This window comes from Rhea pennata, chromosome 5, assembly GCF_028389875.1.
Source record: "Rhea pennata isolate bPtePen1 chromosome 5, bPtePen1.pri, whole genome shotgun sequence".
Lineage (NCBI taxonomy): Eukaryota > Metazoa > Chordata > Aves > Rheiformes > Rheidae > Rhea > Rhea pennata.
In genome coordinates this window covers 8413297-8485385 of record NC_084667.1, presented here as the reverse complement: position 1 = coordinate 8485385, position 72089 = coordinate 8413297, and positions in this window count along the sequence as shown.

Here is a 72089-nt window from a genome sequence, read left to right as displayed (position 1 = left end):
TTTCCAGAAACAATAATACAAGATCAAAAGATGATTTAACCTTCACTGTATCAGCTCTAAGCTAAGAATGTACACAAAACTCGTGCAGCTCAGCTAATTCCCGGCCTATCGTTAGCCATTTAGCTTCATTTAACGGATCAAGAAGGTGTCATTTTGCACCTTAACTTTTCTGAATTGAATACGCTCTGGGTAACCTTGCTCTCAGTTCCATCTTGGACCCCATTCTACTCTGCTGTATTAGAGCTGAGTAAAGCTATTTGTACCTGCTTTTCTGGGGGACTCTCCTTCAATATATGAGGCCTCACAACTTTGCGGCATAAATAAAAACTCTGCTTCTATCCAGTTCCTTCCCTGATTTTCTGATACATAAATATGAGTCATGCCCTATGCAGAGGTGGTCATTCTGTAAGTGATTTAAAAGTATATCCAAATTACAGAGTACACCAAGTGGACCCACTAAATCCAGTTTGGAGTTGGGGAAGTGAAATAATGAAATCTGATGGATTTAACCTACTCTTCAATTTAGCTGTAATCTATGTCAGTTCTAATCAGATGCTTGCTTAACTAATTAGAAGTGAAAATGCCTTTGTGTCCTTTTTTGAGGTAGTTTTCACTGAATGTTACGTCGAGGTTATTCACTTCCTGTATATTTATTTTTACAATTATTTGATCAGAATTACTCTTTCTCTAAGCATAGCTTTTTTCTGATGCTGCATGTTACAGAAGATCTTCATAAACTTGTTTTATAGCGTGACAGTTTAGAACTAGAGGAAGGATGGGCTATTCTGACAAGTATGATATACGTAAATAAATAAACCAGTAGTATACTTACTCTTTTGGGACACAAATAGGCACTGTTTAAATCTTACTCATTTTTTTTTCATATCTTGTTGTCATGATAAGAATAGAAAGAAAACATGAAAGCAGAACTGTACAGTATGTTTTGTGGAAGGTGGACAAAAACATGCTGATAGGAAAAGAGCCAAAATGTATCAAACAACTTTATGATGTAGCTTAAAACAAAACAAAACTAATACAAACTTTAAAGACTTTGAATAACTTGCACAGGAAGCCACAACCTTTTGTCTGATTATTTAAGAGTTCCCCTGGAGTGGAAATAGTGCTGCATAATGCTTTATATAAATAAATAATTGTCTAGGTCCCAAATCCAAGTAAAACTCTAAAAATCAGATAACCAGGTTGCACTTCATTTTAGAGATGGCAATTGTACATCTTCAGGTACATGTTGTACCTTGATAACCAATATTTTACTACCAAAATATCTTTCTGTTTTTCTGTGTAGATCTTCTTTTCTAAACTGCAAATTTGAGACTCTTTTCACTGAGGAAGAAATGAGTGTTTGGATTCTCAGTAACCGAATATTGCTGGGTAGGAACTAGTAAAAAAAAATGGTTGGTTTTATGGATTATCTCTGGTGAGCTAAAATGACTGAATGGAAAATTAGAGTCAACTTCAGAAGACTATTGCTAACCTGGCTTTAGAAAGCGGATTGGCAAAACCTTATAGGTCTACTAACACAAAGGGGAGCCCTGCGTAATTCTTCGATAAATGGATTAAAAACCACTCACAAAAAGCTAAAATATAGAGCCTGAAAATGTTTCTCTCAATTTTATGTTCTTCTTGATAAGAAACTTAGGAACAACATTGTCTTGGTTTGAAAACATCTATGTGGGGCAAATGCATCTAGGTCATTCAGAAAACAGTGTGTTGCCACAGATATCATTAGCTTAATACGCTTCACAGCAAGTCCTACTGTGAGCTAAATTCAGGCCCAGTAGGTGCTGCACTATTGACTTCAGTGAAGCTGCACCTGCTTGTGCCCAATCTGAATCAGTCCTCGCGTGTACAAGCATACTATTTCAATCACTGCCACTCACTGAACACTACTTCAACAGACTCTCAGTGAATTCCTACTATAAAATATCTGTTGTGCAGTACCTGGCTATTCCTTCCTGTCCTGCTCACCCTCCCCTTCATCACTCCTCAGAGCAGTCCTCCATCTGCAGATCAGAGCTGCATCTGGCAGCACTGATCCAGTGACTGGGGCACATGAAAGTCACTTCTACTACGAGGGATGATTATCTCATGCCTCAGAAATACTCCTGAAGAAGAATGACAGAATGAATGGGGGACCATGACCATACAAATGCTCATGCATTTAGTTTCAGTGGGACACAACACAGTAAATATTTCACTCCTCTTTCCTGGGAAGTGAGGAAGAGTTCAGCTTCTTTGAGTTGATGTGTCCTGCAGCCTCCACTGCATGACAATCTGTTGCAATGATATGGCATAACAGTCACAATGACACCTCCAAAATGCATGCAATGCTGTCCTCCAGAAGAATGCCAGTGACAGAGGTGAGCAGAAGAACAGGAGGGGCAGTTGAGTTCCAGCCCCACATATATAAACTTCTGAATGAAACTTTGTTCTGAAAGGTGGGAAAATGATCACCTTTGTCTATGGAGAACTCTGAGCTTTGCTCTTCCACTTCCAGAGCAAATGCTTTAGCTATCAAACAGTCATGGAGAAAACAGCAACCTTGTGCCATCTCAGTCTTAAAAAATAAGCATAAGTTAGTTTCCTAAATCTACACGACCACTCTGTAGGAATTTGACTAGCCTGATGTTGAATGCTGTGCTCAAGCACCAGGATGTAAAAACTTGGAAAGTACCCCAAAATTAAGCCTAGTAACATTCAGTGCTACTATGCATAAGTCACTCGTTGATCTGTGTCAATGAACCAAATTTTCCAAGAGCAGATTTCTTTGCAGAATAATCACATGCAGATACATGTGATTACTCTGTGATACATGTGATACATGCAGATGCATGTGATTACTCTGTGAGTTTAGAAACCCCACCTGCTTGCACCTGAAAAGGTAAACATTAATTCTTCAGCATGTGTTTTCTAAAAATTGTTTGCAATAATTTTAGAAAGCATTTTACACTTTTAGGAAATGCTTTGACTACTCTTTTTCCAGAGTTCTTATAGTTCTGAAAGCTGTACATTTTCTGTCACCTGCTGAGCTCTGAAATTCTCTCTTTCAACTGGGTGAAAAAATATATTCCCTCCAGCACTTATGAGACAGCATGTGAAGAAAGAATTTGATGACCTACAGACACTTTTCAGCTCTGAAATCTCCTTGGTGTGACACAACTCACTGATGTTCGTTTGGGGAGCATTTTCTTTCCATACACTTGAAATCTGCAAAATAGAAAAGTGGCTGAAAGATATCCTAAGCCAGTTCTTGAAGGTAGTTTAGTTGCTAGCAGTCAGGTGAATTTATCTGAAAATTATATATTGAAGGATGTCAGTATGTTTTAAGACTGACTGGCAGAGTCTGTCATCATAGCATGACATCACAGTAACTCTTAATCTTACCTTGAATATACTTTTTCTGAACAGTTTCTTTCTTATGACAGCACACTGCTGCATTGCAATTTATGGGAGGAAAAACATAATTCGGTGGATTGCCTTCTTGTGAGGCTATAACCTTAAATGATATGTAACTAAAAGCTGCAGGATCTTTCAAATACGATTACTTGTGTATGTCTGACAGTTCTAATGTTACTCAGTAGACATTCTGAATTTGAAATATTCAGGGATATGATTATTTACATTTTAAGCTGGTTTATCTTTGTATGGTCACCTTGGCAACATCATGGAATGGAAGGAAAATATAAAAAGACTCCACTTCTCAATAAATCTTTACCATACAATTGCTTGCATTTACAACTCCGTACAACACTCTCTTAAATCCAGACTGGGTAAAGCTATTCAACTTAGCTACATCGAAGCACAAAACAACATCATACAGAATATTACATCATATATGAGCAACAAGAGCAATAGCACAACAGAAGCATCAAAAACTTATACTGAACACAAAAAGATGATAATTTGTCAATATATCAATTCAACAGAAGCTTTTAAGCCCCAGTAAAAGTTGTTTACTAGATATTTCAGGTCAAATTTTGACAGCTTACATTGTTTTTCCAGAGCAGTTGTAATCTTTGGATATGGCTTTTATTTTCAGTACTATGACTTTTCTCGCTTAAAAATAAGAAATGACTAAGGATAGTCTGGAAACTATTAACTTAAAAAAGAACAGCTTAAAGTGTTTGATCCTCCTTTGATGAAGTGTGAACACTAGGCCATTTTCCCGGAGGTGTAATTGTGATTCGCCTTCCCTGAAGGAAAAAAGAAGGGAGGGAGTGGGGGATGATATTTTAGTCTCTGTTACTTTGTTTAGGAGAAACTATTTCCGGTGATCAATTTATTAAGCTATTAGTAAATGTTACATTTCCAGTTTCCATTTTACATGAATTTTGTCAATACTACATAATCTTCTTTGTCAAAAATGTCATTCATTCTGCAAATCTCAGAGGAATTCATAGTTATACCTTTGCCCAGTGAAACTACTTTCTCTTTTTAAAAGAAAAAAAAGAGAAAACAAATAAATGCAAAAATCAAAAATATTTTTAAAACGTGAAAGAAAAGTATGGTACCTTTTTTTTTTTAAGCCAGCCATCAGAAAGTATGCTTGTCAAGATACATATTTCTACTGTTAGAACATGAAAGAAAAGAATTTACATGTGACTTACACCAGCATTAATCAAGAACAACTTGAACAGTTAAGTCAAATAGAGTAAGTGGGGCATTTTTTTTTTTTTTTTTTTTTTTTTTGGATCTTACTGTCTAAGAGTTACATTAGTATCTTCGCGTTCCAAGCAGAAACTGAATCCCAGAGATGCTGCATGAGCTCCTACAAATACACTAGTTCCATCATTCAGTTCAGTACCAGACCCGTGCAGTGAATCATTCGGCTGAATACGTCCAGATCGGGCTTAAGCCCAGTTACTGTATTACTGTTGAATTAGCAGAGTATGTATGGGGTCTTACACTGGCTTTATACCGTAAACCCGCTTGAGGAGTAATGTGAGAACAAAGACAATAACAAACAAGGCAAAGAGTTCAGGCAGTGTGGCAGGTCTAGTATAAAGCCTACTAGTACAAGGTTAATCTAAAAAAAAAAGAGAGAGAGAGAGAGAGAGAGAGAAAGACAAATCTGTACCTTCAGAGTGAGTTTATACTGGATTAGACCATTGCATTATGCAATTGTGGTGTTTCTGATCCAGCACTCGGAGGCATAAAGCTGGCGTTAACATATATATCATCAAACTATTGCCTGTCAGTCTGATCCTGAAAAGTTTACATTCCATATGGAAAAGACAAAGGAAAATGAGAAGACAGAGAAATGGAAGTAACTTGCTTAGACTGCACAGCAGATTAATGACAAAGTAATATAACTCAGGTCTCCTGCTTCCTAGGCTAGTGCCTTATTAATCGTTGCATGCAGTGAAATACACTACAGCAAAGTTCATGACAAATACTGTGGATTAGTTCTGGAAGAATTTTACTTCCCCTTACTTACTTGCTTCTGTATTTAAATGTATGGAGATGTGGACAACCAGGCCCAGAGCTCTGGTTTGCTTCAGATTGTAGCTGCTACACAATGCAGCTGGAGTACACGAAATCTGTAGCCATACCATTTCCTTTTAGCAATTCCCCGGACAGAAGGGAGAATGAATGCAAATACCTTGGGCCAACTTCTTGTCACCTTGAGATTCTTCCATATTGTAAAAATCCAGTCCTAAATTTAGAGTACAATCTTTGGCTGCATAATATTACTTAAAATGCAAGGATGTTTATTTTACAGGAATTTAGATTCTCTTACCAGTCCCAGCAGCTTTGAAGATGACTGACAATGATGCTAAAAATTACTACTGTGTAATAACTCTCTCTTTTTGGTATCTCAGAGAAGAATACATTCTCTCTGGCAACATTTTGGATATCAAATTGGAAAGTTAAAATTCACTCTGTGTATGAAAGGTGCATCAGAGGCATACTGCTGAATTTCACTGCCAGTTCTGTAACAATATCCTATGACAAAGCTACTTTTTGTAACTTGAAGCTAAAATATCCGTGGATCACCATTTACAGTCGAGCTGGCTACACAAGTTCCATGACAAGGAAATTTTGTATATACTTTATAGACATATATATATATATATACATATACACTTATATTAAGCACAGTATACATATTACTTTGGAAGCAGTGTACTGAATGCTAGATCTGCATGAAGATAGAGAAGAAAATTCAATGATTTTTTTTCTGTATAAATACCAGACATACTATTTTAACTTTAATCATGTGGATTCTGAAGTGCGCTTCTAGGTTTACCCTAGGCTGTCCCTGGTGACAAATAATATAAGCTCCCAAATGTGTTTTGACCCTCATAGGCTAAAGGCCAAACCTTCAAAGAAGGACTGCTAAAAATCTTCCAATGGAGGCAGTTAAGCACAGTGCCACAACTCATAGTTCAGGTCTGTGTGAACACCTTTGACAGCAGATGATAGCTAAACAAAAACAGAATATGAAAAAAGATCCCTGTAAAAGATCCTTTTACACTACTCTTTTAAGAAAAATAAATGTTCTAAAATAACTTCCCTCACACAATCAGCTCAAGCTAATCAGAATCAGTTTACAAATTCCATCCTTGACTCTGCCTGCTTCCCTCCCCCTCAAAGCACAAGCCCAGAGCACAGAGATCAGTGGTGCTTCTGCCTGTGAAGCTTGACAACAATGGAAATATTCTAAGTAACGTCACACTGTGCATTTTTCACCCATAATCATGGAGTAACAGTACAAAAAACCAGAATGCATGATAGAAGCTAGAAGTGCCAGGTGTTCTTAGCATGTTATTTAAGGTTCTACCTCTGAATTAACTGCAAATTAATGTAATTGTAGCACTGTAGGGTGAATGCAGCTAAAGTAATATTATTCAGTATTTTTACTCTAAAAGCACCTGGGAGAGAAAAACCTAAGTATGGATGAGGTGCTAACAATTCCTATTAAGGAAATCCGCAAGAATTTACAATCTAAAGAGAGGTATGTGCCTAGAAGGGACATTGTAAATCATCAAGTCCAATCAGTTTCTACCAAAGGGTAGGATACCAGAATCCTGTAATCCCTTTCAGAAACATGTTAAGCTAGAAAAAGAAAATTTCCATTATACAGCTGAAGATTGAGGCACAAAAAGATGATACAACTTCTCTAAATTCTGGACTTCTGAGAGTGAATTTAATGTATCAGATACAAAACAATGTTTTCTACTTTTACTATCATTTGACTATGACTAACCTACAACAAACAGAAATCAACATGGTTTTACTGCACTTGGCTAGGATTTTTCATAAGTTTTAGCAAAGAAGAGACTTTCAGGAATAACTGATCATTCTTTTAATAATGTTTTGAAAATTTTACCAAAGGATGGTAAAATGGCATAAAGGATGGCAACAATTCTCATATTCTCCATTTTCACATTCATGCAAAACTGGATCACTAACATCTGGAAGTTCTTTTGGTTCTGTCTGATACAAACCTAATGGTCTTAAGGCCATCCTAGGTCATCCTCTTGTGCTTGTAAAATTGGGTTTGACAGACAGGTATCTTGCAGGACCAGATTTTTATATGGGATTGGATAATTCCTACTGTCAGAACTGCTTTTCTTATACTACTTCAGTGTATTCAGTGCCAGAACAGATGTATAATTAAAACAATTAAGGATTTTTGATAAGTTTTCTTAAGCCTTAAAGACTGGTTCCATAACATTCACATTTTGTGTGTAATCTTCTTTGAGTAAGTTCCCAGCTACTTACCAAAATCTTTCAAAAAGAGTTTTCCTATTCTCTCAGCAGCCAAACTGAAATTTAAGCCAACCTTCTGTAGAAACCACGGAGAAATCAACAAGATCTGTAAGTACATTAAGTTATTCTCTAATTCCAATTTAGTTGGACAATTAGGCATTTTCATTTCTTACCCTGCCCACATGCTGGCAGTAGCAAACCATCTGCAGAACATTCTGTCAATGGTGAAAGGAGAATGAGAGTGGTAGTGTAGAGTATTGTAGCTGAGTTTAATACTGCATAGTTCTCTGCAGAATTGTCTTCCATCTTAATTGTTATTTTCTTCGGTCATGAAGGCCTAGTTCATAACTAGCCACCCTAAGATTAATATCTATGTACACAGTTTAATGGTATAAACTCTAGGCAGGCTTGAATTTCATGCCAGAAAGTCCCACTTTTTGGAAAAGAAAGTTTTAGCATTTACCTGCTGCATCTGCCAGAAACAATCAAAACAGAATTGTGATAACTACTTGGCCATTCTAAAATGGCAAAATTCCCAAATTAGCAGTGGGAATGAGCTTAAATCCTGCTGTGGAACTTCAGCCCAAGACCTGCTGGCCCAGAACAGAGTACTGCCACCCGAGACAATTGCAAAAGCCAGCTCCTAAAGACAAATGTTCTTTTTGCCACATAAACAGACCCTGAATATTCTACATGCTAGCAGGTCATTAAGGGATTATTTGGGAAAGGGGGATTTTCATGCAGCCAAACGAAACAAGTATTCTGTTCCTTGCCTGCCTCTATTAAAATGCACTTTTGTGCCTCCACCTATGTCAATTTTCTCAAAGAAGCAAGGATTTTTTGTGTTTAACAACCACTGCGTTATTTTTAAGATGCAAGCAGGAAATGTAAACAGAATCCAGGGCTTACTGCTAAGCTGCAGACTTTAGTTTATTGACTGAGGATTCAATCCTGAATGATGCTGAACCTCCTGGCGCTGATCCAGCCCAGGACTTCAGCACATGTCAACATTAACACATGGGGCCTAGTCTTATGATTAGAGTTAAGCATGTGTTTATGTGTTCTCTTGGATGGCAGCCAGGGTGCTCAGCACTTTGCAGGATTATGTCTTCAAAAAGATGTGGCAGTGTCTGAATTTCAAAGAGAAGCATGACCTACTGCTCTTAAATCACTTTCCACACATGCTCTATGGTAATACAGAATAACCAGCTTAGGCCATATCCTACTCAAACCTTCTTTGGTCTCATGTGTTCAAGATAAAGAAGAATTATTAAAAATACGTCAGTGCTTTCTGCCCACATTCCGTGTCTTGACTCTCATCAGATACCATTCAGAATAAAAATCAGGCTAAGCCCCACCGGTTTCTCTGCAGTCTTTGCAATGAAATCTCCAGGTGTGAGTATGGAACCAGAATGCTATGACGTATCAATGCTCCTACACTGGACATTACTTCAAATGTTTAAGCTTGCAGAGCATTTTGAATTTTCAGCTAGATCAGAAGAATCTACTATTCTGCTAGAAGAATGTGAGGCTTAACTGGCACTCTCAGGTTTAGTAAGAAGGTTAAGCCCTAACAACTGAAAATAAAATTACAAGATTTAAGAGGTTTTCTTATTCCAATGATTTTGCAGTGTTCTCATGCAGGAATGTATGCATTCCTATCTGCATTAACCTTTAATTTTAGCATGGTTCTTTTCAAGAACAAATTATCAGAGCAGGAGCCCAGGTAAACTTTCATTTAAACTTATTAAAGACATAGTGATAACGCAGTTGTAGTGGGTAGTAGGTAGATCACCTAAAGATAAAACTCTGATTTATTCTCTTAAGTTTGCTTAAAGATTTCTCTTTCCCCAAGTCTTTCTATGTTAAGAAACACAGTTGTCATGATCTTTCTAAATTTTCCAGTTCTACTTTCCATGTGAAGATATTACTAAAACTGAGACTAATATTATATTCACTAATTTTGGGGAAATAAAAATTGGAAGAAATAACATTTCCAGACGTAGATATCTATTTCTTAATACACATTGCCACCTGAGGAAACCCGAAGAGACAGTATCTGCAATGAAATCTAACACACTAATGCTAAAACTCACAGTTGTTTCTTAAGTTTGTTAAAAATGTTATTTCCAGCCATTCTTGATGAATATTACTAACTTTCATAATACTGTGACACATACATTCTCAGAGAAACTATACTTTTATGAGCTTAATGGAGATAGTGCAGATGCTGGACATCAGGTAAAAAAAACAAGCTAATTTGAAGTATACCATTATGCATTTGTTTTATATTCATTTAATAATTTGTTTGCATGTGTAACTGTATTTATAACAAATGGATAAATTCAGCTGTGATAGTCGTATGGGAATATTTAAAGACTTCCTAAATAATTAACTTTATATTAGGAAAATATGTGTACATTGTTGAAAGAGTGTGAGCAAGTTGCTGTGTACATTGCTGTGAGATCCTAATGTCAGAAAAGGCTTCTGAAAATTAAAGAGCTGCTGACACCTCATGGCAAACGTTAAAAAACATTCTCAGTAGACACAGTACTGCTTCTTTTTATTTGTCTTGTTTTCTTTACAATAAAGAGCATTTGCCTGACAACAGTATTTTTGTTTACTAAATCCCTATTTTGCAATAGCAAGTGGAACAAAATAGAAGAGATGACAATGACCATTAAGCTTTATCAATTCAGGTAAGGAAAAAAATAGTACGATCAGATGAACTCTTAAGAAGGAAATGTTTTTCCTCCAAGATTTTCAAGCATACAAACAGTGGAAAGAGATATAGAGACAAAATTGTTTTCATACAAAAAAAAGTCTGCTGGTCCATCAATTGGTCTACACCAGTCATTACTTACAGAGGTCCTGCTATTAAAATATAAGCTTATATTCCTTTCAGTGTTATAATCCACTCATTTGGAAGTTATTATTTCAGCTGTTTCAAATCACAAAAAGCTGACATTCCATGTAAAATGTTGTCAGCAAGTTGCACTTTTAATGGCTCATAGCTGCTGAAAAGTTTTAAAGCTGTGGAACACAAAACAAAAAGGTGTTTTTGCAATGCTTCTGATATTTTCTCTCCTCCTCCACCACACCTTTTTTTTGGGCTGTGAAGTGTCTCGTGTTCTCTGGGATGATGCTTCCTGACAGAGACACCTTTCAACTTGCCAAGGGCCAAAGGTATGCTGGAATGTAAGACAAAATCCAAAACAGAAAAAAAAAAAAGTCCTCAAAGCAGTTACTTAAAAGGCTGCAAAAGTCATTTTTACAGTGTAAATAATGACTGAAGGCTAAAAACAAAAGGTTCAATAGCCAATCTGGGGGCACCAAATAATTGGGGAATCATTTGGGGAATTTACAAGTAACATTCTTTGATAAGGGACACCTGAGAAGTCAGCAGATAGGTCTTTGGATGTTTGTGATTTTTACATGTCCACAGGCATCATGGAGAGTTTGAGCTGCAATCCCTAATTGCATTGAATATACTACCTACCCAATAGCTCTCACTGAGAAACTGTGACAGTTTACCCTTATCATGGATACAGCCACAGGCATAAACTTATCAAAGTAGCTATAGGCCTTTAGTCCCTTCCTCCAATTCCTATTAACATCTGCTGATGCTGTCCATTTGTCTAAGACTTCTGGATATTGAGCAAACTGATTCAGATTTTTTCCCACCTATTACAAAATACACATAAAATATACAGAACATGCGCATTAGATATACCTGTATTTTAAGGGAACAACAAAATATTGTGGAAAAAGCTTAAGCAGGCTGTTGTATAAACTGCTGTGAGATCCTAACATCAAGGAAGGCTTCCGAAAACTAAAGAGCTACTAAGTTCAAATGAGTTCCAGATAAATTGTGCTAATTAATGCCTAAGTCCAAGAACCTGTGGGATATAATTTCTGTATACTACACGAAAAAATCCTGCTGAAGATTTCTTTGGAAGAAATATAGGAACCATTAACATGCTTGTGGATCATGCAATGTGGTGGCAGCTTAGCAACTGTATAGTTCCCCTTTTAAAGACTGATTTTTGGTTACATAACTTATTTGTAATAATACTAATATTGATTATTATTATCATTATCATTATTTCCATGTCATAGTGCCAGGGCGCATTGATCCTAAAGTAGTATCACATTATGATAGGCATCATGATAGGCATCATATTCACAAACCAAAGATTGCTTCTTCTGAGATCACTTCAAGGTTGGAGAATTTTGGCATTCACTCCATTGGTCAACAGAGACAAAACATAAACTGGCTATTAGGCTTTTATAACAATATTGATGGAGTAACCAGCATGAGCTCTGCACACAGGCTTACGTATGCCTGGCAGCATGGCACTGGCATTTTTTTTAACAGAATATAAAGTCTCCCTTTAAGTGAATCAATTTTATATTGTTTTAGCAGATTTCAAGGATCTGACTATCTCTGTATTCTCAAAAAGTAAATACCAACTCCAAATATATGGCTGCATTTCTCCTGGAGCCTACACTTTACAGCCCAGTACTACTGTCACCATTTGTTTCTGTCTTGAAAGTTCCCATCAGGATCACTGTTCAGGAAAGAACTTAAGCTCACGCTACCTTCAGCTCCATTTAGGTGCATGTTGAACTTTCTTTTCTGAACAGGATGCTTTCTCTGGATCAGGACCTAAACTTTCCAGCTCAAATTCACTCCTCTGGGCACATACCAGGGCAGCACACAGGAGCAGAGTGGACAAATTCAACTTATTCCCAACTGAACCTGAGTGCATACCTAGTATGGTTACTTTTCCAGCCTGTAACATATTTCTGGAGTGAATAAGACTGAATCCTATGGCCCTTCTCTGAGCTCACCCGCAAGGGATTCTCACCTCTGCCTATTTGCAGCAGCAGACAAGACGCCCTCTGTTCAGCTTTACCCACCCAATCAGAGGTTTAAGTAATGTCAAGGGTCTTGTGCATGAAGCATGTTGTTCCATAGCTTGGGAAGAACTCCTTTGCATGCGTTACAGTCTCCCAGGGACATGTGTCTTGATTAGAATCAAAGTCCTACTGCTTTTCACATTCACATAAGCTATGGTATGCTCTCTATGGTGTTTTTCACCTATACTATGTTTCCCAACTCCAGTAGTTTTCTAGCCTGTCATCACAGCTACGGGATTTCACTGTCTGGTTATTTCTTACTTTTTCTTTTTGCAAACTAAACTACTGACCTGCATTAAACTTTGCAGGAGTTCTCCCTCTTTGGAAGGAAGATGAAGTAACCATAGATTTTCAGAGTAAGGATAATAATTTTCCACTGTCTGTCTACCATAAAAGGCATTTACAAAAGGTTTAAGCTATGCCTGAAATGCGCTACACGAATGTGCTTGCCATCTCCTGTTGCTTTACCATACTGATGCAATTGCCAGACACTATTAATCCTGGGACTAGGAAGTTAGAGGTAAACCAATGCTTAAATTGTTCCAGTAACTGCTATGAGTTATTGTTTGAGGTATACTTCACCTTACAATCTACATATTAGAGCACTGCTTGTTTGCTGTGTGTGGTGATGGACAGCACACTGTGGATAAAAATAAAACTAAGATACATTACTACTACAGATACATTACAACCAGAAAATTTGCGTGCACCTTGGAGACCATTAAACCCTTCTTTCCAATCCATTCAGTTTTCTTTGTGTGAATTCTGATGACTAAGTGGGTAAAAATAGTGCAAAATTCCTTCACAAACACTCTTAGGAAAGTTTTGGAAAAATACATTCTGATGTTGTTCATATCTCATCTATTTTTTCCTAAGTGTAACTAAAAGTAACATTAAGATTAACACATTTGCCATTAATATTTAAGGTAGCAGTTAAGAATACTGGTGGAAGACGACTTTTAAACTCGCCATTGTGAAATATCCAACTTGATTCTAAAGGTTACATCATTGCCATCATACAAAAAGGAAATAACCAGTGACCAAGATGTCCAACCAAAACTGCCTGTAATAATACTACTGAACTCTCATAGGCAAACTATTTTTGATTGATATTCAGAATAAAAAATGCTTCCAAAAATCCTTTGATGATTAATCTACAGATCACACACTTTTCTGAACATACTTGCATGCAAGGCAAAATATTCAGTATTCATAGATACAGCAGTCATACAGCAGTCAGACAGTTCATGGTTTTGCTGATAATCATTCCTGAGACTACGGAACTTCTAACAGCGATCATTCTACAATGTGTTTCAATTTTAAGTCTCTAGAGACCCTATTACAAAGTCAAAATTAATAAAAAGAAAATAAAGGAAGCTATAATGTTGTTTAAAAAAACATGTGAAATTTAACACAAAAGCTGTTAAAATAACATTACTGTCCGACATACACCTAAAAATACAAGGGAATTCCGAATTAGGGCAGATGCAATAACCTTAACGCAACCCCGTTGTGCCTACCAATTGCATACATATGGTATGTAAACTAACCCGCTGTTCTGAGACCCTCTGCTAAAGGACCATATGTGCTGCAATTCATAGACATAAAAGAGCTATGTGAAGGGTGCTTTGTGACTGCTTATACTAAGTTTCTTCTTGGTCTTCTTGGGTCACATTCACACCTTCATGCTACCATAACCTGTTTGCTTTCATATTTCTTTTTTCTACCTGGATTTCTGTTTATTCTGCTGATTGTTCATTTGGTTTGAATGTCAGGTACTGACGAAAAGATATTTCTAGTGAATACTGCTTCCCAAAATAATCATATCAGGGAAGGCGCCTAACTACCAAATGTATTTTTCCCCTTTTTACCTCTCACCTGTATTACTTTTTCATATCTTCCAAAAAAATTGGTCTATATTTTGTTGTTATTGTTCTTTTTGTTCTGTCACCTCACAGACAGACACTCATCCAAAAATTCAGAGATGATTCCTTGGCTACTTCAGCCTTTTTGGTAAATCTGAAAAAAAAATCTGCTTGTTCTACCAGATTTGGCAATAGGGTCTCCAGTACATGACAGATTTGAGTTGTAATATTTTACCACTTCATACTTTTGTACTTTTCACCATTTTGACTATTTTCTAGGTAACTCAGTAGAGATTAATGCACATTTTCCTATACGCAACAACAAAAACTAAGATTTTTTTACTCCATTAAATATTAATACTCATCGTTTAATATTAAAGAGGCTGTATTCCTTTTTCCCACCCTGATATATACCTCTCATTTTTGAATGTCTTTTAAAAATAATTTAATATGTCTATTGTAATATCTCAGAAAGAAAATGTTAATTCTCCTGGGCCACTACAGATGCCTACTAGATCTGTGACCAGCACAGTACATGCATGCAGGGAAAATACTGTGCAAAATGCACACAAAAAGTTACTACTTAATGAACAATATACACGATATCTGCTTATGACAGAACACACATAAAATATAACACAGAGCCATTGTGGGACAGCAGACGGTAGAACCTCAAGTGTCTAAGATATCTAGATATTTTTGTGCTTTTGCAGTTATCATTTATAACAGTAGTTAAACAAAAAGGACTGATAGATCTGGAAGTCTGTTTATCTCTCTAGTTTCCAAAATCATTCACTGAGTTTTGAAAACTCATTTCAGTACACACTGCAGTGTGGGATGGTACAAAGATAGCTTTGTTTTTCTGTAATCTTAGGACTTTCTCAGTGCCAGACCAGTTAGGGTGGAAATTGTAGCAGCCTCAGGCACTTTGCTCTAGGCTGCTCTAATTTAAGATGGTTACCAACTGCCTCTAGGGGCCAATTTATGAGTAAGGTATCAACTAGAAATAACAGATGTATAGCTTCCCATCATGGACCGGTGTAGAACTCCTGCAGTGTCTCTATGCAAGGGGTGATTGCTCTTTTCCTGATGGGATCCCCATGTGATCTCCATGTGGGTCCCATGGAACTGCCTTCTCAAGCTGTTTTATAAGAGTAAACTCCAAGGAAATACTGAAGTTTATCTACCTGTGTATAGCCTGAGAGTGCAACAGTCACCAAGATATTTTAGTAATATAAAAGAAATATAATCATATGAAATCATAGGATTTTTCAGAAAAAGGGAAGGGGAAAGGAGAGGGAAGGTATGTGTTCCATCTCTTTCAGATTCCATAACTATTCATTTCAAAGGAAAGGTAAGACTTACTGGCCTCAAGCTACTATACCTCTGTTGAAAGAATGAATCTTGCAGTGTTCCAAAAAAAGCCAAACAGGACTTATGTTGATCTTCTGCAGTAAGAAGTTGTAAGCAAAGATGTCTTCTCTGATATTACATCATTCCCTGTAGACTCTCTTTTCATTCTGGTGGCTTCCTCTCTTTTAATGATGTTGTTCTATACAGGCTACAAATAGGAAAAAGGGTTTCTCAGATTTCTAATACAAAACTCGTTAATAGCTTTGTGAAGAAGGTTGAGTCAGAACTCTATCTAGAAATAAATGGGGAGTCTAAACAATGTAACAATTACTAATGTGATGTCTTTCTGAGTGCCAGTTCTTCTTAACAGTAGAGGATCTTGCATTTAGAGTCAACATCTGTAGCTGTTTTTCTGGCCATTATAGGATGTTGAATTTAATCTGAAATATGAACCCTTGCATGGAAAAGGGCATCCAAGAAGCCTAAGCTCAGTTTTTTTGCTAGACGGAAAAAGATGAAAGATTCCTGGCCAGTGCAAGCTGCTAAGACCTCACTGACACAATGCTGAATTGAGGTGGCCCCTAAAAGATGAATGGTTTCAAAGAATACAACATACTTCATGAACTGTCTGGTTCCTAACTGGGTTGCCTCTGATGTATCTTTGAAATTAATTCACATTTTTGAAGAATGCCTTTCCACTTATCTGACTGCTTTTGGAGATCTCAAGTAGACCATAGCACCAAAGAATTCCTTTCAGGATTTGGAAGCTAGCTCGTATAGGATAAGATTTGGGGGATTTTAGTATTCTATACGCGAGTATGTGTGTGAAACAAGCAACTCCTGTCATCTAGTAAATCTGGGTGTATTAACCCCAGGTTCTTAGGAATATGAGATTCTAAGATATGATAATCGTAGATTCATTTCTTCATTTCTTGAAAAATACTCTCATGTGTAGACCACAACCTGACAGGCATTGTGCTAAACTAGATGCACTTTTTTTGTCAACTTCTTTCTTATTTTCAAACGTTTCTCCTTTCACTCTTGTGGCCTATAGCTGTACAGGAGGATAAGTGGCTCTTTCAGATCTGATGCCAACATCAGTCTGCAAATTGGCAGATGGTGCCATGAGAGGAGGCAGTTAGTTGGCAAATCCCCCACCCCCTGCCCTGCAACCAATTTAGCTTCTTATGTTGGCCTAGATCCTGCCATCCTGAGCCAGTGCCCAAACTAGGCCTTCTAGCGTGTGACTCAATATGCTACTGCTTAGCCTTAGGACAGCTAATCATGTATTCTTTCAAAATTGATGTGAATTAATTAGGCACTGTGGAAAGGTATGGAGAGGCGAAAGTGTATGGTCTTACTCAGTAAAACAAAGCAGAAATGCGTTCTTTGGTAAAACAGTATGCCCTCCCAGGCTGCCAGTGGCTAAGTGCTGCCATTTATTTACTCCTACTACACCTTTCTGCTGAGTGAGACCAGGATGATCTTCCGGGTACTGATGAAGCTACAAAGTATTGGTTCTGTTAATTGGCATCAGCTTGCAGGATTTTTTTCTCCTGGCAGATACAGATCTTCTCAGCAATTGTGCACCCCAAGAAAAGGAGGAAGCAGAAAGCAGAATGCTGTACAAGTGCAATTAGCTTTAACTGGAGAAACAGAAGCTGGAGTTAGAACATGCTTGCTGGCTGAGTTATGGGGAAACTTCATCAGGAAGTGTTGCTGTATCAGTGGGAAAATACTGTAACTATGGATACTGGGGATTACTGAAATATAATTCAGCCACATAAAGGCTTAAGCAAAATGAAACAAATCACTTCCCTTCCAAAACTTTAGATATTAAACTCACAGCATTAGGCCAAAAACGGAAACCCTTTCAACTGATAGAATGACAGGCTCATAAATTTCCCCACAAAACCTTGCAGTGGGAAGGGCTCTCTCTTGGTGCCGGGTTTCTCCCCAAGGACTCTGTGTGTACAATGGGATGTTTGCTCAGGCATTTCAAGCTAAGTTTCAGACACTAAAGAAGGTCTGCTTCCCTTCTGGTGTCTCAGGGTTTCATTCCAACTTGCCAGCAGACGCCATGCATGCAATAAAACTTGAAGTAGTGGCGAAACAGAAATATTATTGGAAGACTTTAAATACAGACCAGGGAGAAAAATAGCCTTCCAGTTTCACTTTTTTTTTTTTTTTTTTTTTTTTTTTTTTTTTTTTAAAGTAGTCATGAGTACCTCATTGGAAATACTCCATTATATGAGCAGAAAAAGTTTTGAAAGTTGCAGTTGAAACTTTCTACTGAAAGTTTCTGTTTTGAAGGTTTCAGCAGCTCACCATGGTGTTTACTTGCTTCCAATTAGAAGAAAAGCAAACTGTTCAAGTAATGTCTCTAAAAAATCAGTATAAGTTTTTGAATGAAGCTTATGACAATGCAGTTCTTATGGTAGCCCTTGTATCTAACAATTTCAGGGTAATGCCTAAGTAATTCAACAATCACATGTGAATCTGCTATGTTATTTCTCTACTCACTATGCCATCACTATATACTTACATATAAAATTGCAAAATTGTAAATTTCTTCTGAATATGAGGAAAAATTTCTTTACCGTGAGGGTGATGGAGCACTGAAGCAGGTTGCCCAGAGAGGTTGTGGAGTCTCCTCTGCAGATATTCAAGGTCTGTCTGGGTGCAACCCTGTCTGGGTGCAACATGCTCTAGGTGACCCTGCTGAGCAGGGAGGTTGGACTAGATGGTCTCCAGAGGTCCCTTCCAACCTTACTGATTCTGTGAAATGGAAAACATTTAGATATTTTTACATTCACAGAGTATGCTGGTAAACAAAATGAGTGTCTTGTCTTATGGGGGAGGCTCAGGGAAGGCTTCTTCAAAATTTTCCCCAATTTTCAGACAAAAAAGATTAAGATTTTTTATATATAGCGTTCAAAATATTTCATTAGTGTTTTCCTGGATCCTGAGCATATAAAAAGGACTTACAGAGGTTAAAAACAGGAAATACCATCAAAGTAATGCTAAGCATTTGGAAGTATTAGTATAATTTTCTCTTTTTTTCCACTGGGGAATTGCCTGATTAATAGTATGAATAAGTAAGTTACCCACTTATACTCTCCCTTCCACAAATCTATTCTTTATTGAATGCTAAAGAACACACCAAAAAGCTCTATTCTCCATAGCAGAAACAAAGTAGGATTAAAGACCCTTGGGAATTATTTATTTTTAACATACTGAAAAAAAAAAGGCGGTAAACAGGAGATTTCCAAAGGAAAAGACAGGAAAAGGTGTTAAGCACGGAAAAGAACAAGCAAGAAATTAAAAGCATCTACTTTAGAAAGCTGAGTCAATGCATAGAGGGTTGTGATTCTATACAGCTACCAAACATAAAAAGCAGTGAAATAGTAAATTTCAAACCAATCTTATTGGTATAATTAAGCACAAATCTAAGCAAAAAACACAGAAAACAAGATGGAAACAAATAAATGGAACGGCCAATACATCACCCAATCTGACACTGAAGTTAAGCATAGCATGAGAGCACATCCTAAAGCAAGAGCATTCTGGAAACAATGTCAGTACATGGGAATCCTGAATAGTACTTTACAGTAAATTTCCTAGATGCACAGATTCTAACAGAAGGAGATGTATTAAAAGTACCCTTCTGTTTTACCATTTTAAAATGTAAAAGTACCGATTATAAGGAATAAAAATACCCTCAACATGGAAATGCTTTAAAAGTCTTTCACAAACTTTATTATTAAAATCTTAATTATTAAAATAGAGGCAAAATTATTTATATTGCTATAGATTTGTACGATTGATAGCCAGGTAAAATTTGATAGGCAATAATTTCTGAGAGGGAGAAACAGGGAAACATTTGACATTCAAAAGTTATCACCAGTGAAGGTAATTATTTAACAAAGTATCATTCAGAAGAATTTGACCAGTTTCATTCAGAAAAATCTTTGTCGAACTTTGTTGAAAATTTATCCTTCAGTATAAGCTTGGCCACCCAAATTTAATAGCCAGTATTTGTATGGGTTGGAGTGAAAAAGCTTAGAAATTCTTAGTGATTTTCACTACAGAGTACAACTACCTGCAAACAGGGCATACCAAAATGTACTGCTTCATCAATAAAGCTGATTTCAACTGATGAATTAATTTGTAAGAGTAGAATCAGAACCTGTGTCTTCCAGTGTTCACAAGCATGGAGCAATCCCGCTGACTTGCTCTTGTAAATACAGCTCAGATATCTAGACTCAGAAATATGCCTAGTATTTTTGAAGCACTGAAAGCTTCATGGTAACAAATTCTCCATAGAACAACAAAAGTGAAGGCCAGCGAAATCAGTAAATCTAGCAGTACTATTTTGATATACCAAAATGTTAACTATTAATTAAGGACAAGCTAATCACTAAAGTGCACCCTATGGGCAGGTTTATACTTAGTTTTTACATATTCAGTATGTAGAATCATCTGTTCTACTCACACATTCCTAATCTGTGTTTTTAAATGGTGAGTTGGTAGATTTATTTGTCTAAAGGGTTTTCATCTCTTATTAGTCAGAACTAGAGTAACATAAAATATACGTTCATAAAACTATAAGCCCATACTATTTAAATATGTAACATATGCCAGCAAGATCAATATTTTGTAATATATAGGCTTTATTGCTTGATGGCACTTTTTTTTTACTAGAATTTCAGAAGCAATTAGTAAATCAAGAGAAAAATAATAAACCTTGATCTTCTATAGGTGACTGCATCTGAGAATCCATTAAAAGTCAGAATTATTTTACCAGTACAACTGTGAGTCCAGGGTTCTGGTTCTGGTTTTGCCGGAGAAGACTGAGCATTACACATGGAGAAACCCATATTTTACAAGCCAGTGTGGGTTTAGTTGATAAGGGACCTCTATTTCAGCGTTGGGAAGTGCAGTGCGTGTCCTATGTCACGTGGCATGTTAGCACAGTTGCAAAGGCTGGGATTGTGTTTGCTCTTGCAAAGAGATGATTATGAAATAACCTCATGGTTTCTTACACAAATTCTAACCCTTTCTAGTATTTTTCTCTTAACCTATGATTATTTAGGAGCAGATTCCTGATTCTTCAAGACATTGCAATAAAAGCTTTGGTCCTTTAAAATAAGAAGATACTCTTGTATATAAAGTTAGATTAAACTAAAATCACTAAACTAAACACAAAAACTATTTGATCAATAAACACCAAAAATGAAAATCAGTCTTCATTAACTAGTTGTGATTTACAGTTTATGTTGTGAAGACCTTCCCAATATCAGCCAGAACTTCAGCTAGCCATGTCTTGATTATTTAATTAAGGAATAAGAAACATCAAAACATAGAAGCTCTGCAAATATCATTCATAACCCAGAAGTTATTTTATTGTCTTGGCACCAAACTGGCAACAATATATTTGGGGGTATATTGTTATCTTTAAAATTATTTGAATCACAGACAAATGTAATGAAAAAGTACTATTTTAATGAAAAAATAATTAGCAGAAAATGGCTTCAAAATGTATAGAGAGATTAAATATCCTTTGAATATCTTTTTTACTGCTCAGCTCCAGATAAACAATGGAACTATTAGCAAGAACAGATTACTATGCTTGGTGATATTTCATACAGTATTTGACAATCCACAGGGGCTACTTCTGCTTCTCCATAAATAAGATATACAATTTAATGGGTCTCTTTTATCTTACACATCATAGCAAATCTACAAGAACATCACTTAACCTCCTCTATCCATCTTTCACCTGCCATGTTCTCACAGACATGAATAAACTGAAATGATAATACTTTAGATTTTGTATTATGAATATGTATTTCCACACTGCACATGTTAAATGTTGTCCCATCCACGGCAGGTTTGAGACTGTCAAATATATTAAAAAGGCTGATTTGAAGAATGTATATAACTTCCAAACATCTTGGGGATATGTAAAACATTATGAAATCAAGTGACTGCAAGCTATGACCCACATACCTCAGCTGTAAATTTCGAAAGTCAAATATGTATTGGAAATGTTATGCTAATGCTCACTTGTTCTCTCTCACGCATCTGCCTCAGCAGATCAACCTGACAGGTGTCACACGCGACGTTTTGTGAGGCACAGCACTGCTAAGTTCAGTAAAATGACAGGGGAGCGATTGATCACCTATTTCTTACTGATAAGTATGAAAAACCAACCTCACCACAGTCCTTAATTCTTTTTAGTCTTTCAAAGCAGTTAACCACAAAACTTGATGCAGCCCGTCCCTATTCCTTAAGGATTTTCAAAACATATGGATGGCACCTCAGTGGGTGAGACTTGACAGAGATCTTCCATGCTAAATGACATCCATGTCAAGTTATATTATTTGAGAACTGATCGTCATGCCACTTCAAGAAAAGCGCAACCTATAGCTAATAGTCATTTGCTTAGCTGGTATTATATCCACACTGTTTGGGGATTTTTGTGTTTCTTCTTAAAAGAACTAAGTCTCTATCTCATATTGGGCAAGCAAGTGTGGAATGTTTTAAAAATATGAGCCAAAATATACAAACATGTATACAGATATACAAAATAATCTCTCAAAATAATCTCAGTTGCAGTTGTTCACTGTCATATGCATGCCCACCCTGAGACACTGAGAATTGTGATGACCGCCTTTTCTACTTGATTAAAATGGACACAGTTGCTTCTAAAAGACGTGAAAATTTTAAAATTATTGCTGTGTTCCCAAGCATGTTTTACACTCTTTACACTACTCCACACCTATATTATTCATTTACACTGTGAACTCTTCGGTGCTGTTACAAAACAGTATTGCATGCTTACCCAACATGTTGGTTCTTGGATAGTCTCTTGGTATTATTGTAATAAACAATCAATCAAATTTAATTTCATGGAGTTATACTAGGTTTGCCAAGATACTACAAGTCAATGAGGCCTAAAATGAGTCATAGGAATATAAGGACATCAGAAAAACACTACCACTATCACTACCTCTCCACTCTCCCATAGCAGAATCAGCTAACTCTGTGTTACTCCTGACATGTGTGCCTAGTGTGTATTTAAAACTTCCAGTGCTGTGGATGTTCCTGTCTGTCAAAGTGATACATTCTACTTTAAAAATATTTTTCCTAATATCTAATTTGACTCTCCCTTGCTACAACTTAAGTCAATTATTTTTTGCATGATGGACAACAGAGAACAAATTGTTCTTGTCTCTGTCTTTTACGTACCTCAGTACCACAATCTCACCACAGCTCAGTCATCTTTCAGACTTCGTAACCTCACGGTCTTGTAGGCTATGCTTTCTAGACCTTTGATCATTCTCTTTGCTCTCCTCTGAACTTGCCAACTGATTCAATGCTTTCTTAACTGCATTGTACTCCATCTGACTTCTACTATTGAGTAAAAGAAAAGGATTATATCATGTATCCTGCAAATGCTGTCTACAGCATTTGCCTTTTTTGTAACACTGTTACTCTTAACATTCAGCTTATGATTAACTAGCAACCCTAGATTCATTTCTGCAATAAGCTTCTATAACATAGCCATTTATTCCCTATCCTGTTTTTATGAGTTAGTATTCTAGCATTACTCCTCATGTTCCTGAGGGCTTTCACTCTATCATTTCAAAAAACACCTCTTTATCAAGAGCATCTTGAATTCTAACCCTGTCTTACTGCGTGCTTCTGATTACTTAAAAATCACACACTTTAGTCAATCAGCCAAATCATCAGCAAAAACATCAGTGATATCTCAAAGCTGAGATACTGTCTTTGTTTTTCTCGAAATGATATACAAACTACTTGCATATATTCTCTTATGATATTACTTATTACACAAAATACATGGCACAGATCAGGTAGTCCAGAGTCTTCCGTCCTGAGAAAAATACAAATGGAGTAAAGCAGAATTAGGCATATTCATGGAAAAAAAAGTCCATCAAACATAAAGTTCCAGTCTTTGGCTCAAGAGATTATTAAGACAAATTGTTGGGGTCTGAAAAGGCATATTGTAGTATTTGTAGTGTTTTTACCATATGCCTGCTCTACTCCTATTGCAAGCAAGTAATGGCAAGCATTAGTAACAGAAAGAGGGCCAGACAGATTTTTGATGTGACCAACTAGTGTATTCCTTAGGTAGGATCCTTCATACAAACCAAACCCTACTGATACAGTACTAGTCATGTACTAACTTGTCTGCAAGCTCAGAAAATAAAATTTTAAAAATCTTATGTTTGTATTTATCCCATTCATGTATAAGAATGAGACTCAAATCCTAAAATTTGTTTAATTTCCTAATCATATTTTGCCTAAATATCTCTGATTAATCATGAGTCTTAGTGAAAATGCAGAGCAGCATTTATGAAATAGGTAAAAATATAAAAACATCAATGATAATAACAGAGAGAACGTTAATAATATTCCCAAATCCTAGTGTAAATAGAGCCCTAGCACTAGACAAATAGGGGAAAAAAAATCCCTTCCTAAATAATACCTGATTAAAAAAATTAAGAAAAGGTAACCACGAAAAGCCTTTCTGCTAATATAGAAGCAAAAGCTTCTGGCTATTAACGTTTCTCTTGCTTCTCTCATTCTCACAGAAAAAGTCCAAAGCCTAGCACAAAGTGGGCATTTTTAATCTTGATGTGACTGTGTTCTCTATACCAAACTCAGTTATTTATCTCCAGTAATATCCCAGGGCTAGATTTTAATGTCATTCTGCTGAGTTCTGAGAAAAAAAATGGTGAGATGTTTAATTCAGCTGGTGGTATAGAGGAGCTCAGCAATGATAAAAATTCACAGAAATCCCAAGTAAGATCATGTTTCAGGTTGCAAGCCTAAACAGAGAAACCTGGGCTCAAATTACTTTTCTCGGTGTGCTAATCATATGACAGTTATAAACTAGCCAGTGGCATCAAACAGTGACTTACTCAGATACATACCACTAAATTCATACTGCACATAAACAAAGAAAGAAATCTGTTTCAAGAACACAAAGATGTACATATCAGCCTTTAGTGAATATCATCTTACACAATTTACAGTAATTATGAAAATACTTAAAAGAGTCTATAAAAACTTTTAACATCAAAGCAAGAGAAAACACAAGTGAGACCTACAGTTCTTGTTATGGTCTAGAGAGCAGAAATAACACTAGAAAGCAGCTCTGATCATTGCATACTTACTCTTTTGAAACTTAACACAAGAAATATTGATCAAATTTTAATTTTGTAATGGAAAGACAATACCGAAGCTATTGCTTTTTACTGTAGAAACTTTCAATGAGCAACTACAAGTAAAATCAGTGGCATCCTTTCAGGCCCAGCGTCATTCACAGACCGATGCACAAAAGACTGTGGTACTGCAGACCATTGCCCTAAGCCTGCAAAACAAACTACCTTGTCACCAAATAAACCAAAGCCATAGTGGCAGATTTATCGGCAAGCCAAAGGAGCTCTGTATACTCAGTCCCATGCAGGGAAGTCAATGCCACATTGTCGCCGAGCATTTCTCCCCTTTCTTGGGGAATGTTTCTTCTTGCAATAGGGTTACAGTGCAATGCATTCAGCCTGATTTGCCAGTTTTCTCTTTTCACAGGATTTGATACCAGCTCCTAATTCTCAGGGCCTTCGAATGTATCAAATATCACTGCAGGTGAAATATCTTACGGTCACAAGGGCTCCCTTCCCAACTCTAACTCACTGCTCTCACATCAGGGTGATTTACAGAACAAGCTGGATGCACTGCTTTGTTTTGCCTTGCTGCCTGCAGTGAGCTTTTTGAACAAAATGTTCAAGTATTTCTTATTCACTATTCCCATAAACAAACAACTTTAAATCCCAGGATATTCTGAAGCCTTAGGAAAGCTAGAAGCCAAGACAGAGCAGGCATAGAGGCTCACAAGGTTTTTAGCCACATTAACTTCTAAACAGATTCAAATAGAAAAACAACACACAACTTCCATGCTTTATTCTGACTCAAAAGACAACTGCAATTTTTTCTCTTTAATCTATAACAAATTCCCATTTGACATAGGATTGCATTCATGTTAAAAAATAAACATGAGGGTTTATGATTGTTGCCTCTAAATTCTGAGGCAGGCCTAGAGATGGTTTCAAATTGACTTTTCTATTCCAGATGATTAAGAGTGCCATGAAAAAGGCTGTGTCTATTTGAGAAAGTCATATATATATATATATATATATATATACATATAATTTATTTATATACATAAACACATGCAGACTACATAAAAATATCAAACTGAAAATAAACTATAAATAAATTATTCAATAGAATTTAAAGACCATACATATGTATTGAACAGGAACTCAAATATATTCACCAAGAAACAAAAAAGATATAATAGGAACATTTTGGAAAACATGTAATGGACATAATGAGACACAGGCTATCATTTATCCTCTATGTTTAGCACCCCTGTTTATGTAACTTTGTAGGATGATTCTCAGATGAATAGGCATATTGAAGGAGAGCTGAAAAACCACAGCAGTGCTGTAAATTGGAAGATTATATGCACATAGAGGGAAGAAGCCATGTCTGATACAATACCAGCCAACAGAGCAGAAAGAAAAGACTCAGGTGAACAAAGTAAGTATGCTGTCCAGAAAAGTGCAGAATATGTATTTCCAGTATCTTGTTTCCACAGACATTTTGATTAGTTTTTGCACCTAGTTCAGAAAAGAAGTCATAAACACAGCATTATGAATATCAGCCTCAGTTCCTAAAGCCTTATCATTTCAACAAACTCCACACTTACATACTAAATATAAGTTTATTGCCCTCATGGTCAGAAACAGGACTCTAGTGTAAAAGATACATGAACTCACAGACAGCCTGAAACAACAGCTCTTAATGATTTATGTTGCCCCAGGCATCTCACTGACATTTTGCATCTGATCCGAAAGGCCATAGGAAAAACACTTCCAAAGAACACGTGGTATATGACACAAGAAGAAAACTGTAATGGGCCAGTCCCAAGTTCTGTGCTTCCTTGGTGCTTTCTGTTCTACATGTACAAGGGACTTAATCTTCCTCCTCTGACACTCCCCTGTGGAACAGGGAGCAGGGGCTGGACTTACGTCACCCACCATCCATTCTCATGATGGAAGAGGTCTCCTCGAATTGGCTTCAAATAAGGGTTGGGGCCAAGCATTAGCATGATGTTGACGTAGGAGAATCATACAGAATTAATCACAGAAGAATCACATTAATATTGCTCAGTTTTACAAAATATCGAGATAGGTGTTATGTTGTGAATACTACTACCAGTAATAATAATAATAAATAGTAAAATGCCAAATAACAAAAAACACAATAATAATAATAATAAATGTTATGAATCTCTTTATATTTTTAAATATGAGCTTTTCATTCCCTGTACTTAGCAAATCACGTTTTATCTTTGTTGGTATGAAGTTAGCTCACAAGGCTTGATACGCCATGTGATAAATCATAACCTAGAAGTCAGACTAAACATGCCATAATGAATCCCAAGGAATGCTTCCACAAAATATGCACCTGAAACCTTTTTAGAGAGTAAAATCCACAGATTTGCAAAAGTACAAGAAAATTCACTTATACAGACACACAACTTTAATTTCTCAAATTACATATGCAAATTGATGTTGTGTCTGTAAACGCAGATTTTTGTACATGTAAAATGCTCCTCTCTATGTTGCATGGGTAAAAGCATAGATATTTCTGGCAAATAAGCTCACTTTCCTAATGTAGATACCATTTGCCTATTTAGAAAGTGCATAATTCATTAATAATCACAGGGTGCTTTATTCTGTGTCTTCAAGGAAGTTCTTAATATAATGTCCATATTCCATAATTTCAGTTTGCCTTCAGTGGTAAAGACTTTTGAATCTGTAAAATGCCCCATGATTGTATTTTTCTGAAGGTCTGGAATCTTGACATGTCTGTGACTTGCACACGCTGAATCATGATGCTCTAGCTGAAAGAGCAATACCCATCTTGAACATTGCCACACTGACTTACAGAAGTGTGCCCTTGAGAAAAAAAACAGAGAAAAATGGAGAGCCACGCAGTGACAAAAATGAAATAGAACTGTCATCTGGCAGTTCTTCATAGTCCATCAAGTAAACTATTAAAGATATAAGAAGAGCCACAGAGTGCTTGGGCAAAGGTTGTTAAACCACTACTCCAAGGGCAGGTCACTGCACATTGCTAAGATTGTTAGTAAAAGACAAACCAGTTTTCACTATGAAACCTGACATGGCTGGTTTTCAGACTCACCTTTAATACTGTATACTTGCAGCCAGGGACCCAGCTGGATAAACTAATAATGTAAGAATTTACAGGGACAGCTCTTACTGACATTAAGGGCACTGTGTATTGAGGAATCACAGCTTCCTCATCAAACAATGTGAATCTGATTTTCACATTACTTAATATTTTTCATCAACAACTATATATTGTATTATCTTGCGCCAGGTTAAAAAAAAGTATGTATATGTCACAGTGAAACTATTTCTTCTCGATTGTATGCACTGAAAGGCCAGATTGCAATGAAATTAACCCCAAATCAGCAAAACTCAGGTACCCATCATGAGATTAGCTTTAAAAATTTGTAACTTTTTTTACAGTAGTAGCATATTTGAGTTCTTTTTATTCTAATTTTCAGTGATTTGGGGTGACCTGATCAATTTTTCATCTCTTCCTTGTAAGGATAAGATTGGAAGCTTACTTAAAGTTGAAAGCTGTATTTCTCCGATATTCTCCTGACTCCAGGAGCTGGTAGTTTCACTTAGTAGGAGCTAGTATGAGTCATATAATAAAATCATGAGAGCTCGTAACACATGGGCTGTGAATACCTCTGATCTGAAGGAAGAGAGACAGAGCCTGAGCAGCCTTTTCCCTGAGACGGATGCAGTCTAAGTTCCTCTGTAACAAATATATGACACACACACAACATTCCCTTTCCCTAAGGCAGGCACAAGTCAGAATTGCCAAATGCAGATAGGACACTGATTTTCAGAAATGTGGAGCTCTCTCAGCCTCAAATTAAGTTAGCGTTTTTCACCAACTCTGAGAACTCAATCCCTTAGAATTTCACAGGAGTGTTGATGGATGTTAATGTAAAATACTTGGTATATTTTCATAATACAAAATGGAGTGCTGAAACCATACCATTCTCAAAGCTTTAGTTACTTTAACCACTATGCTGTCTAAATATAAGTGCACTTTTGGTTATCTTCTAGCTTTTCCTGGCTAGTGCTTTGATACTCAGTTTATTAAACCAAAGAATTATCCACTATTCTGTTGCTGCTGCTTTACTACAGAGGACAATAAAGGTCAGATTCTGCTAAGTATTTAATATTAACTTGAACAGGAGGAGGGTTTCCAGTTAAAAGTTCAGAAATAGAACATGCTGCTAGTCTGATTATAGAAGCTGGCACACCTGTATTTGATATAACCACAGAGAGCAAGAGTAAGATAAATAAAAACATTAATAAATGTGCACAGCAAAGGCTGCATATATACGTACAACAAATCTCTGCTTTCCAAGCTTGTTTTTCTTTCCCCAGAGAATCTTAAAAATAGTCATTGTGCAAAAATTCTGTGATAGAGAATCTATAACTTTTAGCAAAAAAAAAAAAAAAAAAAAAAATAGCTAAGGTACGCAAGGAGCAAAGGATGAAATCTTTGATCAGTCACTTGAGTGCTCAGATGTCAGTACATTAACCCAAACTATTATGTGATTATCATTTAACACATATACTTAAAAATAAAAAATATCCCTGGATGGATGACTGTAAAGGAGATTTGCTATCTCTTAGTTTGCTAAACCTTCACCTTTTTGTTCATAGTAACCACATCATACTATCATACAGTGCTTCATCGTTGAATTCACTCGAATGACAGCAGACAAATAGGATGTTTGCAGTTTAGTTAGATTCTAATTGCTGGCTTTGCACAGCACATGAACCTTAGTAAGTCTGATAGCTATGATCATTCTTTCAGGTCACCTGTCAGAAGATAAAGTTTCAGGAGCTGTTTTTTCCCATTTCCTGAGTGCTTAAATTAACAAACACTATCTATAGACATGTTGAGATGATGTTTCTCTCAAAATTACTCTTGTGTAATTGTTGAAATCCACTTAAAGTTACCAACAAAATCACGTCACTCATATTATAGTACGATAGTTACAAAAAGCATGCATTTAAGTTGCCATCAAACTTTGATTTTATTATGAAACATTCAGAAATAGATACTTAATCTGTTAATATTTACAGTGATCTCACAGTAAACAGAGGATAAATAAATTAGAGGATACATAACCATCTCCTGTTTAGATTCCACTGAAAATTCCAGTAATAACGGAGTAAACTAATTATTACCAAAATTAGAATTAGGTAAATTTCATTTAATGAGGGATACAAGTTTAAGTTTCACAGACTTGAACACCCTGAAAGTACTTTAGGTGCCCAGAAACAGGCATGTGGTGCCATCTTAAGACACCTGCAGCAGTGGCTTCCAGCAGCCACTGCAGACCCAGCCACTTCCCCTGGATAAATAATTTAATGGTTAGGCCAAAGTATTAAAAAAAGCCACACCATTTCCTCCTTTTCTGGCTTCTATTACACTATTCAAGAAAAAAAAGTATAAAACTGTGAAAAGGATTCTGGACTGAGCATTATAAGCAATTGGAGGTGCATCTCCGTTAGGTCTGAAAAAAGGTATGCCAGTCGCACAGAGGAACAGAATTTCAGTAATACTGAACTCTTCAATTTTTCCTGTTGGCCTGCTCAGGCTACTGCAGAGGACTTTACATGAAATCTCATTTTATATGCTTTTCAACTCTACTCTAAAGCTCCTAATTCTTCTAGTATGCAGTAGGAGATCTCCCAGAGCCTTTTCTGTGATTAGAAGATGGTCTAGTTAAGAGTGGTAACATTTTCCTTACTTTTAAAATGAATATTACATTTACTCACTCCATTTTTATGTTGTGAATCTTCCTATTGCTGACTTCACTACTTTTAGAATTGCTTGCATCAGCCACCACACAGGTTGGGGGAATAGTTCCACATTAAATTTGCCTATAGTGTTCATTTTGGGTACTGGGACAACAACGTACTAAATCTGTCAGGGGTCACCTGCTTGTACTCATTTAATCTATTCAGTCATTAGATTTTATATGATTGTGACTTTTACTTAATGTCCTAATTCGATTTTTAAACATTTTAGTTGATTTGCTGCTGCTGCTTCTAGCTTGCTATAAATTTTATTTTAAAATATGCTTTGATAGTTTCTTTCTACTTTAATTCAAAAATCACCTTCTGCCAAAGCAAATCACTATGCTTCTAAGGAAATCTACTATAAAATTTTCCTGTTCATAGGCTGTTTCTTTGTATAATTACAGGGGTTTTTTTAAGTGAACTGACCTAAAGACTAAAATTATATTAGATCCACAATATCTGTTTCACTGATGAGTGATCACATAGCCGGAGAAAACACAGAACCTGGATTTACACTATTTATGTATTCCTTGAACCTTGTATTTTGGTCTCAGGTTACATAGAATAATCTTACTGTACCTCTATGTGCTGCCTGTAGGTAAACTCACCTCACATTTTCTCTTCATGAATGTTTCTCTCATGTAGAAACAGTCACCATGGCTTTGCATCACCGTACACTTCCCATCATTTCAAAATCTGGCAGTAGCTATGTCTTTCATGCCAGTATCTTGGACTATTTTAGCTCAGCAGTGGAGTAAGTATTTAAGTATTTTGATGGGGGACAAGATCTACATTGTATTATTTAAATATGAAATATTATCTGATTTTTTTCAAAGGATTTTACCAAAACTCATTTTCTATTACCAGTACTTCACTGGGAATTTTGATGAATTTCATTGATTAGACAAGGTAATATAAAATGCAACTCTCGTGAGGTTTTTAGGTCTGTAACTTTTCCCTATAATCAGGGTCACAGCTCTGTTTAGAAATCATTTTTTCTGTCTGCTTCCACTGCTGTAGCTGCCCACAAAAGCTTAAATCCACAGAGAGAGCAAGAAAAGACAGTCAGGACTGGCAGCATAATTCCAGTACAGTTTTTCTTCCCTGTTGCACTGTAGGAATGAAGCTGGCTGCCACGGTTGGCTCCTTCAGTCAGCATATGTCTAAGGCTTCCTGGAGAAACTCCAGGACAGAATCTTGTTATTATCCAGATCATTCGACTCACTGCATCAAGCATTTTGATTCATTTTTTCACTGTGTTCTTCTAAGATTAGCCAGATGATATGTTAATTGTAATGTAAAGAAAGCAATACCCAGTCTACAGACTACAGCTAATCTGCCTAGATCTTTCTAAGGGACCAGTGTAAGAGTTTAGGAGGCAATATGGTTTTGGATTTTTTCCCCTTTGGCTAAAAATGTAAATGAAAATTCCAAGATGTAATCTCTTCTCATCAGATACTCACATGTCTGCTTCTGAGTTGTGCAGTATAGTATTGCTCATGCAAACACTAGTGTATGGTTTGGTTCTGTAACTACAAATAGGAAGAGACCATCATGATCTTCCCATATTCACGTTGCAGCGTAAAATAATATCATTTATCCAAATGTACTTTCACACTGAAGAGCTAAAAAGTTAAAAGGTTTTATTTAAGGAAAGGCAAGGCAAAAAAAAATTACCTTTAGAAATAATTTTGCTCCTTTTGTAACATCCGTAATATGACCACATCTTTTGGCACGATCGGGTAATGCACAGTTAACTACATTATCTTGTTAGGACAGTTATATTCTCTCATATGACAATGACTTGCAATATGTAGTCACTGCCTTCTGGGGAAAGGGAAAAAAACAGCAATTACCGTGCAGCACTCGAATCTGCCTGCCAACAGCAGAACAGTGATTTGTGAGACACATCAAGAGCTTCTGGCAAGATCAATCTACCGAGATCCCTCTGATAGAGGAATAATGAGTTGACAAAGACCAATGTTCAGTTGGGCCTAAGCCCAATAAGATTACTGTACAGCATCATCAATATTGTCTGTGTTTGGAACTGACACAATCAGAATGGAATCAATTGTATTTTCCACTGCACTGTCACACATGATTTTTAACTTTGGCTCAAAACAGTGTAGAGAAGCTTGCAGATGTTGGCAGATTTTTGCTAACTTATAAGATGTCATTATTAAGTAGGAACCGCGCACTACAGTAACTTATGGTTCTGCGTGTTCCCTCATACGGTCTCTGTGTTGAGGAGCGAGAAGGAAAAGATGCAGTAGCCGGAGGGATTTGTCTGTTATCACCTTCATTTTGCTGTGATTGTTGGAAATATCATGTGATCTTTAAAGGTGCAGATTATTTTTCAGGAAAGGATTAATTTGAGCTGTGTATCAAAGCAATTTTATTTAATATGGCAGCAAATGCTGCTAGATTAAAAAGAGACAGCAAAGAAAGTATTTTAAAAAGAGACAACAAAGAAAACATTTTGATTCTCTGATAGGAGACAGCATACAGATCACCCCATCTGTCAATAATATACATTATTCAAAGAGGTACACTATGTATTTAAAAAATTCTTCCTTTTTGACACAAATTCTTCAGTCCTGCAACTACCTTAGCTAACCATTCTGCCACAGAAAGCTGTCACCTGCACAGTCAGTGTAATCCATTTATGTACCTACTCATTTTCTTGTAGGTGTGCTACTTACACAGTATAGCCTAGTATATTCTATGGTAAATAACTAATAAAATATTGCATTATAATCTAATTAAAATAGTTAATTAGTTAAAACTAATATTGTATTAGTTACTTACTATGTACCAAATTTCAATAAATTGCATTTGATGAAAGAGGAAGAGAAAGAAAGAGGAGCCTGAAATGTCAGGTTTCTTCTGTAAATATGTAGGTCTCTCTGGATGCCAAAATCTTCCTTTTTTTCCTCTTATCTAATTTCATTTCCCCCACTGTATGTTTCTGTATGTGCTCTGTATGTGCTGGAATGAGAGAATGGGCTGTAAATTTTCATGAAAAGCAAATCTGAAAGATCTGAAGACAGATTCATAAAATACGATAGCACAGACACCACAAGTAAATTTTTTTATATAACCACATAGTAGAATTTGTTAGCATTCACATAAAGTTGTTTTGATATGCTTTGGTATATTTGACTGGTAAGAACTATTAGTTCAGACAGAAGAGTAGATTATTCTTCACAAACATTGTTTTGGATCTTACTGTAACCAGAAATTTGAGTTTCAAGTGCAGAGATTAATGGTTCCATATTACACTTACTAGGAGCTAAAAGACAGCAAATTGTATCAAAGAAATCACTCAAGAATAAATAAATAATAGCATGTTTGAACCCCTAGCAAGCCTGGCAGAACTTGAACCAGTATACTGAAAATGAACCTTGAGGTCCTCATAATGTCAAAGAATTTTTGAAATCTCTGTTTCACTTTAAACTCTTTAGTCTGATCATGTTACTGCTTATCCTATCAGAGTCACAGTTTTTATTTGTATCTGTTTCATAGGTCTTACACTAATGTAGGGGAACAAACGCTCAACAAACTGGGAAACTTCCCATGCAAAATAATTAGAAAACTGGGCTATAACACATTTGCACTTAGCTGTGTAGTGTAATATTCCATGGAAGAACCTGACAACCTGAAACATGGGATATGTCCAGGGGAATAAATTGGGAGAGAGGTAACAGTACACAATTATATCTTATACACTCTCTCTTATTTCCCAAGTAATATTTTTCTGACTTCCGTTTCCCTCTTTTTACCAAATTGAACAGAAAGACTATTCACAGGACCAGATAGTTCACATGCAAATGCAGGGATATATTTTCTCAGAAAAGTAAGGAAGCTTATAGCAAGTTATATGTATAGATAATGCAACCTTTAAATGAAAGTTAAAATCGAAAGATTAGCTTACTTTAAAAAATGCAGTTAAATTCAAACATATTTAAGAAATATAACAAATATATAATACGAATATCTATCTAAAACTATTTTGTTTTTAAGTCACCAAAGAGCACTGCATAAGATGTTAATGTGTGAGGAACAGTTAGACAAACTGTTTAGACTTTTTTCCATCACACCAGCTTTTTCCCATACAGTGTTACCACTTACTGAAGCCTTATACTCCAGAGGCACTGAAATTATTTCACTGAACCTGAATTATGAAGTTATGCAATTTTCACAAGATCTGAACAAATTTGAGAGTTGAATAAAGTCTAACTAGCACAAGTCAAACAAGGTAGAAGTAATGCTATTAGATGAAGGGAAATAATTACAGAAAAGTGACAAAAATATTATCTGCCCTTTCAAGTACATTCACATAAAGTAAGACTCTTCTGGATCTGCAGCTGTTTCTGAATATCCAAGCAGGATTCTCCAGAGCACTTTTTTTTTGCATCTGGATCTTGTTATGAGATTGTGACCGCTTTCAAACAGGGTGCTCCCTGCCTCTTCCTCGGCATGTTCACCCTCCGGTTAGGTTCCTGCAAACCACACCTGATCCCGTGTTACATCTGAAGACTGCTTCAGCTAAGCCCCAGTTTAGCAAGGCACTTAAGCAGAGCACCTACCTTAAAGAAGCACTGCTAGTGTTGGGGGAAATGAAGTACGTTGACATCACTTGCTGATTTTAGGCTTAAAGGCAGTTTAGAGAAACTGAAACTGTGTTGAGTAAGAACCACTTGCTAAACATCTCTTGTTCTAGAATATAACTAATATAAAATAACAAGTTTACCAATACTGATTGCATGCTACAAATAATGTTTTGGTTGTTTTAAAATAATGCTGTGATGAATAAGTTGACTGCCATTTCTTTCTTTGTCTGAACTTTTCACAATGAATAATAATTAAAAAACAGACAATAAAATTCATTCATCAAAATAGGTCATTGTATTTTCACTTTTTTGAGGATTTAACAGTACTCTTTCTCTGTATTTTACTGTAACGGAATGCAAAGCTTTTGTGGTGTTGGTAGAATGTGTTCTCATATTGTTACAGCATATATATCCTTTATTTTCCTTCATTGCTCATCAGTCTCTCCCTGTTCCTTTCTTTCTCACATGACACCTCAGAGATGGTACCCATAGCAACACCCACTAGTAGGGTTGAGTCTGTGAAGCTGCTGCAGCCATCCCCATAGCTCAATTTTTACAATGCCAATCATCAATCTAGCTGTATCTGCCTACTCAGATCGCTACAGTTCCTCCTCAGGTCTTCCCGCCTTCTAGCAGTAACCACCCTGTGCACAAAGATCTGAAGGATCGCTCTTAATGATTTTTCATCTATTTAAAACAGCTCAAGCTGGCAGCTCTGTCTAATCCACCCTTGACGGCACTGCCACACTGAATCATAGAACAATTACTACATGAAGTAATTTCCTGAATTTCAAAATTCAACTTAGATATTTCTGAGCTTCATTTCAGTTACAACATAAAACGATAACAGGAATATCATTTTAAAAAAAGCAATTTCTTATTTTACTTACGGAAGTAGATCACAACATATTAAAATGTTCCCAAAACACTCACAGTGCACCTTCAGTATTTCAAATCAGTCAAACACTGTCATTATTTTTAAACTAATGAATGGTATGCTGTAGTTTAATATGTTGCAAATATTTTGGCTACTTCAATACAGTTAGGTCTAAGCTTGATGTACAACGGAGCTCCACTGTCATTCCAGCAGAGATCTTGTGCTGGCCAGCTGCACACATGACAAATTTCATTCTAAGATTAATCTACGATGGAGATTTTCAAACGAGGCTAAAGGGGTTATGGACACAAATCCCACTGAAATGTAATGGGAATTCTGTGTCTAACTCCCTTAGGTGTTTTTGAAATTACTGGTTCAATTTTTAGCGTCAAAGCCATGATGGAAGGATTATGTTTTTCTTTCTGTGGGCTACAACTCATACATTTAAATTCCATTAAGTTAAGCACTTGATATTTGTCTATTAGAACATGTACCACATGTAAATAAAAATGTGTTTAATGCATTTAATGGAAAGTTTTTAGATACCCAAATAACTTTCTGGCATATATCATAATCTGTATATGACTAGGTGAGTACTGATGTTTAATCCAAGTCAGTCAATTCTGTTTTATATAGCATAAAATTTATCCATTTCTGAGGGTTGATGCACAGGTTCTTTTTGTCACTATGGCAAAAGATAAGGCTCTTCTGTTAAAATGTATTTGTGATCGTATCTGCAGCTGTATCCACTGAGACTAAAAATGTAAGACATCCTGACAACTCCTGGTAGAGGTTAAGTGATTAAAATAGATACAGAATCTAACAAATATTTCAAAGAATCTGATGTCTTTATAAAATATGTCTTCCGATAGTCACTATATTTGCTGTCCAACAGACTACTCATATGCAGTATATAAACTTCTGTTAAGTTTTCTGTTCAGGCTCCATCAAAAAACTTGTGTCCTTGTGCTGACTTTCTTTGAGAATGCACAAAACATCCCAGTATATCATTTTATCACTCAAGTTTACTGAAAGTTTCCTTTAAGTCACATTCTTTTCTACTTTTTCAAAAGTGGAACTTATCTTTAAGTTTTTTATTCACAGTTGTCATACACATCCAAGATACATCAGGGTGAAATGACTTTGACTTGATGCTTTGGTTGGTATGGTTGTTAAGACCACTTTGACTAATGAATAGGAAGCAAGTGACAGATACATAAGATATACCAATCAAGATCATTAGCTAATTTGTGGGGGGGATAAGTTGTTGGAACAGTAACTTATCTAATCTGTAATTTAATCACAAAATGTAGGCCACTGGAATTAAACACTCCAATTTTCAATTTCAACTAAGATGAAATGGAAAGTTGAATATGCCAAGTACGATTAAACATCTGCTTTAGTCAAGGTGAATGTTAATATCCATTCACTGTTTCAGGTATAGATGGATACAGTCAAAGAAAGATTTATCTTTGACATTAGAGGGACAGTATCAGACAAAAACTAATAGAAGCATCTATACCAGGAAAAAAAAAAAAAAGAAAGAAAAAGTCAGATCCACTCTTCTGCTTTGGGAACATGTTTCCATAGAAAGTGCTCTGTTTTTTTTATTATGAAAGTATCATCATTTTACATAGAGTAGGTCTTCACACCTTTCTTTTTTAGGTAGGAAAAGGTTAATCTTAGCTTTAGTGAATAATTTATGAGCTAAATTTTTTTCATTACTTGTTATATAAATATAGCATATGTACAATCCATAAAACATCAGCTACATATACACATTTCAATTGTCTGAATGTGCAACCTGAAGTGTACATTCAAACTTCAGCATCAAAGTTGAGCCATTTTTTGAACTCAAATGTACATGTGCATCTTCCACTGACTGCACATCAAATTGCTAAATTTAAGGTTCAGTTGGGAGCGTACAGCTTTAAATTCATCTTAATCAGAAATCTGGAACTTTTCACATCTCACATATCTGAAATTATAAAAACAATGTGTTATCAGAGTTGATCCAGCAGTTACGCAACACCGCCACTGCACAGACTGTTACAGCGTACTGTTTGTTCAGGGAAAGGAGCTGGAGCCTCTTTCTAGCTTTGGGGAAGACCTAAGACTCTAATGGGACTACTCTAGTTAGAGCACTTGCAGCGTAAGTCTAGAGTCACTTACATGTTTGAAGCTGAAAAAAGTTGAATTTCAACTCTGAAATGCTGACTAGAACTCTCTTACGAAGTATCACAAAGGGAGTTTCTGCTACCTACTTGTAAAAAATTATAGATAAATAATAATGTTTTAATTTAAATGTTGTTTCTCAGTAGCTGCATCTGTTGAGAAAAGCGTTTTTCCTTACATATGGTTTTCATCTTAAAAGTAAGGAAACAACTTTTTTAAAAGTCTTTTCTTAATGAAATTGAATTGGACATCCCTCATAAATCTTGTAACTTTAGTGGACATTACTCACTTCCCCCCAAAGCATGGATGGATGTTTTAAAGTTTCCCAGTCATTAAAACGAAAGCAATCTCAACATTATTTTCCTAGCTCACAGTGAGCTGGCCTTCATCTATAATAGGTCCTATTGACTTCAGTGAGACTATTTGATTCATAGAGCATTGCTGAACAAAAGCCAGAATAGGAAAGTCTCCCCCATAATCTCTCTCTCAACGTATTTTCAGAAAAGCATTACAGAACCTGATCCTTAACACTCCTAATATGTACATTTCAGTTAAAATCAGTGCTGCTAAAGCCATTTATATCAATGAAAAATCATCAATGGAAGTACCACAGTCAGAGATTAAAAACCTACGGGTCTATAGAATTAATTTAATATTTAAATATTTGATCTTCTTTTTATAATTGAAAACTATGCTGATGCTTCTTTGAGGCACACAAAACTACAAATTTTGAAACAGTTATTTCATAGACTAAAAAAGCTGGTGAGAAAGCAAGTCTATTCTGTGAAAGGAATCATTTTGAAGAGCAACATAAAAAATTTGTATACCAGATTCAAATTTTCTGATGGAACAAAAAAGGTACTAGACAAGTATCTTTTTATTTACTTTGCCCTCTTTGATCATATTGGATTACTCCCTGTGAAAGAACTACTCAAATGGGCACTGAGGAAGCACAGAGCCTTATTGAGTACTGGGACTTGTATAAACTAGGTCTTGCTAGATTCTGGTGTGTATTGAGGATGATTCTCTTGCTAGTTTACAGATTGTGTAATAAACAGGGTGGTAATTATGTCCAAGAGCAACTTCAGAGACAAAGTAAGCTCTTTGTGTAATAAATAACTCTTTACATTATGTGGAAATTAATTAGTTCCAAATTCTGACCAAATTGTAAGATTACATTCACATTAACACAAATTAATTTATCATAATGAATGAACATTCAAATGCTAATAGAATTAATTATAATTAGACATTTTGTTGAGCTGGGTGAAGTATTTCACAATGGTCTGTTTCATATTAATAGTAAATTATGTGCATATTTCAAGTATATAAAAAAGTAAGAATTACACCTAAATGTGTTTTATTGTGGGGGTATATTAAGGAATCATGACAGGAAATTTGGAGCCTAGTAAATGGGATAAATGAACTTTTGCATTGTTGAAGGCTGGCCTAATATATTCCCTGGAGCATCCCAAACCTGTTTACTTTTTTCTAGAGAGCCATAGGACATTCTAATACAGCCCAAAACTTCGAGTGTGGACCTCCAATTTGCTTTTTCGTATTTTCTGACTTATAGTCCCCATAATGCTTGATGCTAAATCATGATATAATGAAGTACTGAATTACTTAGGCCTTTTCCAATTTCCACAGAAAATGGACTTTAATTCAAAACTATGCCTGCTTAATTAAACTTTCCATGATCTAATTTGATCTAATTATTTCTATAAATTGAGATGTAACCAGAGTTATATCCTAAGGTAGAATTGGGCTGTAGTTACGTATTTTTACTAAGATGGAAGGAACTGACAAGAACTGAGTTGTTCTCTCCTGTTAACCCCAACCTTGCTGACTACTTGAATCAACACACTTCTGAACCATATTTTCAGATGACAGTGCCACTGAACTATAATTGAGATGCCTCTTTCTCTGAAGAGGTCTGCTTTTTCAAGAGATCTACTCTGATCTTCTAAAGTATACACAATATAATCTGAAATACTTACAACATGATTCCATTCTCAAAAAAAGCAAAAAATCCCTGCCAAGTTATTATATCTTGTCTATATCAAAAGCAAAAATAGATCAATTTGCTCATACATTTATTACCTCCTCATAACAGCTGTCACTTTTTTTTTTTTTTTTTTTTTTTTTTTTTTTTGGCTAGTTTCCTTAAACTGCTGCAGGTCTCCTTGAGTGAAAAATTGCAGTTACTTATCAAAGTCTTGTCACGTCCAGTCAACCAGTGTACACATACACTGTTCTTTGTACACACCATAAAACAGTATCTTTCTGAAATCTTTGCTGATAGAGAAGTAGAGCACAGATGCTTGCACATCATGCTCTGCAAACAAACAAGGCAATCTGACAAAGTATCCCAGGCTTCTGCCTGCACTGTCTGAGTTGGGTTAGAGGTTAAAAAATTGGTTCCCTTTTATGTGTTCAAAAGAAGTGATTAATTATATTCTGTAATTAATTTTGGGAAATCTGCTAGAACGAGGACATCATGCCTGAAAAACTAAGGACAGAAGCCAGTCTGCTCACTTGAAGTACCTAAAGCCTCATTGTTAATTTAAATGCCCATGTTCAGAGAGGTAGGCAGCCTAACATAGTTGCCAAAGTTGTCTACAAAGTAAAAGAAGAGAAAGAAAACAGAGTCTGAAAAACTGAACTTTACCTTAATTTAGATACTTTCCTGTCTGCATTGTATGGGGAAGGCAGATGCTTTAAAAGTCAATCTAGTCCATTTAAGTTAGGTGTTTACTTCTCTATTAAACTATTTCAAAATGAAGAGTAGGAAATTTTAGGAATTTTCTTATTTCCAAGATGCGATCAGCATAGATTTTTTTCGGAAGGTATCTTTTAATATTAGTAACCCAAAGTCATGATCTGCCAAAGGAAGAGCCCCAGCCAACAAACCATGAACTGTCCCGAACCATCTACTCTTTCTGTTCCTTGTGAAGCCAGTCAGCCCTGCAGGACTTGGGACTCAGCTGAAGAGAAGCACGAGTCTCTGCTTGTGGCTAAGGCTAACCTGGGAAAAGGCACAACTGGGCTTACAGTTCAAGCTCACTGGAACTGAGTATGAGTTTTACATTATAACAACGTTGGATAAACATACGAAAACATAAACAAATCCAGAAGCAGGGATCACAATCTTAATTCCTTCCATACCAAATGCCAAAACTGCTAAGCCTTCCCCTGTGTTCGGCTTCCCTCATCTATTCCTCCCTAATTGTACAAGTCCAGCAGATCAAAGGCATAATGTTGAAACTCATAGTAAGTAGCTTAGTAAGAGATCATGAATGGACTTACTATAAATTCTCAGTAGAAAGTTCAATGTTATTGAATGATGATATACTCATCCTCCAGCTTTTCAAAGAGTTATTGCTGTTTTCTTTCATAAGGAAGCACTCAGTATGACATCAGAAACTTCAGAAAACTTTAGAAACTGACAGGACAGCCCATTAAGAGTTTTAAATCCACATTAGGTTTAGCGAAACTGAGCCTGATTTATAATATAAATACTGATTGGTGTTGCTTTTTTTTTTTTTTTCTGACAAAACCTCTAGAAATAAAAACAGGCAAAAAAATATAAGGACTAAATACACCTGCATTTTTAATGTGCCTCATTGTCATTGGCAATTATGGATCTGAAACCACTCTGTTGATACTTCATTCATACATACATTCTTCCATAGCAAGTGATGTAGTGAAGCTAAGCAGTTCATTCTATATTTGTTTGTGTACACAGTTATCATTTTTTAAATCTAAGATCCGTATGTCATCAAAAAGAAAACCAGATTAAGTCTCTTTTATAATTCTGGAAATAAGGATGATTGCTTCAGGTTTTTTAAGATGAAATTCAGAGGACAACCCCACATCTACGGCTCCTTTATATACATGACAGATCCCCTAGGCTGACTGACACCACAACCGCTTATGACCAACATAGAAACCCAATGGCAAGGTGTCAATTGGGCAAGATTGTGAGACTATACTTCATTTTCCAGAAAGCAGAGGGTCTCTCTTTTATCACTGCAATTTGCTAATCCCCATACTATACTCTTAAAGCAAGTATTTCACCAGTTTTATTTCATCACAGTCACAAAAACAGATTTTTCGTACTAATTACTTGCTTTGCTAGAAAGATTTTGTCATTATGCCACAGTATCACAGAATAGAAACGCAAGGTACAACTCGACACAGTGCTCAGCATCTCATGTGAGGTATTCAGAACCTTTTAGGCACTTTAGTGGCTTAACTTACAATAATTGTCTCTTGCTGACAGGAAAAGACGTGGTGTAGCCATTTATAAAGGATCACAGACTCATTCATTAGGATTAGTTTAACAAATAACAAATATGCAAAATGAATCCATTTACACAAGACTCTTCATTTTCAGTGACAATGTTCTGCTCTGCTACTACAGAACTCCTGCAAGGAGAGAGGACAAACAAGTGTTTGACAGAGAGAAAGGTTAGAAAATAGGCCATAAAATGAATTTTCTCCTTAAAAAAAAAAAAAAAAAAAAAAAAAAAAAACACACAAGGAAAAAAGAAACAATTTGATGTGGCAATCGCAGCTACAACATAAGCTACCTGACCTTGCCCTTCCAGTGACCCCAACCTTGACCCGCAGGGACACTCTCCCTGGGGATGAGAGCTATGTTATTACATGTTATTTCATTACAAGGCCCCTGCTGAGCAGAGACTGCCAAATGGACTCAATTAAGTGTTTCTTGTGATGTGGATTACTGTCTACTGGGGCGAGTTGATACTAGCAAACATATTTCATTCTCTTCAAGTTTGACTGGATATGAAAAGCATGTGCGTTACTCATTCTGTGACACTTCAGTGTATGATTTAGATCTATTTAGAAAAATCGTAAGATTCAGACTTTAGTTGTGTACGGCAACGTTTTCTCACTCTTTGTCCTTCAGCAAGAAGACCTTGTAATCACGTTCAAGGATTGTGTAGCACCCAGCCTTCATAAGAGCGAGCTTCCAGGAAGAAAAATCACATCAAATAGTTGTTGTATTCTGATGATCAAACTGTTGTTTAAAGTTGAGAACAAAATTCAAAAATGCCACAGACTCAACTCTGTACGTTTCTCGATTTTCTCTAGGCCAGTGTATCAGTAACACAAATACTGAGCACTCAAGAAGCCTAGCCTAATTTATTGCTTATTTATAATCAACCTTTTCCATTAAAATGACAGCTGTGTAGGGCTGTTAGTAAAAATTTCTCTTTTTCCCTAAATACAAATATATTTATAAAATTATTAAACCATTGTAAGTATGCTATCTGTATATAATGGCTCTTGGACTAACCATGAAAACTGTGGAAAAATATCCCATTGGCTGCAATGCACTTTGGATTACATGGCCAAAAGGACATTGAGCAAATGAACTAGTCACAGCATGCAGCAACTACACATTCTTGTTTTTCAAGCTAAAAAAAACTACCCTATTTTTTATACCTGTGCATAAAAATGCATTTTTCGTAATACACATGTGGGAAAACATGTAGATGTGAACATCACATTCATAGTCCACATTTTTCCATCCTACTGCTTTCTTCTGTATTTTCCACTAATAAAATTTAAAATGTAAGCAATTTACATGAATACAGCTGGAGAAAAGCTAAGCTGTGGAAGTTAGCAGAGGTTTTGTCATTAATTCTAGAAAAGCCTACAATTCTTTCTTTGATCTCTGTGAAATGGGAAAGACCTAGACACCATTCCTTTGGCCTGAAGCTACAAAGTGTAAATATTTTTCTACTGGAAATATTCCATTTAGTAGAAGAAATAATTATCCGTGACTCCCTCTTTTTACATCATAAAGAATTTATATAGGTTGTAAACCATAAATATTTCCCCTCTCTACCATTGCTTCAAATAAAATAATTTTTTAAGTTAATTATTGCTTTGACTACACTAAATTTCCTCCTGAATGTTTTTAAAGGCTATTGCACAATTATTTTTAAGTCATATTAGATGGCCACAAATACTTACTTAGTTGCTCTTTAGTTTTAATGTTGAAGTAATTTTTGCTATAGTAAGTGTAGTTTGCATTAAAAAAATGCTAAAAAGAACAGATGTTCCTATGTGTTGCTCAGTGCTTTTCCAGAAATAGATAACCAACAGAATATTAGCATGAAACATTTCTTCTTGAATGATTATGTGCCTAATTCTCTGAGCACTCACTAAGCACATATAAAGGCAAAATCTTATTCTTCCGACTGTGTTGAACAAGTAGTTTGTACCTTTCTCAAACACACAGCTGTTCCAGAGGTGAGAAAGGACCTGACTCTACAGATCTGGCATGCTTTATTCTTTTATAATGTTGTGTAATCGTAAGTCCATCAATGGCTATATTCTGCTTTATTGTATAGCTTCTATCATCTCTCTTACTCATATTTTAAACGCTGGTAAGAAATTGAACCAGATGGAACTGTACTATCCTGAGGCATCTTAAAACTCCAATGCTTGGACCAGCTTTACCGTAAAATCTTGAAAAAATATGCAATTTTTTGGCACTGAGTTCACACTGAGTACTGCAGTTCTTATGACTTCAGTCAAAGCAATGCCTCCATTCACCATGTGGAGAAGTAGTATCTTGACATAGATCACACGTGAAAATACATCCCATGTTACCAGTATGCCTTCATCTATACTAAAAAATCTAATAGTGTAATTTGATAGGATACAATCAGGGAAACCTATCTGCTAGGATATCATATCTGCCTGAGATCAAAATGGAGGAGAAGCTGCAGAATCATATGGGAAAAATCTGCATTTTCAATGTATATCATGGTTTTTCATTTTCAAACGTTCTGAATTCATTTAAGAAATTGTAAAGAAAAAATATTACATGGTTGTTCTGTCAGCTGCAGTAACAGTTGCCTTTACAAAATAACTACAGATAATTACAATAATTTAATTCAAAGTACTGAACCACATCATGTATAACATGAGTCATTTATCATTATTGACCTTAGCAGAAACAAATTTACCCAAATCAATATGGGCTCAAAATATCCATTAGAAAAGGCAGTGATTGGTTACAAATGTTAGCCATTCCACACGTACCTGTATTAATAGAAGGAAAGCAGGCTTGGATGTTTCTGCTTAATGAAAATAATTTTTATCTTAGCAGAAATTGTTATATAAAATAGAGTTGACCTTAATTCTCCTTTAATTAATGTTATAGAAAAACAGTTATTTTTGTTGAGTTGTATTAACTGATGAAAATGGAAGTAATTTGAAAAGTGCTAATGTTAATGTGCATAGTTGTAAAAAAATAAACTTTTAAAAAACTTTTCATGATGTGTTCAAATGTTTGTGACTGGAATTAGATATTCAGGAGCATGCTTACAAGTAGTGATTGGCATTTTCTGAATACACTGGGCAAATTACTCATTTTAGAACTTCCTTATAAACTTGTAGCCTTGACAGTGTTATTGTTTTAGTGTTTACAAAATTTTAGACATTCAAACAGAAATTTTCTCATCAAAGCATCACTTCCTTTTCAGTAAGTGGTAATGTAACAAGAATAGAAAATACTATACTTACATGTAAGATTGCTGAACCCTTCAAAGTGCAAATGCCTATGAACCAAAAACATACTAACAAAACAAAAAAATCTTTTCTATTCAATTTTTACACAGAACTTTACAGGGGTCTCTATTTTTCTGTCTCTGTTATTAAAAATTTCCCATGCTGTTTTCTTTCCCCCCAAGACATCCTAGGGTGAAAAACATCCTAGGTCGATAGGAGTTTAAACTGAAAAATAAAGCCTACATTTTGACAATCAGAAATTTCTCTACCAGGAAAAATAGAAGATTCTCCTTCTTAAACTTTTCAGACTTAGTCTAGTCTGGCAGTCTTTTTGAAAAGATATATTTTTTATCAGACTTAAATTATTGACTCAATTCAGCAGTGAATAGATTAAATCATATGTCTCATTTTACAGCAGGGATTGGGCAAAATGATATTATGGTCTCTGTCTTTGCAACCTATGAATGCTGTATTTCCTATCCCTTTTCTTTTTATTTCCTCCATCTAGCTAACAGTATTCATGGTGTATCTGCCTAAGCTAAAGTTCAAATACAAGGGTCATAAGTATTTGCCAGTTTGGCAGAGATTACACTCTTTCACCTAAATAAGCAAACAAAATGTTCCTCTCCCTGTCACTAGTGTTTCATTAAAAAAAAAGAAAAGAAGAAGAAGAAAAAAAGAGGGGAGCAAGCCACATATAGGAGGCTGGTGGCCCTATAATCAAAAAATCTGTTGGTGTCAACTGAGAAACAATTACTTCATTAAAATGACCACGATATAAATAGGAAAAGGAAACAGCTATCTTGTGCCTTTATTGTGTGTGACTCTTTTTATAAGACTAGAGCTACCAAAACAAGAGCAGTTTCTGTGAGAACTAAACATATGATTTATTTAAGTTTAACAACTAGGAAAGAAGAAATATGTCCTGTTTTTTTTTTTTTTTGTTTTGTTTTGTTTTTTTTTTTTTTTTTTTTTTTTTTTTTTAGGAAGAAACATTAAAATAAAGCTGCACAGTTATTTTTTCATGCACTTAAGTTCTTTGGCTTTGGCTGAAATCAAACCTAGCAACTACTCCAATTGCTGCTGTCTTTATGAGTATTGTCAAAGCAGCAAATAATCACTTTGCTTAGCTATTACTTAGCTAGCATAAGGACAGGTTAACCCTACTGTGCATTTTAGATATGTATGTTTGTAGTGAAAAAGCAAATATGCACTCAAAAGGGAAATTAGTGTAACAACTGCTAAGGGGAAACACAGACTCTTCACAGTTTCAGAATAATTGTTAATTAGATACGGTATTCTGAAAACAAGACAGGGTTATTAAGATCATCTGATTTGTTCTCCTGCATAATATGGGACTTAGGATCTTCCTAAATTAATTTCTGCATAAGCTAAGATGAAAATATATAGAAAAACACCCTACTATGGCTAAAAATTTACAGTGACAAGGACTCCACTATACACTTGACAAACAATTCCCATGGGCAATTACTCGTTACATGTGCTTTATTGTAAGTTAGAATATAAAGTGAGACCTGAAATGTTGACTCCTATACTTGCTTGCCATCTTCACACAGGGTCACTAATATTAAGTTTCTAATTCCTGTGTAGATTTTTTTTTATAGATAGGAAATAGTAATCCAGTCATATTTTAACCTTTTAATTTGATAAACTAATTAGATTGACCTCACTGCATCTTCATTTGCAAGGCACTTTCAAAAATCTTTTAAACATTTACGTGGCTCTCTTCCAAATTGGATTCTATACCTCAGAATTGGCTGCTATTTTCAGTAGCCACCTGAACAGTGTCAAAAAGCAGGGTAGCATGTTGTCACTTCTGTTCATCATTTCTTTGTTCACACTATCACAGGCTACATCAGCCTTTCTGATTATAGCAATATGCTGGGAGTTCATATCTTAGTAAAATATTTTGTGTTTTTCAGCAATATTGAGAAGAAGGATTGTTACAGTTTTGCTGGGGAGGCTTTAATAGATGTATCTTTGATCTAAAAGTAACCATCACAGACCTTACTGAAGCTGAAGAAAGTGCTAGCTATCCAGTCAGTCATGGAAAAAAAAAAAAAAAGGCAACTAAGTTTGCTTATGAAGTAAGATACCAGGAGACAGGGGGAGCCATTGTGTAGATCTCTAAGGAATCAACAGCTAAGCTGTACCAGCTGAGAGGTTTCATTCTGGACCAACAGTAAATGCAGACAGAAACTAGGGAGGTGATTAACTGCAGCTTTTGCCTACCTGAGAACAAAATCAAAAAGTTGTAGGAAGCCCAACTGGTAGGTATGAGAGAGCAGGAATAGAGTATTGGGCTTCCCTTTTAGAAAGTGTAAGAAAGGAAATCAACTGTTGTTTATTCTTACTGTGTTGAGGGAAATGGGACTTTGCAGATATTTTTGTGTATGAAAGGATTGTACTGAAGAGATAGTCAGAGGGCATCTTCTTCCTAAATAAGCCTGCAAGTTGCTATACGTTAGCTAATTATACAGGCTACAGCATAATATGACTGCTTCTAATACAGCAGACAGAACTCCAGATGAACTGTGAGATTTGTAGTGTGATGCAATACAGAATATGCACACACAAAAGATGATGAGATGAATGAAATAAATGAGCAAGATGCTGGTCAGTGCTCTATCTGAAGTAAAAAACATGTGTCTCCTCTCTTTTCTGTAGTATTTTTACCAATTATACCATGCTGTCTTTAAGTAAGAGCAAGTATTAATAGCTAAAGCGAGAACAGGACAAAAGGAAATGCTAATTTCAGTTTTTATCAGCATAATGACACATCCTATGCTTGCAAAGTGTAATGAAACAGGCAAGTTTAGAGGAATGTGCTGACGTTCTTTAGGTAAAGCCATGGGACTCTGAATCATAGAATCATAGAATCAGTAAGGTTGGAAGGGACCTCTGGAGATCTAGTCCAACCTCCCCGCTCAGCAGGGTCACCTAGAGCATGGTAGACAGAGTTGCATCCAGGCGGGCCTTGAACATCTCCAGAGAAGGAGACTCCACAACCTCTTTGGGCAACCTGGTCCAGTGCTCCAGTGCTTCCAATACTGAACCTGATTACTAATCCCCAGATCTGAAGAGCCCTTCAATTGGCTGGTGAATGCAAAGTAACTACATCTCAATTTGTAAGATGAAAATCTAAAGCTGGTTTTCTTATCACAAAGTGCCTTGTTTCCTGAGATATGAGTCTCTATTTATTGTTTTGGATGGCTCTCTTAATGAATGCTTTGCCATATTTACTGAAAAATTTTGTGGTTCTACATTCTCATGAACAAAAAGTTACAAAATTCTGTAACTATGTATTTTCTACTTTTATCTGGAAAAAGTGTATTCACATTGCATGAAAAAATCAGTATTTTATTATGCCATTCACTGCGATTATTTTTTTAATTTCCTTTGCTAGTTACACAGAAAACTGTGTATGAATAGGGAGTGCTTTCCTTTTAAGTAGTCTTGGGTTTTGTTCAGTGTATTTGGTGGCCCCTGAATCTGCTGATTTTGAAATCACGAAATTACCATGATATGCACCACATCACAAACTACATCTAGTCTGAGAACTAGACTACATCTAGTCGAAAACTCATTACATGCTCTTTGCAAAATTTGACACTTTTTGGAAAAATAATTGCTAGCTATTGTTCAGGAAAGTAAGGGTTTCCTACTTTTTGTGTTAACTCTTGGGTCCCGTAGGAAAATGGAAGTTGAGCAGTTCTCACTGGTTTCATTTCTACTTGACACTTGTTGCCACCTGAATACAAGTTACCAAATCAACAACTGAAGGGTTTTGTTTCATTTTCTGGTAGAACAATCTACAGATTGCCTTGGACAAGACTGAAATCTAAATTTTCTAAGACTTAAATATTTGTCAGCTAACTAGATGTGTTTTCCACTGTGGTGTTTTCAACTATCTATTAAGAAGTTCATCAATATATTTCAGGGCTGATAATGCAACTATAGTCATGTCATAAGGACTGACCCTGCAAAAATATGGTAAATAATGATTATACTTCCTTGTATTGATGAAAGATGAAATAAGCCCTGTTAAATTTGTCTATTATTTCACCAATGGATATTCATATTTCCAAAATCAATTTTAGTCAATATATGAATTTCAATTTGATTATTTCAATGAATCAAATGGGGAACTTCACTTTTTATAAGAATCACACATTAAGTGGTTGGTGAGCACATTAAACTCCATTATGAAGTTACCCACAAAATGCTCATTAATGTCTTCTTTTTAACTTAATCTTAACATTATTACTTTATTAGTGACCGAGTATTGACTTTTTTGTTATCGATCTGGAGACAGGAGTTACAAGTTTCTTAGTATTGTTTCCATCAGTATAGAGACTGGGTAATAAACAGCCACTATGGCTAGCATGGCTTTGAAACTGAGGGGTAAATTGTAAGAGGAAGGAAAGTAGAGGAATAAAGAAAATTAAGAAATGTGTAGGGAAGCATAAGCCAGAAGAAAAAAAAAAGCTGAGGGGAACTGAGAAGACTGTAGTGAAAGAAGGTTGCAGTGTGAAAGGGAATATAAGGATAAACTCAGGACAGAAAGTGTAATATATGACAGGCACAGGAAGCTGACAGCGAGAACAAACAAAACACACAAAAAAGCACACAACTGAAGTAGCTGTGAGAGGAACCTGTGAGAAAGTGCTGGATGTAAGTGTAACCATAAGAGAGAAAGAGTAAGTAAAAGCTATATTACTCATACCAGAAAACAGGATACAGTGGAGTCACTGTCTCAGAGGCAAAGGAAATACTTACATGTGGCTGAACACATACTGTGTACATGTTACCTAAAACTTTAATCTTCTAACCATTCTAAAGGCTTAGGTGCATAGCATGCACATATACAAGCATTTATGTAAAATCAATGTTATTTTTTTTTTTTAAATGTGATTCTCAAGTGATTGGAAACTGACTTGCAAGTTGTCAATACTTGAGGTTAGAGCTGTTACTTTTTTCTTCCTGAGGTGAGGTCTCCTTGAATGAATGGTGATTATTTATCAGTGCATTGAAGACTGAAAGGAGAACTAGCAGTATCAGCACAGACACTATTTTCTTAACAATTAGAAGAAAGTATCCAATTACGAAGAAGGGTTGAATCTAGATGGTGGTTGGTATTTCCTCAGGGGATGAAAGTGTGCATTTTTTAAAGGTGCTGTTGATCCCAATTATCACAGGATCACCAAAATGTATCATCTAAGAATAGCAAAGGTCAGTTCTGAAGTAGTTGGTTTCTCAGTCTTATTTTTTTTTAAAGCGTTCTTGCCTTCAAATATTTAGTAATTACATACTTGTGAATAGTACAGAAAAATTAGTGGCAATTAATACCTACAGAGAGGTCCTTCCTTTTACCTAAAGGCAGCTGAGGATTCATACAGGCAATGACACTAATCTGTGGGCACTGGACATCTTAATTCTACACCCTGGTCCTTAGCAAACTCTTTCTGTGGATAGCGTATTTCCCTCGAAGTGGAAAAAGTTGCAGCCTATTGGCAAATGATGAACTGAGTGCAATATAAACACACGCAATACTACGATATGATCTATGTTTCTATTTTTTTCTTAAAAAATAATCTGATGAAATTTAAATTATAACATGGTTTATTCCAGCAGCTAGAAATTGCAGTCTGTGAGTCTAAAATGACATAAATATGATAGATAGCTTCCTCCTACAAAATACTGCTGCCCTTTTTGCTTAGGAAGAGGCGGCAGTGATAGCAACACAGCTTAGCAACAAATCACACCATATGTATTTAACAAAAATATATATATTAAAATCTGTCATTTAAAAAATAGGCTACTATCTGTTCTTCTGTTACTTGTAAGTTTTCTTAAAATCTTATTGAAGAACTTTGTGCTGATGATTCCCTGGAGTTTGTTGTGTTTTCTATTGACACCATTCTAAGAAAACACCACAAATTTCACAGAATCTGTTTTGTTATTCTGATAATACTTCAAAACATGGAGCTTACTCAGAAAAAAATAAGCTCACTAAGAATTAAATTCAATTCAAATATAATTCTTTCAATTAATTGCAAAATTACACAAATGGCTGAAGCAAGAACACTTTGTTTCACTGTAGAAGACCACCTGTACTGCTTCCCTACATGCTAAAAAGGACAACACTGTCAACCAACGAAGAAAAGGTAGAAAGCATGATGCCATCATTCCCTGCACAGTCATCCCAAAGGCAGGAGTCTGTTGCCTAGCAATTCTGATGCATGACTTACATTTTCCTAGGTGTCACACATACCATGAGGACCTCAGGACAGAACATTTTCTAATGTTAGAAGTGGTAGACTTTTCCAAGCACGGTATACTGTTACTTGGAAGGGCCAAAATTTATTTTTGCAAACAAAATCATATTCCTCTTGTGCAAGCCCCTTCTTTCCTCTTTTCTTTCAGTTTGCCTTAAATAATAATGTTTTGAAGTTTGTTCCTTGATACTTCTGTCTCCCTGATCTCCGAAAGAAAAGACAAAGCTTCCTTTGGTGTTCCCCTTAGAATTATCTTGACCACTAATGCCATGTCATGAATTTTGAAAGCACTGTCAGTCAGAATTGGTTGCATTTACCAATTTAAAATAAATTCTGTTTCAAAGCACTTTGCCTGCCATCCAAGGTAATTGGAAAGCCAGTTTGAAAAATCTTCTAATGTGCTTTTTAAAATTGACCAAGGCTGCAGAGGCAGCTTCTTAAACAAAACATAATTAATTTCTATCTGTCTAAGCTGATCAGTGCAGGCTGACAGTCCCTCTGTATTCTTTGTTTTAATGTATGTGAATTTTTTTCAATAGACTACATTTCCCTTTCATCTCTTGCTTTTCTTTGTGTAAATTGGCACTTTCTGTCTTCTAGGAATCTCATTACCAGCTACTGATTCTCCATTGCTTCGTAATAAAGGTGCCCAATTCATGCACTGAAAGAAATGTAAATACATATTCTTCTCTACCAAAGCTTTACTCCATATAACCTTTATGGTCACAATGGTTCTAACATGTCAGTAGTTAGCTGAATCATGCTAACTCATAATATTTATTCAACTCATTCCTATTCTAAATCTGTGCTATTTGGTGTTATACATTGAATAAAATGTTCCATGGTGATCTAAGTAACTTTTCCCACTAATCTCTAGACCAGCAGTTAATTAAAGAGGATCCTGAAAGAGCTGAATTACATCATTAGCAATGTTAAGTCAAAAGTCAAAAAGCACAAGTCCTAAGTTGCAGTTTCACTTCTCATATGAGCTTCCTGTGTCATCTTTGGTAATTGGCAAGATTTTTCTACCTATATGTACAAAACCAGGCATCCTGAAAGCGAAGTACGGAAACCTATTTGCCAGTTAAGCATGCTCGCTTGTTTCTTCATCTGAAATGTGGCACTAAGATTTTTCTGATCTTCTATCACAGAGCTTAATCCACTGTTTTTACAAAATACTTTAGAAGTGTCAATAGGAAAGTAATTTCTTCCTTTGCTTTCAGCTTAGAACAGCACAGTAGCTTCAATGCAAGAAACTTTTTGCGGATTGTTGGCATTATGGGTTTTCTTTTTATTGCATCAGTGGTCATCAGCTCCTCCCAGCCTGTTATCAGTCCCCAGAAAATGTTCCACTTCTCTAATTTTGATGCTTAATTACCTTTGCTTTCAGACCAAGTGATTGTACCAGTTTAACCCTAACTGCAGCAGCAGATTGAATAGCATGTTTCCACTCAAATCCTCAAATTCCCTCTGATTGCATATATATTTTTTTTTAATTTTCCAAGAATAGCTCCTTCTGTTTGCCTCCAGCTTCTTTTTTTTTCCCCCTTTTCCTGAAGAGGTACATAGTTTTTCAAATGAAAATTAGCTGCTGGTGTCAGACTTCGACAAGGCCAAATAGATCCCCTCCTTCTCCCTAGTGCTCTCCTCTATTTCTATATACATCATTGGTTATGACTGCTTTTTCACTAAGTAAAGTAGATGAAGAAAGACAACAGAATTACCAGAAATGTGATACTGTACAGAAAGAAGAAGAATTCTCTAGAGTTGTTGCAGAACTCTAGTGTTTTTTATGAAGGGATATTTTCTTCCTTTTTCACTGAATTGGAACTGATTCTAAGAATTTTGAAGCGCATCTTTGATCTGTGAAAAAACTAAAAACATCTCTGCCTGAAGAGTTTTTGGACCTGAATGACAATCACAAAACATACTCAATTGAAAAGCAACTGTACATTGGGTCTGAAACATCAGTGAAGTATTGACTTCTCATATGCGTAAGGAAGAAGTAGTCTTACTACTATCATGGCATACAAGGTATTTCACCAAATATCAGAAGGTCAGCAAAATATCAAAAGCTACCATCAGCAAAACAGAAAACTGAGAGAAACTATGGAACAAGTGATTGCATTGAGAAAGAGAGGTGCTGGTCAAAACACTTCAATTTCAAAAAAAATGCCATTAAATAGTGTAATTCTGTTTTAAAATATTTTGTATTGTCCTTGAATCAAGATTCAAACTCTATCATTGCTCTGTAGAGAAAAGAAGGCTATGTTGGTACTAATTACTTTTCATAATCCTTCTACTTCTGGAGAAGAAGCACGATATGCATGAGGATTTTTATATAATATTCCATAATACTTTTGTTCATCACTACTAGCTTAGGCTTCTATATAGAATATCTCATATCACTTGTATACTAAAAAACAAATAACTAATCATCTTAATGAGTGTATTTACAGGATGCAGAAGTAAACTACATTTAGACCACTTTATTTTGCAACTTCCCTAGTTTTATAGGAGCAGTTCTACCCTGACTAACAATAGTAGCAGATTTTTGTTTTTACCTGGAATTCTGTCTACTTCAACATATTTTATTCAGGCTGCAGTGTGTCCTATTGTATGAAGGTGAAAAGTGTCAGTGATCAAGTTTTAGACAACGAATGTTGGAAGAAAATCAATAGTCTGATTAAAAAGAGAAAGCTCAAGAGGCTTCTAACCCTAAAAAGTTGATTTGTTACTTCACTATATCTCATTGAAAGAGCAAACCATATTAGTCTTTAGATTTACCAGGTGCATTATTCCTCGTGTAGTTTCAAAGGTATTGGCATTAATGGGAAAGAACATCTTTAGGTTAGCCCTTGTTTTCTCCTAATGTATATCATTTAGATCTGTAGGGAGAAATACTCTAGACTGTATCATGCAGGTGAGCTATAAAACATGCAAGAACAGGGGGATTTCTTTGCACTATTCCTGACCCTGAAGATTAGATTGAAGAAGTCCTGCTTTTAGATATTTTTAAAATGTACTGTTCCCACAGAGACTATGAGAGGGAAAAGGATATTATACAGAATGCACAAAGTAATACTGCAAGCCAGTATACTGGTATATGTGTCTGTGTTTGGAAAGGAAAATAATTTTAACTGTTATTAAAATAAAAGATAAAAACTTCTTAACATATATTTATAACATTAACTAGGTGACAAAGGAAATTAATGCTTTGTAACTTGAAAAAATGAAACTAAGATGCCAGCTATCACTAGCTAGAGTTAGTGAAAAGAATAACAGTAGCAGGGCATTTAAGGAAACAGAATTTGAATAATCGGTGAAAAATATTTTTGGAAAGCTTCCATATAGAAAAGCAGAAAATTCTCGGTGAAGGATATAGTAAGCAAAGCAGAACATACTAGGTCAAGGATAAAGTAAGCAAAGTTCGACTGCAAAACTATCATCAGCAGTGTCTGTACTAGCAGTGAACTTTTGCTGATGAACCTCTATGGATTCTTTCAAGGAGGCACTTTTCTGGGACTCAGTCCAACAAAGCACTTATTGTGGACTTAGCTTTAAACATGCAAGTCAACAAGCTAGACCTAATTTGTACAAAAGCACTGACTGAATATAGTATTTATCATGACATAGCCTGATAGTCCCTAGTTTCAATGAGATCCTTCTTTGTCTTCAAGCTATTAATAAATTTAGTCCATGGCAAATCATTAAACTCTGAATCTGTTGCGTTTATACACATTAAGTAAGTGCATGTAGGCTACAGCCCAAAGCCTCAGAGTAGTTAAACACCTAATTCATTGGAACACCGTGAGCAGTTCTCGTCCCCAATGTCAAAAGAGACACAACAGAACCAGAAAAGGTACAAGAAAGACCAGCAAACATAATGAAAGTTATGTTTCCATGTAGGGAAAAGTTAGATAGAAGAGGAATCTTTATCTTGAAATAGAGAAGACGACAGAAAAGTATTCTTCAAGGATTGTAAGACTCTATATATTTTAACAATCCTCATATCATTCATTTACACTGACAAAAATCAAGAGGATGTTTGTAAGTCAGTAGAATTACAAGCAAATTAAAAATATGACACAGGTGGCTGGAATTGTAGAACCTTTTTAATGTCTTATCTTAGTAACTATTTACTGTAATATAAAGGGAAGTTGTTAAGAAATTATCATTTTCTAGAAAACAAGGGCACAACAAGGACTAATAGTCTTAAAACTGTTAAGTGATTGAGAAACACTTTAGGTAATGAGTCACATACTAGAGAAAGTTGTTCATGGTGGATATTAAGGGCAGCCTAGATACCTTTTATTTTAGAAAGAGGTTAATACCTAAATCTGGGCAATCTTTAGGTCCATCTTCTTGGAGGCTGAGTTATATTAGGATTACATAGTGTCTATCAAAATATTATAAAGACCAAACTACATTTGGATTTAGAGAATGTGCTGAATGGTCCTGTTCATCATAATTTCTTAAAATAGCATTATCTCTCAAACAAAATTCTCAAACATTAGCTATTTAACTTGTAAATTGAGTACAAACAGGCAACCTGAAGAATGAAAAAGGTTATACATTAAGTTTATATATCAAGCCAAAAAGTGTCCTTGCGGCTTCTTTGACTACTAAACCACAACTCTTCCAGACACAATAATAAAACACACAAAATGAAATGAAATAAAATCCTAAAAGGATTCCATCTTTTAGCAGAGTAAATACACATTTTTGAACAATCTCAGAAAATCTGGGATTGATAAATCATATCAATGACAGTTAATGAATGTTGAAGTCTGACCTATGCCCGCTGAATTCAAGGATTATTTCCATTGAATCAAACCTCTGTACAACCATATTTCCATACTATTCAATATTTTTTCTCTTAAATGTACCCTGATTGAGTTATAAATTTATTCAGTTACCTTGGATTGTAAATTCAAGAATAAAGTTTATTTTATGCACAGTTCTACTAGCTATGGAAATGAAAGATCACACAGTTCTTTCTCATTTCAGGAACTAAATTATGCCTACCTAGTGATCTGTTTTTTCTAGTGGAGATAGGAATTAATGTATTACCAACTACCTATTGATTTTAATTAGAATGGGCAGTCCACCATTAATATGAGTTGTGATGCCTCTGAAGTAGTTGTCAGAGAGAAATTCATTAATTAATAGTAAATTAATAAATTAATTGAGAGTGAATCAAAGCAACCAAGGAAGACGCATACAGCAGAGGAAAAAAAAACCCTACAAAATGGAATAGAAACTGTAAGCAGTTTAAACCATTCATCAAGACCAGAGAAAATTAAACAACACAATAAAATAGAGTACCTATTGTGATTGAAAAAGCAAAGCAATTACAATACAGGTAATAAACTAAATCAGATCAAACAACGTCATCTAAAATGAAAGATGTGAAAAATAGGAAGTTTAGAAAAAAATCAATATGCCCTAAAATCCTATAAATGCATTCTTTAATGCAGAGTGGTTAGTAACTACAAATTAAAATACTGTATTTCCATTTCACGTTAATTCAACTGGAGAGCAAACTCACTCAGGACCAGATAGGCTTGGCATGATTCTAGATTTGCAACTTTCAGGGAAAAGGCACCCATTTTTCATGCAGGATACTCTCTGTTGATGATATTAATGCAGTGTACCGTACAGAGTACTAAATTTAACTTCCGATCAAGTACAACCTAGTTTAAAGAAGGTTCAGTAAGAAGTATTTTTTAAAAGGGCAATTGAAATGGAATTTGTTTTAAAACCTGTGGAGTGACTTGACTTAAATGGAGTCAAGAGTATGACCCACCACACAACCCAAATATGTCAGGTGCCTTGCTTTACTATTTACCACAGAATTACCTTGGAAGTTTGCATTAAAGACATTTGTAACTATAGGTGCTATTTCATAAAGACTGGTCTGATTTTCCCATAGAGGGTTATGCTTACTTCAGAGAATTAAAATGAACCTAAACTGAATTGTCTTTATGACCAGTTGTCTGTTGTACTAGAACCAAATCTTGACCAGTTCTTTGCATTGTCTTTTCCCTGGTCAAAATTAGGTTATAGTACAACAGCAAGGCAAAACAGATTAGGAACTCTTTTGTGATATCTTGGGAATACACTTATGCTATCAAAAATGTCTGCTACGACAAAAACTGAGTATTGGTACTGTTAAAACATGAAAGTTTCTGTAGCCCCTACAAAGAAATCTGGTGGAAGAAACAGGCTAAAATCTCCTAGATGATAACTTCTGTGACATCAAGGGACTACTTTGCACAAGCCTCAATGAAAGCCAGAAGCTATCTACTACTACTTTGCATCACAAAACAATAGTTGTAAAGAATAAGCTTTGGACTGTATTCTTTGAATTTCTGTTATTAGGATAATACTTTCAGAAGATACACAAAAAAAGTCAGGCAGGGAGAATATAAACGTTAGTTAAATAAGAGAAAGAGTTCCACCTCCTTTTCATTCAAGTTTTCAGTTTTTTCAGGACCCAAGTAGCACAAATACTCAGATTTTTTCAGGCTTTTTAGGGATTTGGCTTTATGACCTTTTATGCATTAAGTCTGTGTCATATCAGTCCTCCACAAAAGTGCAATAATGTGCTATGCTTACTGGAAATTCCACTTTCTCTGGTGAGACCAAAAATTACTGTGGTTGATAAAAACTCCTATGGCAGTTTCTACAAGAGTTGCTGTAGCCAAATTCCAGTTGGGCATTTATATTCAGCTTATATAAGATTCTCAAGGTTTATTTATTTTTAGATTGGAGCCATAAGTGAGACATGAAGGGATCTTTCTGAACGATAGTTTATTACAGAGGTAATATACACCATTATAGAGGTGATTGCCTGATAAAGACAGTGAGCAGTGCAAGTATTTTGGCATTTTTGGAGATGTAGATGTAGAAATGTCAGTGAAAGAGTCATTAAAGGAGATCCAAATAGTACCCTGAAGTGTTAAATGAAATCCATTACATATCATTCTATTTCATTTATATGAAATACTCCCATATCATTGAGAAAATAAATAATAAATTAATGATATATTTGCTATTGAGACTGCATCTTTAATTATGTCTGACATCTTGCTTAAATACTGATTTTGTTCTAATTAAAAATGGCAAGAGTCATATACAACTCTCCTCCTAAAACACAGGGTTGATGCATTTAAATACTACAGTTGACAAAACACCCTCAAACACGACATGTAAAACTTCAGCAAATCCTGCTTTAGTATGAATGCGTTAAAAGCAATGTGGCCTCAGTTTGCAAAAATCCATTTGATTCAGTCCAGTAGAGGAACTCATTTAGTGAACACTGGCGATAAAGAACTATCTAGAGCCAGAATGCAGCAGGAATTCAGTCAGAAATCCTCTCAAGTTGGCTAATGCAACCCAAGAAGTGGGGAAGGCTAGACAGGGAGCTCTAGCATCGCAATTGTTTGCCAGGCTGACTTCGAACTCATGCTCACTATTTGCACCTAACTCCTACACAGTCCTACGTAGTAAGAGTAATAGCACTATCACTTTATAATGTCTTCAAGAAGTGCATGCTTTCATATGCCTGTTTTCTTTCACACATCATTTGCATTTCCTTATGTCAAAATGAGAGGATTAAGTCCCACATGCACTAGTTTTAATAACTTTGTTTTTCTCCGTGCAAGCAACAAACAGCTTGTGTATTCATGAGATTGTGAAAATTCAATCCCAGTTAAAATAAACCAAAATTAGGCAAAACTGATCTGTATATTTTCAAAACTGAAGCATGAGATTTTAGCTCATTCTACCAGTTAACATCTAAACATGCAGTAATATCCAAATATGTTTGCCTAGTCTTTCTTTGTAACACTAATATTTTCTTCTGTAATGTCCATTTTTAAAACATCAGTAATTGCAAACTACTTGTCTTATGCTGGGCCTTATTCCTATTCCTTCAGGATAGTGGATAGTCATTTCTGTCCCCTAAAGAGATCCTGATTCCATTGGGAAATGTCAGAAATAATTAAAAAGAATTCTACAGTTCAGTTTTAGAGATGAAATCTATCTTCTGAAAGGTAAAACACAGATAATGAAAATAAGGTGACAGCTTACTTGATGACATTTACAGTTGGATGTGACGTCAATCAGAACTGTAGCACTGATTGATTTTAATGGCAAGTAGCTGAGCATGCTTATTGATTTTAGAGACCAGTTACTTCACAAATGGCAAAGACCATTAGTACACTACCATCAGAGCACTGATGATACAGAGAATAAAAAGTGACTTTGCATTTAAATCTCTTCCTTCTAGGCAAAATGCAGGGTTCTTGCGACTAAAATGTACCTCCAGCTGAAATTTTCTGGAGCATCATTATTGTTTTTTTCTTGTATATTTATTAGAAGGCAAGATCTTATGACCTACCAAAAATAAATTAGATCTTTGCTAAGCGCTCATAAAATTAAAAGAAAATAGTAAGAATTGAAAAGACAGAAGAAAACTAAGCAGAAAAAAAAAGGAAAACAAGGTAAGGAAATGAAGATGACAATCAGAAACAAGAATATGAATGAACAATGTACTTTTTTGATTTCTCACTTTCTTTCTCTTCAACATAGATTAGACCACTTTCTTGTTAACTCAAAGTATAGTGAAGATCTAGTGACATTTATAAACCTTCTTGGAAGAGGCCTGTGATTTGTTTGTCACTGCTTTCATGTTACTATTCCACTTTCAAAAGTCTACATGAAAGTGATGAAATGATGATTAAAATTTCTACATTTTCTAAAATATTCCCTGTACAATAATTCTGTGTTTTCTGCAATTTGTGTACTTGTACAGGGCTGACCACAATTCTGCCTCTTACCAGTGCCAACAGACTCCACCAATAAATCAAATGCATACATCTGTAAAACTAGAGTATGTATTTGCAGCTCTTTATACTAAATCTTGTGTAAGAAAGACTAGCATGAATATGCCAGCTTTTCAGCTACCAAGACTTAACCAGTTCTGTATTTTTCAACTAAGTCTGGTATCATTAAATAAATATATTTCATGTACGAGGTAAAGCAATAAATGACCAGCAATTTGACAGCCCAAATTCTTTGATACAGTTTGTGGTCAGAAAAACAATATATTGTTATATCAGAATTCTCCTTTTGCAATTAAACATCTTTTTTCACCTTACTGATTTTCTCAAAACAACAAAAAAATAAATTTATATCTTTATCATTTGTATAAAATAAATTATTGTATGTTAATAACATAGATCTCTCTATTTTCAAAGTCAGGAAAGACACCAAATTAACTTCTGCAGTAAAGGATTATATGATTTGGGATAGACTACTTTGCAGCTCTATATCTACATAGGAAATATATTTATATGGGAAATATTTTTCTTTGTCAGACATTGTCTCATAAAAGCCTGAAGAAGAAATCGGTCTACCATCAGATTCAGGAGTCCCACAGGAATCACCACATCAGCGAGGGCTGGGCAGAGTTCCAAGCATTCTGCCCACATTCCACCCTCACTACTTCCAGCAGGTAGTAACTAACTACGCAGGAGACTGGGTTACTTAGACTTCTGCTGGCTCCATACCACATAAGCATCTCCCTTTGTTAGGAAGAATCTCCCTTTGCTCTTGTAGATTAATCTTCCACTCAGTTTCTGCTGAGCCACCACAAAACATTCTCAGTGGGGGACAAGTTTTTGTTTAGAAATGCTAGAAAAAATGCCAGGTTTTGCTGGAATACTGAAAGTAAAGCCTATATTTTAACACATATGGTATAAATACATAAGTATTCTGTGCCAGAAATCATCACAAACACTATAGTGATAAAGTACATATATTGATTTCTAAGTCTAAGATGTTGTTTCACATAGTTGGCATTCTCACATAACAGTCTGCCTATTTTGTAAGGCTGTAAACAGAACCTTTGTTTCTATGTGGAAAATCACTTGTTGTAGGCCAAGAGCTGCTGAACGTGATATATCATATTTGCTTAAATTAGCACCGTTAGCATGCCTAGCAGGGAGCAGTGGTACGGTCAGCTTAAGCCAGCTTAAAGTAATCTATCAAACAAGTAGCAGATGTGTTATAACAGCTTTCAAAGTTGCAATTTAAGATAAGGAGTTCTCTATCTTCAGTTGTAATTATCTAACACACAACCACTGGCTCCAGTGGAGCCAAGACAGTCTGAACTAAGGATATGATCCAGAATGCCTGCATGTCAATATATTGGTATGTATACAAATCTAGGAGTCTATACAAAGATACAAACGTTATACAACTACAAAGAGTGTTAACTCGGGATTTCAGAATTCTGAGATCATTTGGCCACAATATTAAATCAAGCAATTGCTTTTGTCAATGGTTAGTAAAATATATATTGCTGTCAGCATGTATGCATGTATAACAGGTTTCCTCCAACATCAAGGTCTAATGAAGTCAAAGCACTTAAATCAGCACATAGCATCCTGAGGTTGTGAGAACAGCTGTTAAGAGAGGTCAGAGCTTCTCCTGAATTTTACAAGGAGGCAGCATGTGTGTTGTTACCTCTTGTCCTTTGTGCCAAGTTCAAGTTCTAGGGGGATCTAAAAACCATGAACCAATACTGCTCGCAGAAATATTTTGGTAAGTGCAGGAAGTTCTGGCTGTTGCCCTCTATGACATGTCTTTGAAGAAGCCACATGTTGCTCACAGAGAGTTAATGTTCAGGTGTCAGGAAATACCCGTTCTGGGAACGGGTTCTAATTGCAGAGTCACCTTTCCCAGAAAAGTTAGACATTTACCGAAAGTTTTGTGCAAGGACTATAGCATAACATTAGACAGGCATGCACTCAGCTCAAGGGAACTAAAAAATAAGCAAGATGGTAACTAAAAAGACAGTACTATAACATACGTTAGAGAGAAAACTTCAAAATCATGGCTGCTTTATAGTCCTCCCAGTGGCCATGAATGAATAGATTAGCAAATACAGCTGGAAAAGAAGTTTCCAGTTCCCTCAGAGGGTTTTTTACAGAAAAAGAAATAAAATAGAAATACTTCTAATGACAACGAAGGAAGAAAAACAGTGACCTCAGTAAGAAACAAAGGGCCAGATTCTGGACTGGTATAAATCAGATATTGATGTCTGGCCTGGTGCATCCGGGATTGTGTGACAGGAGAGGGCTTACACCGTGGTATGGCTTTCTCCCTTTTTCCAACTGCATTTGCATCCAACCCCAAATACAGTTCCGTGGGGTTTTTATTCTAGATTCTAAGTTTTTGAATACTGAAATCACCCTAGCCAGCAGCTAAATCAAATCTTGATTCAGAGGGTTTTACATGATAAAAATTGCCTATTTTTCAAAATTCAGTTGGCTGAAGCAAAACTGTACTACAGACAGCCAGGGTGACTCTCTCTTCCCGGCAGTACAGCATAAACCTTCGTAAAAAGCCAAAAGATCTATAGAAGTAGAGAACAGCAGAAATCTTGTACCAGAAACCAGCTCTTTTTGATTTATTTCATTCCACCTTCACAAAGACAGCAAACAAGACAACTAGTTTTTACATCAACTCACTGTGGACTGACGGCAGTAGTCTGAAAGAAACAGTAATTGATTTCAATAATTAATTCCTGCTGACTAAAGTAATGCTGCTGTTTATGCACTCTTCCTAAGGCCCAGTTAGAAAGAAGTTTAAGTCAGGAGTGCATAAACAGTAACATTACTTTAGGGAACAAAAGTCCCCTAACATGCTGTTGATTTGGGAAAGGCTTTTTCTTACCCTCAGGCTATAAGAATTTTATTTTATATTCTCTCATGCTGCCTCAAGATGACCTCAAGATTCTCTTCCATTTATAAAACCAAGGAAATGAAATAGTGATTTAGCTGTTTTGACAACGGAGAAAGACCACAGCATTTTAAAAACATAGTTTCTATCAGATTGATCAAAATTAGCCAAAATGTTCAAATATACTTCAACTATTTGAAACACTGTAAACTTCAAGTGAGAACAGAAATAGATTAAGTAGAGAACACAAAATAACTTCCCATAACAAATGTTACTGCTACTTTGGAGAAGTTTTACAAAGTGGTAATACCGATACCCATCATATGTGGCTTACCATGGACGTAGCAAGCAAAATTCTGCACAAGTTTTTTTTTAAGATTTATATTGTTTATAATATGACTGCTGGATGCTCTCAGGCTGGAGCATCTGCCCTATGAGGAACGGCTGCGAGAGCTGGGCCTCTTCAGCCTGGGGAAGAGAAGACTGAGCGGGGATCTTATCAATGTGCACAAGTACCTGAAGGGAGGGTGTCAAGGGGATGGGACCAAACTCTTTTCAGTTGACTCGTGTGACAGGACAAGAGGCAATGGGCAGAAATTGAAGCACAGGAAGTTCCGCCTGACCGTGAGGGGGAATTTCTTCCCTGTGAGAGTGACAGAGCCCTGGGCCAGATTACCAAGAGAGGTTGTGGAGTCTCCTTCTCTGGAGATCTTCAAGGCCCGCCTGGATGCAACCCTATCTACCATGCTCTAGGTGACCCTGCTGAGCGGGGAGGTTGAACTAGATGATCTCCAGAGGTCCCTTCCAGCCTTACTGATTCTATGATTCTATGACTAAGTCATTTGATACCAAAATAACTTGGCTATCACATTCCTAGTTTTCTTCTATCTGGGCTATATCACATTCCATGCTTTTCACTGATCTGAAATTTATTGCTTAAATTTGTTGTAATATCAATGTTTTATTGTTAATGTTATGCCTATAAAAATGGTAAAACATAAATATAAAGCAATTCTTTATTATTCACATATATTCTGCATTAACTCCATGCAGGTACAGAACTTGACCTTGTGTGACTCCACTAGTCCCTTGGTGATGAGGTTCCTGCTGTACAGATCAGAATAAAAGCAAAACTAGACCAGATGTTTTTACTATTAGATAGATTAGCTCAAACCTAAAATTAGGAAAACATACTGGATTTGATTTACTATCAGTCTGTGATCTGTTGCTGCATAGGGAGCAATGGATAGTATAGTAGAGGCAAATAGCAATTTATTAATGTGGGCATGGGAGTTCCATACCCTCACCCCTGACTGCTCTAAAAATGCTGAACGGAGGACCTCAGTCTGGTGATGAAAGCTGTTTTTTTGACAGTAAAAGCTCAGTAAAAACAACATAAAATAATTTTTAAAGGGGTCCATGGAAATACTTATCCCCACAAAAATTACTTGTCTACAGATATCTAAAAACATATAATTTTAAATTTTGCCTTGAGTGTTTCCTTAAAAAAATTAATTTTCCTGTGACATTTAGGTGAGCCACTAGGGAACAACATCCAGATGATTCTATTCTCAGTTAACCAGACTCTTTTCCACAACTATAGTTGAGCTATATTTGATATATTAAACTATCAAATTATGTAAGTTATCAAGCTATATTTGATAGAAACTCTTGGTAAAAATATGAACTTTTCATAGAGTATTCCCATTTTGGCATAGCTAGATTCCAACATGAAAAGTTCATGCTCTGATGTACGTTATTGAAATGTTTCAGGAATATAGGAGGTTTAGTCACAAACTACTTATTAAAAAAATCCTTGTATTCATACACCAACTACAAAATGAGACTCTGCGGGTATTTTCATAAACCTAAATCAAGCTCCCCAACATTCTGTGAAGCAGGTAAATATTATTATTAGAGTTGGTCAAAGCTTTTCTGCCAAATATTTTATTTGCCAAAAATGCAGACTCAGGTGGACTAATACTATTTGTTCAAGCTCAATTCATATAATTATTTGCACCAAAAGCTCTTAAGTGTGTGACAGAGACTTGTATATGTGGTGTGGGAAGGAGTTTTCAAAAAGTTGGAAATGAAAGAAAAATATACAAAACTAAATGAAACTGGCATTGGTTCTGAACAAAATGAATTTGAGGAACTTTCATTGCATCAGAGAAAAGATTAAAAAGGGAACGGTTTTAACAGATTTTTTCAAATGAAGTGGAAAAAAATTGCACTGCTATGATCATCACTCTGTTTTGTGTACAGGAGAAATGAAGCTCTACATGTGATTAAATGACATGGCCAAAGTCAGGGGCAAAGTCAAGGATGAAATTAAGTTTTCTTTTAGTAGTCTTCTGTTTGGTTTCCCAGTGACTAAGAAAATACTACATCTTTTGGTGTATCAAGTTGTAGGTCTTGAATGTCTAAGCCACAGAGCATCTAGATTTGTTTTCCCCTTCACAGCACAAGAATACCGTTTTCCAAAGCTTTTTTCTCTCAGTGTTAGGTGGCTGCTGAATCATGTTTCTGATTATAGCAGTGGCATGACCCGTCCACATACCACCTTACGCAAATCACTGCATTGTTAATCATTCTTCCAGAATGGAGATAGTGCAGACCCAGTTATATTCTACCCAGATTATCTTATTTCTCTGATATCTGGTTAAATAGCTGATCACAATAAGGGCTGCTAGATAGCAGTAATGCTAATAGTTAAGTCCCGCAAGTTAACTTCAAAATGGACATCTAAAGACTGCTGCTAGTGTTTAAAATCTGTTCTTGAGCAGACATGAACTATTCTCTCAGGAGTTCATGTTTGCTTTTGAAAGTATGCTAGGCATTCCAAAATACACAACAGACTACTACTTCTGCTGGGACTCTATCTGCATCTGCAGGAAAGAAAAAAAAAACGCTAAATGGAGGCTTTTGCTCTGCAGTCATACCTCCACTTGGTGATCACTCAACTACATATTCCTGCATAGTTGAAGAAGTTCAAAATACATGTACAACTCTGCATTCTACCCTGTGCCATGCTGATCTCTGTGAAGACAGGGATCTCCCTCAAAGCAATACACTTGTGGTTGTGATGGTTGTGATGTCTACTCCAGCAAGCTGTCAGCTTCAAACTTCTTTATTCCTCACATATTCCCTGTCCCACTAAAACCTACAAACTAGCAACAATAACACTGTAACTGCCAATCTGTTATCTGTAACCTAATCTTTTCATCCAGTTTTTAATCATATCTCACCTTGTTCTATTTATAAGCAGGTTCTCTGCAAAATACAAACTTCTTTACCTTATATCTCTGTGGCAGGAGTATCTCCAAATATTACCCATATTTAATTTAACGTAAAGACAGACACAATACACAGTAAGAACGTATTACATCTGGTTAAATCTAAATAATTTCAGGAATCTTAAGCATTAGAGGTAAGCAATGTATTAGCACACATTTTAGAAAGATTCTTGTCATTTGCATTTGCAAAAAACCAGTGCAACGGTGATAAATGTTTTAGAAATATAGATTAATATATTGGAGGAAATTTAAGGAGATGCTGTCTGGTCACTGAAAATGAACTAATGAGAGATGCACTTTCTTCCCATGAAAATTTACTGTTCCTGTTATTACTGCTTCCATCTATTACTCTGCAGTCTTGCCTGTGGAAGTTTAAACAAAGATTAGACAGACAACTAGAAAGGGGCTCTCTGTTGTTATTGCTGGCCATTGGTATTTTAAGTGAAGATTCCAACTGATACTCCACAACTGAGAGACTCAAATTAAGGAGATTTGCTGACTGATAAAGTTCCCTTTCTACATCAGAGGGAGAAGCAGTGTGACAAGCTCTGCAACACAGCAGTGCAATTTTGGCCAAGTTCCAAGTGAGTAAGGGCTGACTTAGATCTCAGTGGGTGGTGACCATTATGCATTTTGGGGGGGCCATTTAAATCTGGCATGTGAACTAGTTCTATCAGAGAGGAGAAAGTACAGGTAGTGAAGTCACCCTGTGACATCCGCCCTCCTGCTGTGGGTTAACATACAGAAATGGAGCTATCTGAAGCACAGAGCTGCTCACAAGAAGGAAACCAAACAAAACAAATTGGAGATAATTTGATGTTATTAAAATCAGAACTGTCACACTAAGAACTCCTATGAAGTAGGAATTGTAAAGGGCTTCAGCTGTGACTAAGCATTTGGCAAAACAATAAGATAGCAGCAGATCATGCCAGAATGATTATTCCTATCCTTTACACTGATTGAGGATATTGAGTAAGCATTCTGACAGACAGACCTGCAAATGGTGACTACTTCTTTTTAAATGTAAGTCTGTACATCAAATTTGCCTTAAATTCCTGACTCACTAAAAAATAAGATTTGATACAACAAAGAGCAGGTGAAATATTTTTTAAATATAAAAAGTGATTATCACTGTATAATGCCTATTATCTTCTTCCAGTACAAACCCTCTCTGCGATCAGTAACAGGATAAAGGGCCAGGAGGAATGCTGCTACTTCACTGGTGTTGGACAAAATCAAATATTTCTTAATCCAGTTGCCGCTGAACATTTAAAAAGACACAAAACACTTTGAATGAAGCCATAAAATAAGCATTTTTAACATGTCTTCTCTAGAAATTCCACATTCACTAAAAAATATTCCCCATTTTACTGAAGTTATTTACTATGTGAACTCAGATACTGCTCTATAGCAGCTACACACAGAAAAAAAAGCGTTGTAAGAGGAACTACTGAGTACAACTGGTATTAACAATTAAGGGGAAACCTTCTGTAATACTCTCTTATATAGTTCAACTAATAGCAGAAACATCATTTCTTTATCTGTTCTCTGCAAAGTAATACCATTATTATATATAAAATTTTATCCAATTTGTGATAAAATCTGTGCTAAAATGAAACACACTGAAATCTTTTACATTAAAGGGATCCTAGCTCAAGAACTGTAGGAGAAAACTACTACATTTTCTGGAAACAAGTTTCAGCTCAAAGCCACTGGAGATGTGGAAATCAACTGTGTGGCTACTTGACCTAACAGTTAATTAATAGCAGTGATTCCACTGGTGCATGAAAAGTATAGCAAATGACAAGAAACTGTCATCAACAAATTAAGGGATATAAATTTCTTGAATACAAGCAAAAGAATCTCTTTGAACAGACAGATATTCCCTATGAAGACAGCAAGTACCAGGTGAGGTTATAATAACAGTAATAACAGGAGATGTAAATTTGGCCACCTAACATATGGACTAGTAGAAACTATAACATTAATCTAGTAACCAATAGCTACTTCAAAAGTAAATATGCAGTAAAAAGGTAACTACCAATGGCAGCAGATTAGGACAAATAAAGACCTGCATTTTGCTACTGAAAATCTCAGCAAATGATGTAAAAAATTAAAGACTACCAATAAATTCTTAAGTATAAACACACAGTTAGTTATGACAAGGATTTAATTACAGTCAACAGTACAATTCAAATTCATTCTGTGCTCAGTCATCAGCTATCCCTAAACAGGCTGGACTACTGCCTAAGTAGGCAATAAGAGCTAAAATTCTTTATACCAGATGCTTCTCTCTGTGGTAGTGCAACAAAAACCCTGGAAGAGAACCCCCTAAAATCTTGGAAAGGGAAACATGACTTCTTGCAGTCCCTGTCCTATCTTCTGGTTCAAACTGTCTCAGTTTGCCAGGAGCCCAAGATTACAAAACGGCTGGTGAATTGGGGATGCTGAGTCAACATCCCTGTTATCATCATCTTTAGAAGAAGGAGAAAAAGAATAAAACAAATGCACTAGTACTGCTAACCATACAGGAACTGTGTTTACTTGGATTCGTCTGCTTGAACACAGAAGTCCAGTGGTGATGTGGCCTCTGCTGGTCATATGACCTTCTCCATGAAGCTGCTACTTCTTCTTCCTTGGAGGGAAGGAATCAGACAGAAATTTGGCCATGTAGATGTCTTGAAGTTTATGAGGACAGTTTTACCGCCGAGGATTTTTTTATATTGAAAGAATTTTATTGTGCCTTGCAATATTCTTGATTATTGTTTTGTTTCTTACCTGTTCAATAGGAATATGTTTTTACTGGCTGAAGAATAACTTGTGCAATAATTATTCATTAGTAAGAACCCAATTATTCTACATATGAAAAAATATCTAAATTCCCAAATTTTCTCATACTAGTTAAAGATTTATTACATAAAACAAAGCAATGTTAGAAAAAGAGGCTATCAAATATGTTGAGCTGTCTGTGAAGTCAATGGTCCACCTTTCTTTGCCCGTTTATAAGTAAGGTATAAATCAAATTCCTGTTCAGCTGATTTTCTTTGATTTCAATGCAGGGCAACCAAATTTTTTCTGTCTTTAGGTAGTACTCTTTATGGCAGGCTTTTTACAGTGACTGAATTGTCAGTATATCAATTCCATTATTTTAACGTTAGTGATTGCTCAGATTTCCTTTGGCAAGTGGCTAGCTTCGCTACTTGTAAGTTATATTACCAGAGGGATGAAATCTTATTAATATCTAGTATCACACCCAAAAGTAATCATGGTGTAAACCCCTTGGAATTCATGACGTTTCAGTTTTGCTGCACTGTGGATATTGGGCTTGATTCTGAGCCACCAACATCATCATAATACTGGGAAAACACCACAGCATTAAAGGCTTACTACATATTTATGCAATGGTAAATATGCTCTCAAGCAAGCTTTGCAATTTTAAAGTACTAACTTAGTGGTTTTGAATGTGCTGATAGCCTAAAGGGCTCTGTTTACTGGATATTTAACCTTTAGCGATTGGGGTTTGGGGATTGTATTGGATGCAGTCATGGAATGTGGACAGTTCTTACCTGTATAGGAAATGAATGGGTTAAAAAAGAGTTATATAGGATTTACTTTTCTTGAAGTTAGCATAAACTTACAATGCAAACAATTCAGTTTTCTGCATCTAAGGTAACTATACTGAAGATTTGAATCTGAAGCCTTTCTTAACCTACTTATTCCTTCTATTTTTTATTTAGAGACTAACTGAATTTTTGAGTACATAATCATGTGCCAAAAATCTCTGAACAATTGCGACTGATTTTTTTTAATGTACGTGGCTTATGAAGCAGGTCATTTATTTGCAAATATTGAAAATAATATGCACTTTTTCAACTACCTTCTAGCTCGCATTATCGGAAATTCTGGCCATGTTTTTTGGAATGGGTGAAGAATTATAAATCAGAATATATTTTTCTCCTTTTTAAATTGGAACTAAAGAAAAGTGAAGCTTTTCGTAGATGAAAATTGCGAACAGTCAATTACGTTAGTCTTCAAGTGCTTTCTCAGCTGTTCGTTGCAGTATTGTCAAATTCACAGTTTTTAACCTTTTGATCATTTCAGTGGTATCATCCTCACAAAACATGACTGGCAATGACTTGGATTTTTTTTATATAAAGTAAAATTTTGTTACTTTCATGCACAACACCTGACATATGCTTGACCTGTGTTCAGGTTTCCTTCATTAAAGGCTGCATATATATTCTATATTACATGTATTGGTTGTCTGCTGTAATTAATATTGGCTGTTGCTTAAATGAAATACATTGGCAGTTATCAATGGCTCCTAATGTCATCTTAATACTGTTATGTTTGAGATATTAATGGCAGCCATCAGTCACAGTTCTGGCTGAAAACTCTTCCTTCAGGCTTAATAAAGAAAAAGTGCAATTCTCTCCTGTTTAATGATTGCAAAAACAAACTTCAATTATGACTCAGTATGCTAAGTCTTTTGGTAGTAATGAAACCAAATGATTCAATGATTAAAAAGCAAGGGATAGGTTAGAGTTTTAGCTGCAGTTATTGGTAAACGTGTTTCAAGGAACCTGGAAGCAGATGTTGACACTGCAAGACACAGAG